The sequence below is a fragment of the Triticum urartu genome, chromosome 7 (genome assembly GCF_003073215.2).
Source record: "Triticum urartu cultivar G1812 chromosome 7, Tu2.1, whole genome shotgun sequence".
NCBI lineage: Eukaryota > Viridiplantae > Streptophyta > Magnoliopsida > Poales > Poaceae > Triticum > Triticum urartu.
In genome coordinates this window covers 374,650,758-374,722,846 of record NC_053028.1, presented here as the reverse complement: position 1 = coordinate 374,722,846, position 72,089 = coordinate 374,650,758, and positions in this window count along the sequence as shown.

Genomic DNA, 72,089 nt, shown 5'->3' with positions numbered 1-72,089 from the left:
TCGTGAAATTCCTGCAAAAAAGAAGACAACACTAGAGGAAGAGTGTGAGAGGTGTTAGCTTGTGTTTCATTGTCCTTGCACAAAAGGACGTAGTGTAGGACACTAGATGGGTTCTCACACACTCCTCTTAGCTCACTTTTGGTGGCAAATAGGACTAAGTTCATCTTTTCGCTCATCGTGGAGGTGGTCGATTTGGGCTTGTGGCGCTCACTCTCTTTTTGGTGGCTTGCTCTCTCACTATTATCTCCACGATGGGTGGCTTGCTTGTCGGCGACAACTTGGCTTGGAGACATGGGACTAAGTACGTACTCCTTTCCCTTCATCTTGAAGATGTGGTGGTTCGTTCGGCCGTTGTGGATGACTCCTCTATCAAATTACCATGGGCATCCAAGGAGAAGGTGGCAAATAGTCATTGGAACGATGTCGCACTCTAAGGTGTCTTCGTAGGCGCCAATTTTGAAGGATACTTGTACTCGATGCTCAACTTGGATAGTGCCGGAGTCACTAAGCCATTGCACTTTGTATGGAGCTTGGAGCAAAGTTCTTCACTTGCGAGATTATGACAACTCCCTCCATCGATGATGACCTTGACAGATCTTCCATTGATGCCAGCCTTGGTGTGGAATATGTGGAATCTTTGATGAGGACATGACTACCTTGGATACGACCAAAAATATTGCATACATGCATATTTGTGAGGTGATTTCTAGTGCAAACTATTCAATAATCTATTTACGTTATGCAGAACAAAAATACTTCACACACTTTTGTGCTTTGTCTAACTGCAGGTGTATGGGACATTTGTACAATACACATATGAAGATAAGGGAAAAGGAGAAGTTTACGTTTTGTTCAAAAAGTCCTCTCACGTCACCTTTGGGCCAAGAGAAGATAGAGTCCATGTCTCTCACGTTCTGGATTCACATTCGGACTGGACAAACATACCTGACTCAAAACGCCAACAACTTTCTCATACAGACTCCGAATTGGGTGATTCTTTTTTGGTTTGAAAGTAGATTTTGTGCTTTTTCAAACATAATTGGATTCACCTTCAAATTCGTCCGGAGAGTTGAGTTATGGATGAAAAATCTAACATTGCAGCAGAATCTGAGTCAAACTACAAGCCCAAAGGTGTTGCTCACCTCCACTCCGGCCCATGAGCCTTGTACGACCTAGGTTCGTTCTAGGCTGCCTTGGGACGTCCTCCCACCTCCTTGGCCGCCACCCCATGCTCCTATATAAGTAGATCCATCTAGTAGGTTTTTCCTTGGGATTTGTTTAGTTAAAAGTTAGTGATTGCAACTTCGTGTACTTCGTTTCTGTCCAACGACTAGACTAAGACCGCTTACGGATCCCCACCATTATCAATACTTCATATATATTCGCAATATTCAGATTGCTTTATAATATTCTTTCTTGTTCTTAGATTGCTTGTAGGAATATACCTTCGTGGTCAGGCTGACCGTGCTTCCGGCATCGCCCGTAACCTCAGGAGATTGGTTTAGCGATTGCTAAGGCACAACGTCTTGCACGCTTGTAGTCTGTCGGATTTCGTGTTCCGGCAGACCCTTGAGGTTCGAACACTGGGGTGCGCGTGGAGATCTCTCCCCTATCGATCTACGTCCAATCTCCTCGCGTGATCTAAGCTGGAAACAACGAACAACACAAGGGACACGAGGTTTATACTGGTTCCGGCCACCGTTGTGGTGTAATACCCTACTCCAATGTGTGGTGTGGTGGTACAGGTGGGTTTCCGAGGGCCATCTCCATCTCCGCCAGGACCGCACAATGCCTGACCTCCTGAGCCTCTAGAATGCTCCTCAGCAGGCGCTGATGAGCGGCGACCACGTTCGGCAGGCCGAAAGGAATGCGAACGTAGCTGTGAGGTGGACCCTCAGAACGCCCCACGCGCGAAGGCCATAGGCGCTCCTGAGACGTGGCTCGGTTGAGCCCTTCCACGTCGATGCAGACGCGCAGCCCACCATCATCGCCTGGATGTGGGGCTACAGCGGGCAAGCGGCTGCCGCGCATGACTTTCGACTCCTGTAGCTCCTGGGTGTTTCTGGCGATGAACTCCTGAGGGTTTGGTCTTCCTTGCCTTGTACCTTCCTGAGGGAAACGTTCCTGGAAGCACCCCTCCAAGTGGTGGCCGAGCGCCTCCCTCGCGACCTTGGCAAAGTTGGTGGCTCTCCAAGAAAGAGCCCCCGAGCCCTGCCTGAGGAGGGTGCCCGGCGCGCCTTCCTATGCGAGAGAGGGTGGCGCTCCCTGATTGGGCGCAGATCTTGACGCAACACCTCCAGAGGCGCCTGCCTCCTAATGGCTTGGGCCAGGCGAAACCTTCTTCTTCTTAAGGTTCGCCTCGGGAAATCTTTCGTTTTTGTGGTCCGGGTCTTCGATTGCTGCGGCTTGGAACGCGCGCTCAAGTGAACACACTGCGTCCCTTTCTTCATAGGGTACGGTGATGACTCCACTGCTTCCTGGCATCTTGAGGACATTGTATTCATGGTGAGTCACTGCCATGAACTTGGCCAGGGCTGGGTACCTGAGGATGGCGTTGTATGGCAGACGGATGTGGGCGACGTCGAAGTCGATGAGCTCGGTGCGGTAGTTGTTGCACTGCCCGAAGGTGACTGGAAGGCGAACCTGCCCTATTGGAACAGTGGAACCGTCAGTGACTCCTGAGAAGGGCTTGGTCGGCTCAAGCTGATTTTACGACACTTGGAGATTGTCGAACGTCTCGACGGACAGGATGTTGAGTCCTGCTCCGCCATGAATGAGGGTCCTGGTGACCCGCACGTTGCTGATGACTGGGGAGCAAAGCATCAGGAGGACTTCGACCGTTGCCGCACACTTGAGCTGATCCGCTGAGCTGAACATGATAGCGCATGCAGACCACCTGAGAGGGCGCATGGCCTCAAGCTTGGGGAGGACTGCATTCACCTCGCGAGCAAACTGCTTGAAGATGCGCTGTGAGGCTAGGGCCTGTGCTCCACCCAAGATGCAAGAGATTTCGCGTGGCTCCTGGAAGCCCCCAGCCCCCTCGTCTTGATGTTGGTCTTCGTTCCTCCTTGGCGGTGGCGGCAGAGGAGGAAGGCCTGCGTTGCCGCGTGGGCGATCCTCATGAGGCTGATCTCTCCAGCCTCCCTCGCGAGGCTGGTCCTACCAGCGATCCTCGCGAGGTCGGTCACGCCACCCTTGGCGAGGGCCACGGTCTTCCCATCGTCCACCACCTCTTCCTCCTCCTCGACCATAGCCCCTGTCATTGCGCTCGGGGCGTCGGCCGACACGTCCATCTCTCACGGCCCTGAGCTCTTGACATTCGTTGGTATTGTGGGTGTGGAGGTCATGGTACACGCAGTACCGGCTGCCCTTGGATGACTCAGGCTGATCCCTGCCTCGCTTGGTGTCTGGTTCCGCTGCTAGCACGGCAGCCCCCTTGCGCTTCACGTCCTTGGCCTTGGGCTTCTTCTCTTCTGGGTCGGCAGCCAGGAGTTCGAGGAGGGAAAGGCGCCCTTCCTCAGCCCTGGCGCACTTGGTCGCCAAGTGGAACAGCTCCAGGGATGTGCATAGGTCTTCATGGATTGCTAGCTCCTCCTTCATCTTGATGTCGCATACGCCATCGGAGAAGGCCAAGATGATGGCTTCTTTAGTCACCTTGGGGATCTTGAGGCGAGCGTTGTTGAAGCGCTGGATGTATTTCTGCAGGGTTTCCCCTTGCTGCTGCTTGATGCGGCACAGATCGCTCATGGCCGGGGGCCGGTCGCGAGTGCCATGGAAGTTGGCGATGAAGCGAGTGCGCATCTCGTCCCAGGAGGAGATCATGCCAGGAGCTAGGTTCAGGAGCCAGGTGCGGGCCCCGTCCTTGAGCGCCATGGGAAACCAGTTCGCCCTGACCCTTTCGTCTCTGTTGGCGGCTTTGATGCATAGCTCGTAGAGCTGTAGGAACTCCGCGGGGTCTACCGTGCCATCGTAGCGAGGGGGCAGGTCAGGCTTGAACTTGCCTGCCATGCGATCCCGCATAGCTCGGGGGTGAGGGCACGGCAGCCTGCCGTGGCCACCGGTGCCTTTTGGTGGTGCTGGGCTTGTTCCTGGGGATTACCATGCGCCGCCGCTTGGAGCAGTGCGGGGTCTTGGCCTGGAGGTGCAGGGATGCGATCTTGGCGCGCCGGTGCTGGGAGCGCGCGAGCACCTTCTTGGGGGCGAGGGATCTCTTGGCAGCTCCTTTCTTGCGGTGCAGGCGCTGGACGCGGAGGGTCTCGCCCTAGGGCTGCGCGCCTTGGAGCAAGGGCGCCTTCTTGGGGAGGAGGTGGTGGAGGCACCTCATGATCTTCGCCTCCTGCGCGGAATGGTGGGCGAGGCAGCGAGAGGGACGGAAAGGGAGAGCCCCCTGCGGCGCTGACGAGCTCGGTGATGCGGGCGAGCCAGTCCTCATAGAGGTCTTCAACGGGGCGGTAGTGCAAGAGCTCTCTCGCCAGGAGCAGCGCGGCGTGCGCGTCCGTGGGGGCGCAACGGGTGTGGGACGACGAAGCGGCTGGTGTCACACCCTAGCTAGTTCATGCATTAGAGTGATTGCATCATGTTTAAATTCCGAGAAATAAGAAATGGGGACAATAGAACCCCCAGCACCCCCCTAGAACAACTAGGGTTTACTAAAAACTTTTCCAATGAACCTGAAATGCCCTTCTAAAAAGCCCACCCTTTTTGTCTTGGGTTAAAACCTTTGACAAAAATGGTGCACATTTTTCTCGGACATCTTAAGGTCATTGGATTAATTCATATAGTACTTGCATTTGGGAATTTAAATGCTATAAAATATTTTAAATGCTCAAATAATCATAAACTAAAATGTTTACTGTTGGATTTATTCTAAGAAGTAGGCATGATTAATTTTATGATTTTTGGAAATGCCCTCGTATTTTTAATAAAGCCCTAAAGTTACGGAAATAATAGAAAAATAAATAAAAATAGAAAAGCAGAGAGAGAGAGAGAAACCCACCTGGGCCTTCTTACCTGGCGCGCCTGTAGCCCAAGTGGCCGACCCAGCACGGCCCAGTCCATCTGGCCACGCCAGTCGTCCCCTTCCTTGGGACAGAAGGACGACGGGCGCGTGCCCGACGCGCGAGCACCGCCGTGCGCCACCTCCTGCTTGCTGCTTTGTCATTGGACGGGCTGTACGACCTCCACGTCGCGCCCCCGACCCCCTGGACACCTCACACTCCCCCCTGCTCTCTCCCTTGCTCCCCCGACGCCATGGCCGAAGCAGTTGCTGCCGTCTCACCGCCGTAGCCGTAGCCACCGTCGTCTCTGCGCCGCCCTACTGTGTCCACGAGCTCCGCCACCCTCCTCTCCGTCGAGCAGGCCGAGCCCCGAGCGCTCGCGTGCCCCGAAGCCACCGCATCGACCTCGCCCGACTCCGCCACCGCCGGAGACCCCCTTCGCCGTCACCGTCGCAGCAGGTCATCCCCGACCTCGCCGTCAGCTCTGTCGCAACCTCCATGAGCCTAGCTACCTCCCCACCCTCTCTGTTCCCTCTCTCGAGCCCCGTAGCGACTGCATGTAGCTCACCTGCACGCGCCGCCGCGAGGCTCGTCGCCGACGAGGCTCCGGCCACCCAACGGCCGTGCCACCTTCTCCACTAGCCCTACCGCACCCCCAGGAACCCAACGCACTAACCCACGCGCCTTTACGTGCCCCCTAGCAACGAGTCCTAGCTCACCCGAGCTCCGGCCGCCGCCAAACTCGTCGCCGGCGTCATCTCTAGCGACCCCGAGCCCAACCACTAGCACCACCCGCCGCGGCTCGTTCCCAGATGCCCATAGAACCCAACGGCACCTTGAACGGTGCCCTGTAGATGAAACCCGCACCTGCACCGCCGCGTTTGGCCTTGCCGACGGCTAAATGCCGGCGAGATTGACGCTGTTTGACCCCGTGTTGACCCCAGTTTGACCCCGCCGGAGTCACTAACATGCGGGGCCGGCTCCTAACTAAATTAGATTAGTTTTTAATTAGTGCTAATCACCCTGTTAGAGGTTAGTGACCTCGTTAACTAACACTCTCTCACTGACATGTGGGCCCAGGGCCTAACTAACCTAGTTTAGTGCTAACTAAACACTAACTAACTCTGTTAGTTAGCTGAGACACTGACAGATGGGGCCCACCAGTCAGGTTTGACATGGGCTGGCGCCTTTGACCCGCTGACATCACAGTGACGCAGTGCTGATGTAGTTATTTATTTTCTAGATTTATTTTTATATAGGAAATTCCAGAAAATAGCCAAAACTTATAAAAATCATAGAAAATCAACCATAGCTCCAAATCAAACAAATTATATATGAAAAATGATCAGAAAAATTCAATATGTCCATCTGTAATGGTTTCATGCATGACAAACCATTTTAACCTTGCTGTTTAGGTGAAACAAGCTAATACACTTTTTATGCATAAGAACTTTAACCTTCATTTGAATCTTTGATTCAAATGGACCCTTTTCAACTTGTTTCACATTGCATTAGGCAGGACACATCATTTTGCCATGTCATAGCATGCATCATATTGTTGCATATTGTCATGTGTTGATTATATTCTATTGTGTCTTTCGTGGTAGGTTCTGCCTCCGAGGATATTTCTGAGTATCCAGGTGAAGGGCAGTACCCTACTACCACTCCATCAGGCAAGCAGCCCCATTGATCATATCGATACAATCCCATGTTCTCACTTCTGCTCTCACTAACTGCATTAAGACAACAACGTTTCAAACTGCTGTGTGCTGCGGTAGTTGAACCCTTATCCTCTGCATGACCTGTCATTGCCACAGTAACTAGATGAAACCCACTAGCATGTGTAGGAGTTGATTGAGCCATGCTTGTGTTTCCTACCTTGCTATGCCTGCTATGCTTAGAGTTGAGTCAGGTCTGGCTCATCTGGGTGATGGGCTAGAGTGAAATGATTATGTCGGTAATGTGAGGGATGTGTTGAACATGATTTGGTAAAGGTATCGATGAGAGGCCATGTAGGAGTACATGGTGGGTTGTTTCATTGAGGCCGTCCCTAAGAACTGAGATCTGTATGTGTGATTTAAGATTCAGTTACTACCATGCATTGGGATCCTTAATTGACCCTCTCGGCTTCTTAATCACCCTTGTACTCTATCTAGGAGTTGCAACTAGTTTCTAGTGTTTGTAGGTTATGTGTTGGCAGCCGTGCGTAGCGCTGACCTTAGGGGTGGGCTATGATGCGATAGATACACCGTGGCACGGTGTACCGAGTCACCCGTTTGGTGTCTCGGGAACCCTGTTCACATCGTTCGGGGCCGTATGTGGAAACCTCGGCCGGACTCCCTGCGGATGGAACCTGGATAGGCAATAAACCTGGACTAGAGACTTGAGTGTTTAGGTAGGCCGTGGCCGACACCCTCGTTGGGCTTCCGCTTGAAGGTTGCCGACTACATGTCGTGTAAACGACGGTAAGTGGTGAGAGCATGTATGATGAAGTACACCCCTGCAAGATTAACATCATCTATTCGAATAGCCGCGTTCGTGGTAAAGGACTACTTGGTTGCCTATACAGTTCATAGACAAGTTAATGGTTACTACTAAAAGACTCAAGATAAGTGTGAGTACCGAGGATGGCCCTCTCGTAGGATGACGAGGGAGGATCCCCGGTGGAGTATTGTGTTGGTGATTAGTGGACTCATGTGCGAAAACTATTTTACTAGTGGTGTCTCGTAGGATAGCTTAGCCAAGAATCAAAGCTGGCTTGCTGCAATAACTCCACCACCTTCTTGAGAATGAGCATGTATAGTTGGTTCTGTTGTAAGACTTGCTGAGTACCTTTGTACTCATGTTGCTTTAATTACTGTTTTCAGACGACAACACCGCCCCCTCCAATGGGTTTTATGTAGACCTCGACGTCGATGAGTAACTTGCCACCCAGGTGGTGATCCTGGCCATGGAGGGCCCTATGTAGATAGACAGGCTTCGACAAGCCTTCTTTCTTTCTAGTGTCTGTACTCAGACTATTTGCTTCCGCATGTGCTTGTATGCTTGTATGACTTGAGTGTCGGGTCATGTGACCCCTACCTGTATGAACATGTTATGTATGGCTCTCTGGAGCCTTTAAATAAAGTACTTGAGTTCTAGAGTTTTGTTTTGATGCCATGTTGTATTTGTACTCTGACAATCTAGTTGTTTATCCTTGGCAGCCTCTCTTATGGGGAAATGTAGTCTAGTGCTCCTCGAGCCATAGTAGTCCGCTACATCCCGGTTCACCGGAGTCCTGCTAGCCCAGCACTACTGCTCAGGACACTTGACTGGCCGGCATGTGTTTCACTTCGTTCCTATGTCTGTCCCTTCAGGGAAATGTCACGCGGTGACATCCGGAGTCCTGCCTAGCCTACTACAGCCCGGGTTCCCCGAAGTCCTGTTAGCCCAGTGCTACAGCCCGGATTCACACGCTGTTGACCGACATGCTCGATGTGATTCATGTATGCCTGTCTCCATAGGTCTGTGCCTCTTTGGGTTCACGACTAGCCATGTTGGCCCGGGTTCTCTGTCATATGGATGCTAGCGACACTATCATATACGTGAGCCAAAAGGCGCAAACGGTCCTGGGCCATGGTAAGGCGACACCCGTGGGGATACCGTGCGTGAGGCCGCAATGTGATATGAGGTGTTACCGGCTAGATCGATGTGCCTTGGAATCGGGGTCCTGACAGCTGGAGTCAGTGACAGTGTGGCGGTGCGGCCCTCCCGCCGTACCGAAGGATGCTGGGACGAGGCCTGCTGCTCGTTCCCCGCCGGGCCGGTGGCGGCGTTGGCGGCAGGCGATGGGGAACGACGAGGGCGTCCACCGACGGGCGCCATCTAGGCGACGTGGGTGGCGAGAGCAGCTCGGCGCTCGGCGCGAGCCTGACGAGCGTCATCCATGGACACGACGGAAGATCGCACGTGAACAGCAGAAGAAAGATTCCGGCATACCCCTATCTGGCGCGCCAAATGTCGGATTTCGGGTTCCGGCAGACCCTTGAGGTTCGAACACTGGGGTGCGCGCGGAGATCTCTCTCCTACCGATCTACGTCCAATCTCCTCGCTTGATCTAAGCTGGAAACAACGAACAACACAAGGGACACGAGGTTTATACTGCTTCGGGCCACCGTTGTGGTGTAATACCCTACTCCAGTGTGTGGTGTGGTGGATTGTCGCAGGGGCTGATGCTGAACAGTACAAGGGAAGAACAGCCTCGCGAGAGGTGTTGTTGAGCTGGTGCGATGAACTGCTTGGGTGAGTTCAGTCGCCTCTCTCTCTCTGCTAGGGCTCTATCAGATCTCTCGATGTCTAGGTGTGTTCATCTCTTCTTTCTTCTCTATGGTGGCTAGCTCTATTTATAGAGGCCCTGGGCCTCTCCCCAAATAATGAGCGGGAAGAGCGCCAACAATTGGCCATTTTGAAGGGGAACATCTAGTACAAGTTATCCTGACCAAAGGTGGTCTTCGGCTGCCAAAAGCACTGGTGATGACGCCGTCTTGGGCTCCACGGTGACCTCCATCTTGTCGCTCTGCCGGTCTTGGTCTCGTTGCACCGGAAAGGTAACCTTTGCCCGATGTCTTGGCCTGTGCTTGCCCCCTTTGCACCAAAGGGGAAACAAGGACACTGCGCAGGCCGACGCCCGCCTGGTCTCGATCGTCATGGCTTGCGTCACGGGCTCCTCGCGAGGTACCCCTGCCTTGATCTCGCCGCCTCCTCGCGAGCCTGCCTGATGAGGCTGCCTTTGAGGGAGCTTTTTGTCGTCCGCCCCGCGAGGCTTGGCCCCTCGCGAGGGTCTTGAGCTTGAGCTGATGAAGATGGGCCGTGCTGGGCCCCCACTTGAGCCACGCCGCAGGCCGCAGGTAGGCACGTCTGGGGACCCCCATTCCCAGAATGCTGACATAGTCGGATCGTCAAAGTCAACTCCACCAAATCGATAATTATCATCTCATCAAAAGATCGGGACACCCCGCCTCTATCAAGTGGTATCACTTTTCAGGTTGCTCGGTGAGAATTTCCAGTTTTTCCTAGATTAGATTTATTTTCTTACCTATTGTCCAAGAAAAAGCCACAAAAATAAGTTAGATCTATTCATCCTTTGTCCAAGTTAGTCTGAGCCTTTGCATTTTTCTTTTTATTGCTTGCATAGTTGAATTATCGGTTGCATCGTCGTGTCGAGTTAGTGGTCTTAGTGTCTAGTTCGTTTAGAGTTTCGAGTTTTGTTCACATTAGTCACGTCGCCGCTGCATCATTATCCCTTCCACTGTCCACCACCCATCCATCAATTTCCACCACGTGCTACCCATCGTTCATTGTCACAATCATAGTTGAGGTCGTTCACATCTTCGCTAGATCCAATCTACATCTTATCTAGTTTGTCTTGGAAAGAGGGAGAGAAAAAAAGGCAAAGAAAAAAAGAGAGAAAAAAGGCAGAGAAAAAAGTGAAAAAGTAAAAAAATTCAGAAAAAAGGAGAGTAAGAAAAAAGTGTGAGGAGAAAAAAGAAGAAAAAAACAAAATTCGGATATATCTATACTCAATCTCGTAGTTGAATTCGGATTGGAATCTGTTTCGTGCACTGTTCAGTAAAACAGCCATAACTTCTTCATACGAAGTCCGTTTTGACTCCGCGAGTACTCAAATGAAAGCTAGCGACGATCCGCATTTAAATAGTTGTAGAAGCTAGTTCAATTTTTGGCACCTCAAAATCGGCTTCTAAATAGGTATTTTTACCCTCTGAAGTTTACGAACAGAACTTATTCTAGTTTTTCAAGTCAATTTTAGAATTTTTTGACTCCTCATATCAACTCGGAATTGAGTCATTTTTTTGCATTGGAAAGCTTGAGTTAGTAGCTTTATTTGAAAAAAGTTATCAGAGAATTGGCTCAAACTTTTCAAGAGGAAAGTTGGAGAGAGAGAGTTGTTGTATATCCTGCTTGGCAGTTGTTTTTCATCATTATCTTTACTGCTGTTGTGATTTTCACTTATATCTTGCTGTCTAGAGCTATTTAGTATTCTTCATTGATGCTAGTTGTGCTACGTCGTGACCTCATTTGTGTTCTAGGCTCGCGTCTCTAGTCCGGTCTAGCCTAGGACCAGCACAGTATCGTCGTTGAGCGTTTATTCAACATTGCATCTCTGAATTGATTATTGCGAATCTTTTGCTACCATATATAGCCAACCCAGCTCCACATATTTCTACACCGTGCATACATACGTTTCCCTGGCAATCGCTTTACACAATCTTCGGAGTTATTTGACACCGCTGGTTGCCTGTCACCACCTGCCGCATGGTAAGAACTTGTAAGATATTGATATTTTCTTTACTGTGAGCACTTTACAACCACATCCTAGTAGTTCATAGGAACATTATTCTCGAATTTTGTTTCTTGTTTCTACTAACCATGATAGGTTCCGGAGATAGAAGTTCTTGGGCGACGGACACATCTTCACCATCACGAGATTTGGGACAACACCACACATGCACATGGTCAGGTTATTTCTTTACCATCATTTGAGGGTAGATTTAATCCTACTATTTATCTAGCTTGGGAGCTTGAAGTAGAACAAGTTTTCACTCACCATGATTTTTCTGAACTTGAGAGAGTACGATCTACCACTAGAGCATTTACTGGTTTTGCTTCTGTTTGGTGGAGTGTACATTGTAAGAAAAACTTTGATAACCAACCCACAACTTGGAAAGTTTTGAAAGATGTAGGGTAGAACCCTAATCGCCCGATCTTTCACGAAAGGAGAGGATCCCGCGAAGAACATGAGGAACACAAGGGGGAAAACGAGGGAAAACACAAGAGAAAACGCTAAACCAACACGAATAAGTCACACATGTGTTAGATCCTCGAGAACACAAGGAAAGATACACGATCCACGGATAACTAAGGAAGATACAAGGGTAGCTGGTCTTCTCCGTGAGGAGGTCTTGAGTTCTTCCCTAAAAGGGGCCTTGAATCTGCTTGGGGGATCTTGTCTGGTGGAATCTCGAATCTCCGAGGAGAAGGTTTCCAAGTGGATGAGCAAAGCTCTCCAACAAAATATGAGCTAATCCTTTGCTAACCCTAGAAAGTTGGACGAGGTGGAGTATATATAGTCTAGGGGGGCGAAGGGGTACACGGGCCGCGGCCCTTACAATGTGCGCAGACACGGCAGGCCGGACGTCCGAGCGTCGGGCCGGATGTCCGGGCGTTCGTGGAGGGCCGGATGTCTGGGCTGTGGAGGCCAGATGTCCGGGTTGGTGAAGCTGGCCATGTCGCTCTCGGGAAGGTGGTGTCCGGATATCCGGGCTCGAGGCCGGATTTCTGGGCCGGGCCGGATGTCCGGGAGGGGGCCGAATGTCCGGGGCTGTAGATGCGCGGCAGCTGGTAGGCTGTTGTGGTCGAAGTCTCCAGCGGCCGAATGTCCGGGCTTGGGGCCGGATGTCCGGGTCCTGGAGCTGCCCTCTTCTCCTCTAGGTGTTCCTGTTCATCCGTGAACTTGGGGACTTGTACATCTTCATGTGCATCTTCGGGAGGGTCCTCTTAGTACCTAATCATGCACAACAACTCGGACTTAGGTATTAGCCATGTCTCATGCATAGAAAGTGGAAGTTTGGAGAGGAGAGAGTTCACCTTATCTTTGATAGCCTTCGCTCGGGCTCTTGTCATTGGTCCAATTGGTGTTGTAGGGGACGTAGGTAGGTCCATGGGGATGACCTTGGGATGCTCCGCATCAATGATAAATGGAAAACCTCTTTCAAAACCAAGTTTAGCTTGTATGAGCGGTTAGTCATGCCTACCGGTCTATCGGAAGAACTGGGTACTTTTGTGCGTCTTATGAATCATGTTTTTAGCCCTTACATTGGTGTGTTTGTTGTGGTCTACTTCGATGACATCCTTGTTTTTAGAAAGTCTCTCAAAGAGCATGTCACTCATGTCCGAACCGTTTTACAAACTCTTTGAAAAGAGCATCTCTATGCTAATATGGAGAAATGCCTTTTTGGCGTTGATAAGCTCGTTTTCTTGGGTTTTGTTATATCTTCTAAGGTTGTTCATGTTGATGGGTCCAAGATCAATTCTATTAAGACTTGGCCACAACCAAACAATTTGCAACAAGTGCGTAGCTTTCTTGGCCTTGCGTGTTTCTATAGTCGCTTTCTGAAAGATTTTAGCACCATTGCTTCGCCTTTGCATGCTTTGAGCAAGAAGAATGCGCCTTTTGTTTGGGGACTATCCCAAGATACCACTTTCAATTATCTTAAGAATTTGCTTACTCATGCTCCAGTGCTTGCATTACCCAACTTTGACAAACCCTTTGAGATTCACTGCGATGCTAGCGGTAATGGCATAGGAGGTGTGTTAACGCAAGAGAAGCGCCCCATAGCTTACTTTAGTGAGAAACTCTCCGAAGCACAACTCAATTACCCCATCTATGACAAAGAGCTATATTCTTTAGTCCGTGTTTTGCATGAATGGGAACACTCTTCGCCCCGATGAATTCATCATTCATACCGATCATGAAACGCTCAAGTATCTTAAGGGCCAAACCAAGTTGAACAAGCGTCATGCTAAATGGAGTGAATTTATTGAGTCTTTTCCTTATGTCATCAAGTACATTAAAGGTAAGGAAAACATTGTGCGGATGCCCTTTCCCGCATATGCATGCTTGTTACTCAACTTGAATTGGATGTCATTGGCTTTGAGCATATAAAAGACTTGTATGAACATGATCCTACTTTTGCTCCTCCTTATGCCAAGTGTTTGATGCACACCTATTGGGAACGCTATTACATCAAACATGGATATCTTATGAGAGCTAACAAGCTTTGCATCCCCGAGTCTTCTCTTCATTTGTTGCTTTTGCAGGAATCTCATCAAGGAGGCTTAACGGGACATTTTGGATGAGACAAGATGTTCGCGGCGCTCTCAAAGAACTACTATTGGCCCAAGATGTTTCGCGATGTCAACCGCTTCACCAAACGATGCTCTACATGTCGTAAAGCTAAGTCTAAAGCTCAATCCCATGGCCTTTACATGCCTCTCCCAATTCTATATCAACCATGGGAAGACATTAGCATGGATTTTGTACTTGGATTGCCTAGGACTAGAAATGGAAAGGATTCGGTTTATGTCGTTGTGCACCATTTCTCTAAGATGGCACATTCCATTCCTTGCAACAAGATAGATGATGCTTCACATGTTGTTAATCTCTTTTGTAGGGAAATATTGCATCTACATGGAGTGCCATAGATGATCGTCTCGGACCGCGATGTCAAGTTCCTTAGCTACTTTTGAAAGACCATATGTGCCAAGATCGAAATCAAGCTACTCTTCTCCACGGCGTATCATCGACAAACCGACGGCTAAATGGAGGTGACCAACCGCACACTCTCCGGTCTACTTCGAGTACTCGTCAAGAAGAACATCAAGGAGTGGGAGCAGTGCCTACCTATTGCCGAGTTCGCCTACAACTGGGCAAGACACTCAACAACCAGCAAGTTGCCCTTCGAGGTCGTCTACAGATTCAACCCATTGTGACCATTGGACATCCTCCCTCTACCACTACAAGAGTGCATCAATTTGGACGCAAGTGCATGTGTGAATCATCTGAAGAAGGTGCATAAAGATACGAGGCAAACCATCAAGCGCCAAGTACAACGCCTTGCGACCAAGATCAACTTCAACAAGCAACCTATGGTATTCAACATTGGAGATCTCGTTTGGCTACACGTTCGCAAGGACCGCTTTACCCAAGAACGCAAGCCCAAACTTCGACCAAGAGCGGATGGACCCTTCAAGGTGCTTGCACGCTACAACGAGAACGCTTACAAGATCGACCTCCCGCGCGACAAGTACAACGTGAGCGATATCTTCAATGTCAAGGACCTCTCTCCCTTCCATGGTGATGAAGAATTCGATCCGAGGACAGATCTTCCCCAAGGGAGGGGAGATGATGCGGAGCATCCCAAGGTCATCCCCATGGACCTACCATCGCCTCACCAAGTGCCCAGCGGACCCATGACACAAGCATGTGCAAGACCTCTCGAAACCGAGGTAACATCTCTCCTCTCACACTTCCACTTCGATACACATGAGACATGGCTACTACCTCAAACAGAGACATTGTGCATACTCAGGTATCTAGGAGTTGGCCGTGAAGAAGCTAAGGAGCAAGTAGAAGAAGAAGAGGAAGATGGACGTGAAGACGGAGAAGAAGAAGAACTGCTCGAAGTCCCCAGGCTCCGGACGACGGACGAACCCCGGACGTCCGACAACCTCCAGGCTCTGGATGTCCTGCCCCCTTCGGACGACCGACGCTTCCACACCCGAGCCAAAAACCACGGACCCCGACCGGACGTCCGACCGAAGACCACCCGAGCCGAATTTACGGACGTCCGACAGGCACCAGACGTCCGAACCCTCGCGCGCCTCCGGACGACCGGTGACTCCCGGACGTCCGACGCCTGTGCGCTGCCATGTGTTGGGACGCAGCCCATGTACCCCCTCCCCCCACTTCGCCCCCTTTTGCACTAAGACTATATATAGACTTCCTATTACTCCTAGCTAGGGTTAGCATTGGTTTAGCTCATATTTTGAGATAGAGCATTGCACATCCACATCGGATCTACTGACCGCGGCCTCTACGGGGAAGATCCCTTTAGATTCAAGACCTCCTTGCGGAGAAGAACATCAAGACCCCCTCTTGGGCGGCCCCATCAATACCTCCTCACGGAGAAGACCGTTACCTTTTGTATCGTCCCTAGTTAACCGTGGATCGTGTGATTTCCTATGTACTCGAGGATCTAGCACATGTGTGACTATTTCATGTTGGTTTAGTGGTTCTCTTGTGTTTCCCCGTGTTTTCCCTCGTTTCAATCCTCGTTTTCTTCGTGTTCATCGCAGGATCCGCTCCTTTCGTGAAAGATCGGCCGATTAGGGTTCCACCCTACATCAATTTGCTTATAATCGTTCATTGCATTCTACTACTAAGATGTGCCCTTTTGAAATTGTGTATGATTTCCTACCTCATGCACCTATTGATTTGTTGCTTCTTCCATCTTCGGAGAAGATTAATTTTCATGCTAAAGAATGTGTTGAATTGATTTTAAAAATGCATGAGTTAACTAAGGAAAACATTGAGTGTATGAATGCTAAATATAAACTTGCTGGAGATAAGGGTAGGAAACATGTTCTGTTTGCACTTGGAGATATTGTTTGGTTACATTTGTGTAAGGATAGATTTCCTAAGTTGCACAAATCAAAGCTAATGCAACGTGCTGATGGTCCTTTCAAGGTGTTAGAGAAAATAAATGATAATGCATATAAACTTTGCTGCGTGCAGATTTTGGGGTTAGTCCCACTTTTAACATTGCAGATTTGAAGTGTTATTTGGGTGTAGAAGATGAGCCTCCGTCGAGGACGACTTCATTTCAAGAAGGGGAGGATGATGAGCACATCAATACCATTGTTACAACCACAGCCCCTGCTGCTATGCATACTGGACCAATTACTAGAGCTCGCGCACGTCAATTAAATTATCAGGTACTTTCGTTTCTTGGTAATGATTCTAATGTTCATGAGAATATGATGTTGCCTAAATTGGATACATTTGTTTTGCTTACAAATGAAGGGCCTGACATAGATAAGAGGGATGAACACTGGAGCAAGACCAAGCATGGAGATGATGGCATGCACAAGGGGATCAAGAACGGAGTTACAAGTGATGATTTCAGGACTTTGAAGCCACCATAAGGGGTGCATGAAGCCTTGGACAAAATATACAAGATGCCACTTCATAAATTTCGTCTAGAGACTATTCTAGGTGTTGCATCACCTTATTATTGGGCCAGGCCCATGTATTTTCGAAATACTTAAGTATAGGCTGTTTTAGAGTCCGTATGTGTGCGGAAACAAGAGTTAGGGTTGGTTTCGGACCCCTCCCCCAAGGGCCACGAAATTCCCCCCTCTTCCTCCATATATACAGCCCCTAGGGCATCGCTTAGACTTTGGTTTTTGTTTAGATTAAAAGTCCGCCACAGCTGTAACTTTGAGTACTTCGTTTATGTCCAGCGAGGAGACCAAGACGTCACAGAACCCCATCTTCATTAATAAAGCTTTCCTCTTTTATTCGCAATATCTAGATTGCAATCTCACTTTCTTGCTTGTTCTTCGTTTGCTCGCAGGAAATAGACCCTCTTGGTCAGGTTGATCGTGCTCCGGCGTGGTCACTAACCCTCGGAAGTTGGTTTAGCGATTGCTAAGGCGCGACGTCTTCGCACGTTCGTAGTCGGATCGTCAAAGTGGACTCCCACAGAAAATGATATCTATCTCATCGAAACATCGGGACACCTTCGCCTCTATCATGTTTTGTTCCACTCATGCCACCCTAATTTCCGTCATACCGTTGTTATGTTCCTTGATTTTGCGTCCCTAACACGATGAGGGTTTATGGGCCCCTCTTGACAGTTCACTTTGAATAAAACTGTTCCAGCAAGGCCCAATATTGGTTTTACCATTTGCCTAATAACAACTAAAACTTGCATAGGGACCCGCCAACACCTGACGTCTCTCAATCAAAGCCCTAGGCCAGTGCTCATCATGAGTGTTGGTCCACCTACCTAGCAGTCGCCGGTGCCACCTTAGGGAAACTCGAGGTATTTGGCTATCGTCCACTTAGCATAGATGGCGTTGTCCTCAGAATGAGATACACGCGGCTCCTATCGGGGTATCGACGCACCGGGTGGTCTTGCTGGTTTTTTGTTTTACCATTGTCAAAATTTCTTGTGCACTGGGATTCCGAGTTTGATCGAATGTCCCGCGATGGAGGATTGTCTCCGCAGATCGTGATCTTGTCATGGGCTAAGTTGGGACACCCCTACAGGGTTTAAACTTTTGAGAGCCATGCCCGCGGTTATGTGGCAGATGGGAAATTGTTAATATCCGGTTGTAGTGGACTTCAACTATACTCAAGTAAAATACACCAACTGCGTGTGTAACCTTGACTGTCTCCTTTCAAGTGAGTTCAGGAAGAGAACATAGTTGGGTTATCTTTGAACGTAAGTAGTTCAGGATAACTTCTTGATCATTACTAGTTTGCGACTGTTTGCGTAGATTCTCATCTTACTCTTCTAATCGTAGTTAGCCACAATACCATGCTTAGCCGCTTGCTGCAACCTCACCACTTATCCATTCCATACCCATTAAGCTTTGCTAGTTTTGATACCCATGGTAATGGGATTGATGAGTCCTCGTGGCTCACAGATTACTACAACAACAGTTGCAGGTACAGGTAATGTGATGCTCTTTCGTGAGAGTGATGCTTGCTTGTTTGGAATTCTTCCTCTTCTTCTTCTTCGATCAAGGGATAGGTTCCGGGTCGGGGAGCCTAGGATTAGCAGGGTGGATGTCGTTCTTGTTTTTTGTTTGATTTCATCCGTAGTCGGATCCTGCTTTTCTGTATGATGATTGTTATGTATTGATGAACTATTGTATTCATGATGTAGCTTGTGGCGATTGTATGTCTTTATCTTGTATTCTCATCTATTGAGTACATGGTATGTTGTAATGATATCCGCCTTACTATGCGCTCGAAATGCGGTTGTGCCCCAATCATGAATTAATCACGTGATTGGGATGCTACAAGTTGGTATCATAGCATTATCGACCTAAGGAGCCCCCTTGATTGATCGAACCGCTGTCGTTGTTGAGTCTAGAAGAAAACTATTTTGAGACTAGTTATATATCGGAGAGTAGGAATTCTTTTTACTCCTTACCCCTTTCGTCGCTCTGGTGAGGACTCGTGACATAGGTGTTTTCCCACTCTTCTATCCTTTTTCACTCAATTTTTTTAGGATCACGCCCGTATTGTTGGATCATTGCAATATCATTGTGATGGGGATTCTATCTTGGTGCCTCCTGTCATTTAGGGGTTGTGGCAGTGTCCTGTGGAGTTGAGCTCCAAGGTGTTTTTGTCCCAGTGCTTATCGTTTCAGTTCCAGAATACCAGAGGTCACCGACATCGAAAGCGCTTCTATACTCTTTGTGGTGAGAGTAGTTTGACGACACCCCGTACTTGGGAGAGCGATCAGATGTATTGCCACATCTAGTATGTCAAATGTTTTTGAAGGTCTGAGGTACATGATTTACGAGGTTTTCTTGGTTATGTGCTGACAGATGGATACAGTTGGAGTGTGGGATTTGTTAGTTGTGTGAGATATTTGCGCCTCCCTGTATCCCCAACACCAGATTCCATAACCAGAAAGTTTCAGGAGTTAATAGGTGGGAATTCAAGTAGTTACCTAGGTTTATCCTTCCAACAAATGCATGAGGGCTATGCATTTGTTCCAGCTTATTTCCCAAGCCAATCCTTTGTTTTGTTTTGAGTTGTGGTATTCGAGTTGCTTCAATGTCAAGTGTTGATTCCATACCTTTTCCTAAGTGGTGTTCTCATATTTCTATGGGAATACTAATCCTTCTTGATCATCAAGATTGTCATGTCAATCCTTTTCAACCAGTCTGCTTCTCTTCAAGTTAATCATATCCTTTCAATTTCTGCTAGATCAATAATCAGTTCTTCACAACGGTGTTTGTTTCATCTATCCCAAGATGCCTTTGTTTTCCGCCCTCCCACCCTTTTTCCTTGCAGAGTCAGACATCTCAATCAAGTATCCAATTTATTCACGTGAAGCCTCTACATTATTTTCCTTCAATATTCTTGATCATTGATTTCTCGTGAAGATTCTCAGGACCTACAAGTTTTTTTTCATTCTTCGTTCTTGTTTCTTCTTCGGTGGACTAAATTCAAGCCTTGTTGGTCATATCCCTTTCCTCGTTTCAAGTGCTTTCCCATACCGGTGAATCTCTTAATCATTCACCTCTCGATTTCCATTTGTTCCGGAGTGCTGAAGATATCTCAGAAGATTCGTGCTTCTATTCTAGATTTGTTCAAGCTATCTCGAGGTTGTTATCTCATTCAAGCCATTTAATTCAACCGGTGCAATCTCTCTTTCAAGCAACCATTTCAATGGTGTATCTTTGAGTGGGCCCTAACCCACAGGTCTTTCTCCAGGATCTTACCTGACTCTTCTAATTTTTTTATTTCTAGAGCTATTCTCAAATTCTTTTCAAAGTTTGACGTAAGAATGGATCTCCATCAGTCTTATGCCTTCTCCAAGACCGCTTTTAAATTATCTTCATCTTTGGCTCAACCTTTTATCTTTTCATTCATCCGGAGTGTCTCAACAATTTGGTGGTGTTTCTCCCTCGTCATTCTCACATTTGAAGACCGAAGAAGAGTTCCTCTTAAATCCTTACCAGTTCTTCCAAAGATGGGTAGTTCAAGCTTGATGCCATCCTCTCATAATTGTTTTTGATTGAGAGAATTCTTTTCATACCCATCAGGAGCATTTCAGTAGTTGCTTTCCTTTCTCGATCATCCAAAGGCCATCATTTCGAAAGGTTTATTCGTTCTCAACATTCAGCTCTCATTACCAAATCCTATCAGTGAGTCATTCAAGATTTTCCCAAGTTTGCACTATATCTCTCCTCAATCCTTTTGAAGAGCAATAAGTTGCATGCAAAATCCCTTTGTCATCAAATAAATTTGATGAGGATAAGCATACCGTAATTATTATTCTCATTTCATCGTGGTCAAGTAATTCTTTTCTTCAGAGATTGTTCATGATGAATAATCTCTCGGTTGTAAGTTGTTCATATTTTCTTATCCGGAGTTCCAAGTTTTGTCTCGCTTGTCTCGTCGCGAAGTTCCATATAAATCATTGCAAGGCTTCATCTTGTTCTTTTCAACTTTGCTTTCGTTTGATCATTCTTTTATTACCGGAGTTCTCACGAAGGCTCAACATGGTGGTTCGTCACGGATTCCTTTCATTCTTCAATTGTTCTTCAAGATTTCTCTCGGAGTTAAGATCTGCCAAGCTATACTCTAAAATAAACATGGTGTTCAACACATGTCTTGTTTTGAGGAGTTCAAGCATTCGTCATCTTGCATTCCGAAGTGCAGTTCTTTCTCTCTTATATTTTGAGGTGGTGCTATGTCATTATTGACAATTTCCCTTCGTGATTCAAGTTGTCAAGAATGAGAAATTTTTAAACCCACCATTTTCAATTCGTTCATGAGAACTTTTCAACCCAACAATTTCTTCGTTGGTGTTATCTCGGTATAGATTTCACTTAAAGCCTTCCCTAAGGAATGTTGCTAATTTTGGTGTCTTCCTATAATCCAAGTTTCCTCCTATTCTCCCGGTGACAGAAGTTTTCATCTATTCGTTGTTCTCAAGCAAGCAATTGATCCCGTTAGTGGCAGAATTTCACCTCAAGCTTTGACATGTTTTCCATAAGACCACAACAAGCTTATTCTTTTCATTGTTCATTTTCCAACAACTCCGTTCGGTCCTTCTTTGCAAGGATGCTTTTCAAATTCAATTGTGGGAGAAGTTGTCATTTCCTTCTCCGTTCTCTTATTCCGATGATCTACCTTCTATTCTTTCGTTCCGGAGTCATGGTGATGTTCTCTTTTGTCAAGATCATGTTCTTTTCCATGCTTATCCATTTAACCAGGGTGTTGTGTCATCTCTTCAATTTCCTTTTATCTTATCAAGTCTTGCCCCTCTTTTCAGTCGAAGTGCTGCCGAATTCTTATTTCCTTGCTTCTCTTCTACCAAAGTGGGTTCAAAGTCCATATTGTTCCTTGACCTCTTGGTTATTGTCGTATTCCATGTTCCTCTTTGCTAACGGAGTGTTTGCAATCCCCTTCATGTCCATTATATTCTTTCTTTCGATTTGTTCAACCTGTCAAGGCTCATGGTTTCACTTGTTTGTCAAAGAAGCAACTTAGTTACCTCTTCCTCTTCCGCTTCTCTCTGGTGCCGTACCTACATCTTGGGGCGAGATCTCTTGTAAGTGGAGGAGTGTTATGGCGACCCGAGACCAATGCTCCAGACGCCTTCCATGTTTTTCATTGTTTTCCTGTGTTTCATTTGTTTGTTGCATTCATCATGTCATCATTTGCATTGCATCGGCACTCCGTTACTGTCATCTTTTTAAAACTTGCATCTATTGGTAGCGCTGCTTCCCGTTTGTCTCTGTTGACCTTCTCGGACCACTTGCAACCTGGATCTTTGTTCCCTCACTTGCACACATCCGCCTCACATCTCTGCACGGCCCACTTTTCCCCTCCTTGCAACTTGTCCGAAAACTTCCTTGAACCGCTCGGTCATTACCGATGGGTCCAGATCATCCCCAAACATCCCTAAAATATCTTCCGTTTATTTATTGAACTCCCCTAGTCTATTCTTCCCATCCGTCTGATTTAAATCGGATGTCCCAAAATTCTCCTCATTTCACTATATATATAGACCACCCCATAACCAAATAAGTGCAAAACCCTAAATCCTAGGATATTTGTCCCTGCCGCCGCCGCACTCATCTCCCACCTTGGGATCCCCATCGCTCCAACCAAAGCACTCCCCTGCCTTCCCGATCCTTCCATCGATCCACCCATCCAGCCTCACCGCCTCCATGCCCGAGCCCCAACCAGCCACGGAGGGGATCAAGCACTGATGAGGTCATGACTACCTTGGATACGACAAAAAATATTGCATACATGTATATTTGTGAGGTGATTTCTAATGCAAACTATGCAATGATTTATTTATGTCATCCCGGACAAAAATACTTCACAAACTTTTGTGCCATGTCTAATTGCAGGTGTATGGGACATTTGTACAATCCACATATGAAGATAAGGGAAAATAGAGGTTTAGGTGATGTTCAAAAAGTCCTCTGACGTCACTTTTGGGCCAAGAGAAGATAGAGTGCAAGTCTCTCACATTCTGGATTCAGATTCGGACCGCACAGACATACGTGACTCAAAACGCCAACAACTTTTTCATACGGACTCCGAATTGGGTGATTGTTTTTTTAAAGTAGATTTCGTGATTTTTCCAACACAATTGGATTCCTCTTCAAAAATCATTCGGAGCTTTGAGTTATGGACGAAACAATCTGACGTTCCAGCAGAATCCGAGTCAAACTAAAAGCCCAAAGGTGTTGCATCACCTCCACTTGGGCCCATGAGCCTTGTACGACCTAGGGTTAGTTTTAGGATGCCTTGGGGCGTCCTCCCACCTACTTGGCCGCCACCCCTTGCTCCTATATAAGTAGATCCATCTAGTAGCTTTTTCCTTGGGATTTGTTTAGTTAAAAGTTAGCCATTGCAACTTCGTGTACTTCGTTTTTGTCCAACGACCAGACCAAGACCGCTTACAGATCCCCACCATTATAAATACTTCATATATATTCGCAATATTAAGATTGCTTTATCATATTCTTGCTCGTTCTTCGATTGCTTGCAGGAATAGACCTTCGTGGTCAGGCTGACCATGCTTCCGGCATCGTCAGTAACCTCAGGAGATTGGTTTAGCGATTGCTAAGGCGCAATGTCGTGCACGTTTGTAGTTCGATCGTTAAAGTCATCTCGACCAAATTGATATTTATCATCTCATCGAAAGATCAGGACACCCTCGCCTCTATCAAGTGGTATCAGTTTTCAGGTTGCTCGGTGAGAATTTTTAGTTATTCCTAGATTAGATTTATTTTCTTACCTATTGTCCAAGAAAAAGCCACAAAAAATTTAGATCTATTCATCCTTTGTCCAAGCCAGTCTGAGCCTTTGCAATTTTCTTTTCATTGCTTGCATAGTTGAATTATCGCTTGCATTGTCGTGTCTAGTTGCTGGTTTTAGTGTCTAGTTCGTTTAGAGTTTCGAGTTCTGTTCACATTAGTCACGCCGCCGCTGCATCGTTATCCCTTCCGCTATCCACCACCCATCCATCAATTTCCACCATATGCTACCCACCGTTCATTGTCATAATCATAGTTGAGATCGTTCACATCTTCGCTTGAGTTATGGACGAAACAATCTGACGTTGCAGCAGAATCCGAGTCAAACTACAAGCCGAAGGTGTTCCATCACCTATACTTGGGCCCATGAGCCTTGTACGACCTAGGGTTAGTGTTAGGCTGCCTTGGGATGTCCTCCCACCTCCTTGCCCGCCACCTCTTGCTCCTATATAAGTAGATCCATCTAGTAGTTTTTTCCTTGGTATTTGTTTAGTTAAAAGTTAGCCATTGCAACTTCGTGTACTTCGTTTGTCTCCAACGACCAGACCAAGACTGCTTACGGATCCCCACCATTATAAATACTTCATATATATTCGCAATATTCAGATTGCTTTGCCATATTCTTGCTAGTTCTTCGATTGCTTGCAGGAATAGACCTTCATGGTCAGGCTGACCGTGCTTCCGGCATCGTCAGTAACCTCAGGAGATTGGTTTAGTGATTGTTAAGGCGCAACATCATGCACGTTTATAGGTCGATCATCAAAGTCGTCTCCACCAAATCGATAGTTATCATCTCATCGGAAGATCGGGAAACCCTCGCCTCTATCAAGCGTGCTCCTCCCAGTTGCTCCTCCCCTCCATGGCATCGCCGCCGCCAGCGCACCCAGCCCCTGGACCGCGCCCCGTCTTCCTCGTCGGACTATGACCAGGCCGTCTTGCATCTTGCCGTGCTCCTCCCATTTCCATCTCTCATCTCCCTGCCTATCTCTCTTTCTGTGAGCAGGGAGCCGTCCATGGACAACCGCAACAGTGACCCCCATGGACGCCCGTGCGAGCTTCCAATTGATGCCACCCCCTCAAGCTCTCCTTCGGCCAGATCCGGATTGCCCTGCTGGATCCGCGCCGTCGCCTCCGTTTCAAGCCCAGCCTCATCAAGTTCTCGCATCGCAGGTTGCTGCTATGCTTCGTCCTCGTCGGCCGCTTGTTGATGAGGACATCAATACCATTGTTACACCCATAGCCCATGTTGCTATACATACTGGACCAATTACTAGAGCTTGTGCACGCCAATTGAATTATCAGGTACTTTCGTTTCTTGGTAATGATTCTAATGTTCATGAGAATATGATGCTGCCCTAATTGTATACATTTGTTTTTCTTACAAATGAAGGGCCTAGTTTGGACAAGAAAGATGAACCTTGGAGCAAGTTCAAGCATGGAGATGATGGCATGCGCAAGGGGATTAAGAACAGAGTTACAAGTGATGATTTCAGGACATTGAAGCCACCATGAGGAGTGCATGAAGCTTTGGACGAAATATACAAGATGCCTCTTCATAAATTTCATCCAGAGACTATTCTAGGTGCTGCATCACCTTATTATTGGGCCAGGCCCATGTATTTTTTAAATACTTAAGTATAGGCTGCTTTTAGAGTCCGTATGTGTGGGGAAACAAGAGTTAGGATTGGTTTCGGACCCCTCCTCCAAGGGCCATGAAATTTCCCCCCTCTTCCTCCATATATACAGCCCTTAGGGTGTTGTTTAGACTTTGGGTTTTGTTTAGGTTAAAAGTTCTCCATAGCTGCAACTTCGCGTACTTCGTTTGTGTCCAACGACCAGACCGAGACGTCACAAAACCCCACATTCATTAATAAAGCTTTCCACTTTTATTCGCAATATCCAGATTGCAATCTTACTTTCTTGCTTGTTCTTCGTTTGCTCGCAGGAAATAGACCCTCGTGGTCAGGTTGATCGTGCTCCGGCGTGGTCAGTAACCCTCGGAAGTTGGTTTAGCGATTGCTAAGGCGCTACGTCTTCGCACGTTCGTAGTCGGATCGTCAAAGTCGACTCCCACATAAAATGATATCTATCTCATCAAAACATCGAAACACCTTCGCCACTATCAAGTGGTATCAGATTTCCAAGTCGCTCGCTCAGATTTTACAGTTTTTCGTAGTTTAGATCGAGTCTGTTCTTCGTCTATACCAATATAAAAAGACCCAAATGGGTAGATCCAAACCATCTCGACCGACAAATCATGTCATCTAGCAGTTCAAATCGCTTCAAGATTGAGCACCAAACACGTTTAACGCTCTAATTACCCACCACTGCCATTGGTTATAAACACGTTTTGACTCAACGATATCCCTTGAAATATGTCATGTAATTAATATCCTACCATTCCCGCGAAAAGTAATTGATATCTTACCTAATACCAACGTGCAACAGATATATCTTGCCTAATATAATGTGCAATTAATATTGTACCTAATATAAACGTGCATTGCACATACATTATTACTAGTACCTACAGTCCATGAAAAAGCCAAAAAAAATTAGGGTTAGTTCATCATATCCGAACCAGTCTAAGCCTTTGCATAGTCTTTTTAGTATTTTGCTTTGTTGAGTTTGCGGTTGCATCATCGTGTCTAGTCGCTGGTCTTAGTGTCCAGTCCTTTAGAGTTTCGAGTTCTGTTCACAAGTAGTCACGCCACCGCCGCATCATCATCATCACCGCTGACATATACCACCATCGTCGTCACCGCTTCCATATACCACCATCGTCATCACCGCGGCCATATACCAGCATTGTCATTGCCGCTGCCATATACCACATATCCACCGCCATCACGATAATCCGAGTCCACCTCCATCACAGATTCTCCACTAGTTCGTGTTCCACCGCCCTACATATATTCGCCACCAGTCCGAGTTCCACAAGATTCATCTCCGCTACCAGTCCTAGTCCGAGTCCAGTATTTGCTGCCTTGCTTTCGAGTTCCAGATCACGCGATACTTTGAGTCGTGACAGAGTAGGACTCCCGAGATTTCGTGCTACCCGCAGTAGAAAAAATAGTTCCAGTTTCATAAAAAATATAAGTCTGGAAAATTCTGGCTAGGCAGTTTTTAGCCCATTTGTAGACTTTTTTGAAAAAAATTGTGGAGCAAAAAAAAGAGGAAAAAAAGTGAAAAAAAGAAAAAAATTCAGAGCGTGCTCCTCCCTTGTTTCTGTGCAGCGTCGTGATTAGTGTTCTAGGCTCGCGTCTTTAGCACAGTCTAGCCTAGGACCAGCACAGTACCATCGTTGAGCGTTTATTCAACTTTATTGCATCTCTAAATTGATTATTAGTAACACTTTTTGCTACCATATTATAAGCCTTCCCAGCTCCACATATATCTACGACGTGCGTTTGACTCTCCCTAGTAATCACTCTATCTAAGCTTTGAGAATTTTGACTACGACGGTTGCCGATCACCGCCTGCTGCTGGGTAAGAACTGGTAAGAATTTGAGATTTGCTTGACGGATTTGTGACATGCAGAAGACATTCTAAAAAAAGCTCGATAACAAGTTTAATGAATTGCTCGCGCGTCTTCCACCACCACCACCGGCTGCACCTAACACACCTCCACAACAACAACAATGACAACAACAACAATGACGACAACCTCCACGTCATGAAACAGCCCTCCGCCGAGCGAGCCGTCTCCCTCTTGCGTCTGGCCAAACTGTTGGTGCTGCTGTTGATACTTCTGTGGCTCCTGCTGCTGATGCGAAGGAGGATGATTTTGCGGGAGATTACAAGGATGAGGTTGATCAAAATCAAAACTACGTGCAACCACTAGCACCACAACCACCAGGTCGTCCACATGCAAATAATGGCAATTGTAGGGCTCCCCCTCAAGTACGAGATCATGACCATCTCCCTAAACTGAAATTGAATATTCCACCATTTGAGGGTAGATATGTTCCTGATATATATGTTACTTGGGAGTTAGAAACTGAACAACGATTTACATGTTTACAATATCCTGAGGAGAGACGCGTTCCTGCTGCTGTTTGTGCTTTCACTAGCTTTGCATATGTTTGGTGGTCTGAACATTATAGATTATATCCTATTCCACCTACTTGGGCTGCTTCGAAAACAGCTATGCGTACTCGTTGGGTTCCACCATATTATCAACGTGAATTACTTCAAAAATTGCAGCGTTTAAGACAAGGAAAAAATTATGTAGAAGAATATTATCAGGAATTACAAACTGGCATGTTTACATGTGGTATTGTTGAGGAGAATGAAGCTATGCTTGCACGTTTTATGGGTGGATGGAATAGAGAGATTCAGACCATTCTAGAGTATAAGGAGTATAAAAATATCACTCATTTATTCTACCTTGCTCGTAAAGCTGAACATGAAGTGCAGGATCGACAGGCATTGGCGTGAACTAATTTTTCTGTAGGTCGATCTTCATCATGGACACCACGTGCATCCTCTACTTCCACTAGACCAGCACCTTCATCAAGTGCCACCTCCAGCCGTGATACAAGAAAGCAAGCACAACCACCACTATCTGCCAAGAGCACGCCTGCTGGGCCTGCGTAGAGCTCTTCTTCTTCCATGGCATCAACAGGCACACAAGTGATATTATCTTTCGTCGTTGTAAGGGAAGAGGACATTCTGCGAGGGAATGCAAATCTCAGCGTGTGATGATTATTACTGAGGATGGTGGGTAAGAGTCCGCTAGTGACTATGATGAGGAGACTTTGGCTCTTATTACACATGAAGAACACGGTGGAGATGATTCTGATCATGAGACGCAATACATGGCTACTGAAGATGCTGACAGTTATGAATGTTTAATTGATCAACGTGTTTTGAGTGTGGAGGTTACACAAGCTGAGCAAGATCAGAGGCATAATTTGTTCCATACAAAGGGAGTAGTGAAGGAACGTTCTATTCGCGTCATCATAGATGGCGGGAGCTGCAATAACTTGGCTAGCATGGAGATGGTGGAGAAGCTATCTCTCACCACAAGACCACATCCACATCCTTACTACATCCAATGGTTCAACAACAGTGGCAAGGTTAAGGTAACACGTACTGTTCGTGTGCATTTTACTATCTCAACATATGATGATTATGTTCATTGTGATGTGGTACCTATGCAAGCATGTTCCTTATTACTTGGTAGACCATGGCAGTTTGATAAAAATTATGTACACCATGGTAGACACAATCAGTATACTCCTATTCATAAGGATAAAAATACTACTTTTCTTCCTATGACTCATGATTCCATTTTGAAAGATGATATTAATAGAGCTAATAAAGCAAAACAGGAGAAAAATAAGAGTGAAATTCAGATTGTGGCAAAAGAATTTGAGCAACAAATGAAGCCTAATAATAAACCATCGAGTGTTGCTTCAGAAATTAAATTGAAAAGTGCATGTTTACTTGCCACCAAATCTGATATTGATGATCTAGATTTTAGCAAATCTGTTTGCTATGCTTTGGTGTGCAAAGAGGCATTATTTTCATTCAAGGACGTGCCTTCCTCTTTGCCTCCTGTTGTCACTAACATTTTGCGGGAGTTCGCTGATGTCTTTCCACTAGACGTGCCACCAGGATTACCACCTATTCGAGGGATTGAGCATCAAATTCACTTAATTCCCGCTGCATCATTACCCAACCGTGCACCATACCGTACCAATCTAGAGGAGACGAAGGAGATTATGCGTCAAGTACTAGAACTGCTCGACAAATGTTATATACGCGAATCCCTTAGTCCTTGTGATGTTCCTATCATTTTAGTGCCAAAAAAGGATGGTACATCGCGTATGTGCGTTGATTGTAGAGGCATTAATAATATTACTATTCGTTATCGTCATCCTATTCCTAGGCTAGATGATATGCTTGATGAATCGAGTGGCTCTACAATATTCTCCAAATCTGACTTGCGTAGTGGATACCATCAAATTCGTATGAAATTGGGAGATGAATGGAAAACAGCATTTAAAACTAAGTTTGGATTATATGAGTGGTTAGTCATGCCTTTTGGGTTAACTAATGCACCAAGTACTTTCATGAGATTAATGAACGAAGTTTTACGTGCTTTCATTGGACGATTTGTGGTAGTCTATTTTGACGATATACTGATTTATAGCATTTGGAGGAACATTTGGAACATTTATGTGCTGTTTTTATTGCTCTACATGATGCACGTTTGTTTGGTAACCTTGGAAAGTGCACCTTTTGCACCGACCGAGTATCTTTTCTTGGCTATGTTGTTACTCCACACGGAATTGAAGTTGGTAAAGCCAAGATTGAAGCTATTGAGAGTTGGCCGCAGCCCAAAACGGTCACACAAGTGAGGACTTTCCTTGGCCTCGCTGGTTTCTATAGGCGTTTTGTGAGAGATTTCAGCACTATTTCTGCACCTCTCAACGAGCTTACAAAGAAGGATGTGCCTTTTGTTTGGGGTATTGCACAGGAAGAAGCCTTCACGGTATTGAAAGATAAGTTGACACATGCTCCTTTACTCCAACTTCCTTATTTGTAATTGGATTAGGAGGTGTGTTATTACAAGATGGCAAACCTGTTGCATACTTTTCTAAAAAATTGAGTGGGCCTAGTCTGGACTATTCTACTTATGATAAAGAATTATATGCTCTTGTTCGGACCATAGAAACATGGCAACATTATTTATGGCCCAAGGAATTTGTTATACATTCTGATCATGAATCTTTGAAACACATTAGAAGTCAAGAAAAACTGAACAGTAGACATGCTAAATGGGTTAAATTCATTGAGACTTTCCCTTATGTCATTAAACATAAGAAGGGTAAAGAAAATGTTATTGCTGATGCATTGTCTCATCGTTATACTATGCTTTCACAACTTGACTTGAAAATATTTGGTTTGGAGACCATCAAAGATCAATATGTGCATGATGCTGAATTTAAAGATGTATTGCAGAATTGTAAGGAAGGGAGAACTTGGAACAAATTCGCTCTTAACGATGGATTTGTGTTTCGTGCTAACAAGCTATGCGTTCCAGCTAGCTCTGTTCATCTTTTGTTGTTGCAGGAGGCGCATGGAGGAGGATTAATGGGACACTTTGGCGTCAAGAAGACGGAGGATATACTTGCTACACATTTCTTTTGGCCAAAGATGAGACGGGATGTTGAGCGTTTTGTTGCTCGTTGCACTACTTGTCAAAAAGCTAAGTCACGACTCAATCCTCATGGTTTATATATGCCTTTGCCTGTACCTAGTGTACCTTGGGAGGATATATCTATGGACTTTGTTTTAGGTTTACCTCGAACAAAGAAGGGGAGGGATAGCATATTTGTTGTCGTGGATAGGTTCTCGAAAATGGCACACTTTATACCATGTCATAAAGCGATGATGCTATTAATGTTGCTGATTTGTTCTTTAGTGAAATTATTCGCTTGCATGGTGTGCGAAATACTATTGTTTCATATCATGATACTAAATTCTTAGCCACTTTTGGAGATGTTTATGGGCTAAGTTGGGGACTAAACTGCTTTTGAGTACTACTTGTCACCCTGAAACAGATGGAAAAACTGAAGTAGTCAATAGAACATTGTCTACTATGCTTAGGGCTGTTTTGAAGAATAATAAGAAAATGTGGGAAGAATGCTTGCCTCATATTGAATTTGCTTATAATCGTTCATTGCATTCTACTACTAAGATGTGTCCTTCTGAAATTGTGTATGGTTTCCTACCTCATGCACCTATTGATTTGTTGCCTCTTCCATCTTCGCAGAAGGTTAATTTTGATGCTAAAGAACATGCTGAATTGATTTTAAAATGCGTGAGTTAACTAAGGAAAACATTGAGTGTATGAATTCTAAATATAAACTTGCTGGAGATAAGGGAAGAAAACATGTTGTGTCTGCACCTGGAGATCTTGTTTGGTTACATTTGCGTAAGGCTAGATTTCCTAATTTTCACAAATCAAAGCTAATGCCACGTGTTGCTGGTTCTTTTAAGGTGTTAGAGAAAATAAATGATAATGCATATAAACTTGAGCTGCCTGCAGATTTTGGGGCTAGTCCCACTTTTAACATTGCAGATTTGAAGCCTTATTTGGGTGAGGAAGATGAGCTTTCGTCGAGGACGACTTCATTTCAAGAAGGGGAGGATGATGAGTACATCAATACCATTGTTACACCCACAGGCCCTACTGCTATACATACTGGACAAATTACTAGAGCTCGCGCACGCCAATTGAATTATCAAGTACTTTCGTTTCTTCGTAACGATTCTAATGTTCATGAGAATATGATGCTGCCTAAATTGGATACATTTGTTTTGCTTACAAATGAAGGGCCTAGTTTGGACAAGAAAGATGAACCTTGGAGCAAGTTCAAACATGGAGGTGATGGCATGCGCAAGGGGATCAAGAACGGAGTTACAAGTGATGATTACAGGACTTTGAAGCCACCATAAGGAATGCATGAAGCCTTGGACGAAATATACAAGATGACACTTCATAAATTTCGTCTAGAGGCTATTCTAGGTGTTGTGTCACCTTATTATTGGGATAGGCCCATGTATTTTTGAAATACATAAGTATAGGCTGTTTTTAGAGTCCGTATGTGTGGGGAAACAAGAGTTAGGGTTGGTTTCGGACCCCTCCTCCAAGGGCCACGAAATTCCCACCTATTCTTCAATACATTGAGCCCTTAGGGCGTCGTTTAGACTTTGGGTTTTGTTTAGATTAAAAGTTCGCCATAGCTGCAACTTCCCGTACTTCGTTTGTGTCCAACGACCAGACCGAGACGTCACAGAACCCCACCTTCATTAATAAAGCTTTCCTCTTTTATTCGCAATATCCTGTTTGCAATCTCAGTTTCTTGCTTGTTCTTCGTTTGCTCACAGGAAATAGACCCTCGTGGCCAGGTTGATCGCGCTCCGGCATGGTCAATAACCCTCAGAAGTTGGTTTAGCCATTGCTAAGGCGTGACGTCTTCGCACGTTCGTAGTCAGATCGTCAAAGTCGACTCCCACAGAAAACGATATCTATCTCATAGAAACATCAGGACACCTTCACCTCTATCACTTGTGATCTGTTCGTCACTGTCTCCGTCAGATCCGAGGAGCCCCGGTGACCCCTCCTGGACCTGCTACTGCTGCCAAGTCCAGCCTCCACCACCGTGGATCCGCCCCTTCCTCCGCCCGTTTCCCCATTCCCGGCGCTGACGTGGAGCCGTGCCAAGACGCCACCGCTACTCTGCTTCCCGACGAGCAGAGGACGAGCCACCCGCTCGCCCGTGCCTAACCGCACCTTCGCCAAGTCTAGCGCCAGCTCGTGCTGGAGACCACCAGCGCCGTCGACCTTCATCTCCCTGCTTCGCTCAGTCGCCGGTACCCAGACCCCGGGATCGAGCAGGGCCTCGACATGCGGCTCCTCTGCCTTTGTTCGAGTGGAGGATGCTACATACGCGCCTGGTCGCTCGCGTTGACCTTGAACTGCCCATCTCCTTCGCCTCCTGGGCCACCAGCAACATCCCCAATCCGACCTGCTTCGGCCTCCCTCCACCACCGGCCTGACCCGACCCTCTCGTGAGAAGCCCAGTCTTCCCGAGATGCGGCCTAGTTCCTGTTTTTCTTTCTTTCAGATCTACGAATTTAGTTATTTCCAAAGACTGTCTGTTTTACAAAATAGTCCCTCTAGATCATGCATTTAATATCTCATGAACCGTGCATCGGATTAAAATACTTTAAATATGTAAAATGCTTAGAATTTCATCTAGTTTCACCATATGCCACTTTCATCTATGTTTAAAATGTGTTTGTATTTATTTTGCATAATTAACATGTTAAAATGGTTTATTTCATAACTAAATAACCATAACTCCGAATCTAATAATCTTTATATGTAAATGGACTAGAAAGATTCCTAGTTTAACATGATGCACTTTACTTTCATGTTTAACAACAATAAAATATGGTTTATGGCAGAACAGTACAAATTTGGAAATTGCATATGGTGATGTTCCGGAAGTGTTGTTTGTTATTTCTGACCCCATTTAAATTGCTTAGATAGTGTAAGTTTTGTTATGCTTCACCTCTTGCCATGTTAAGAACATTTAAACTTGTTGGGTTCATAACGAGAGCTAACTAAATATTTGATTTTGGTGTTTCGTCAATATGCAACCCGTTGCGTATTGAGCTCCACTTAATTTGTAGTGTTGTTTGTTGCACTTTGCCATGCCTTGAATCATTAAACTAGACATGCATCATACTTGGTTGCGCATCATGTCATGTTTATGCTTGTGTGTTTACCATGATGTTTGCTTCTTTCCAGTTGCGCTTCTCCTTGATAGTTTCGGTTACGTTTCGATTGTGACGATTCGTTCGACCATGCCTGTTCGTCTTCTTCATGGATTCGGTCTTCTTCGTAGCGGGATTTCAGGCAAGATGACCGTCACCTTGGATCTCACTATTATCTTTGCTATGCTAGTTGTCTTGATGCTATCGCTATGTCATGCTACCTACCACTTGTTTCTCAAGCCTCCCAAATTTCCATGAAAAGCCTCTAACCTCTTCCACCATCCTAGCAGACCATTGTTTGGCTATGTTACTGCTTTGCTCAGCCCCTCTTATAGCATTGTGTCGGTGTTCTGGGAATGGGGGTCCCCAGACTTGCCTACCTGCGGCCCGCGGTGTGGCTGAGCCAGCAGGCCGTAATGTCAGCGTTCTGGGAACGGGGGTCCCCAGACTTGCCTGCCTGCAGCCTGCGACGTGGCTCAAAAGGGGGCCCAGCGTGGCCCGTCTTCACCAACACAGACCCAAGACCCTCGCGAGAGGCCAAGCCTCGCGGGGCGAATGACGCAGAGCTTCCTCAGGTACGGCCTCGTCAGGCTGGCTCACGAGGAGGCGGAGAGATCAAGGCGGGGTACCTCACGAGGTGCCCGTGACGCAAGCCATGACGACCGGGGGCGCCAGGCGGGTGCCAGCCCGCGCAGTGCCCTCCCTTCCTCTTTGGTGCAAAGGGGGCAAGCGCAGCCGCGGAGTACCGAGGCATCAGGCAAAGGTTGCCATTTCGGTGCAACGAGACCAAGACTAGGAGGACTACGAGATGGAGGTCACCGTGGAGCCCAAGACGGCGTCATCACCAGAGCTTTGCACAGGCGAAGACTACTTTTGTCAGGATAGTTGATACTAGTTGTCCCCCTTCAAATTAGCCCGCCAATGCTGGCTCCCTTCCCGCTCGATATTTGGGAAGAGGACCAGGGCCACTATAAATAGGACCAGCCACCCGCACAGCAAGGGGAGGCTGGGGGAAAAAGAGCTGGTCGGAGAGTTGGAAAGATAGAGAAGATCAGGTAGAGAGAGAGAGAGAGTAGGGTGACTGAGCTCCTCCCAGCAGTTTATCGCCCCTGCAAGAGCAGTCCCTCACGAGGCTGTTCTTCCTTATATTGTTCATCATCATCAGCCCAAGAGGCAATCCACCACACCACACACTGGAGTAGGGTATTACATCACAACGGTGGCCCGAACCAGTATAAACCCTGTGTCTCTTGTGTTGTTCTTTCCTTAGTTTAGATCCTAGTAAGGAGGAGGAGTGCAGGTAGGTAGGAGGCGAAATCTCCGCGCGCACCCCAGTGTTCAAACCTCAAGTGTCTGCCGGAACTCGAAATCCGACACGTACGACCCATCTTCACCAACAAAGTGCCCAAGACCCTCGCGAGGGGCCAAGCCTTGCGAGGCGGGCGATGCAAGACCTCCTCTGGAGTGGCCTAGTTAGGCAGGCTCACGAGGAGCGGAGATACCAAGGCGAGGCGAACCTCACGAGGCTCTCATGACGTGAGCCGTGAAGATCGACACCAGGCGGGTGCCAGGAGGGCGCCAGTGCGCACAGCGTCCTTGTTTCCTCTTTGGTGCAAAGGTGGCAAGCGCAGCCGCGGAGCACCGAGGCCTCAGGCAAAGGTTGCCATTTTGGTGCAACAAGACCAAGACCATGGACTGCAAGATGGAGGTCATTGTGGAGCCCAGAACAGCATCACCACCAGAACTTTGTGCAGGCGAATACTACTTCCCGCGTCGCCCAGACGGCCCCTGTTGGCGGGCGTCCTCGCCGTTCCCCGTCGCCTGCCGTCAACGCCGCCACCAGCCCGGCGAGGGACGAGCAGCGAGAATCGTCCCAGCATCCGTCCGTGTGGCAAGACGGCCACACCACAACTCCCTCGCTCACCCCAGCTGGTTCTTCGTCCCGCGTGCTCCAAGCGCCCATGGAGCCCCGCAACCTCTCCCCCGCCCATCGCGATGCACCAACACCCCCAGTCGTCGCGGCCCTCTTGGGCGGCTTGCAGGCGCCGCCTACAAGTCACCATGTCAAGCCGTTCATCCGTCGGGTCAGCGCCGCTTCCACGCGGCAGGGGGCTCCCCTGGACCGGGCGGCGCTCGAGACCGGCCTGACCTTCAGCTCGAAGGACCACCCCTCCAACTCAGCCTACTCGGGTGCGCTCCCCATGCTGTGCACCCCCACCATCTGCCAGGTGGCCGTCACTAGAACCCTCAGTGATGGCGGCGCTTGCCTCAGCATGCTCTCGGTCGAGGCCTTTAACCTCTTCTGCATACCCCTGGAACGGCTGCAACCCAGCCGGCCCTTCTCAGGCGTTGGGGGCAAGTCGTCCAGCTCCTTGGGACAGATCCGGCGCCCAGTAACCTTCGGCACCTACGACAACTTCCGCACGGAGCTGGTCGACTTCGACATCGCCCCCATCGGCCTCCCCTACAACGCCATCCTCGGCTACCCAGCACTGGCCCAGTTCATGGCCGCGACGCACCCGGCGTACAACCTCATGAAGATGCCCGGGAGTAGCGGTGTCCTCACTGTGCACGGGGACACGCTGCGGGTGCTCAAGCTCGCCTTCAAGACTGCGACGTCGGCACAGCCAGCCAACTTGGAGACCCCCGGGCCCAAGGGAGCTGCACCCGCCAAGAAGAAACAGTTGTTCACCCAAGGCAAGGCAGAAACCAAGCAGATACCCGTTGATGAGGACGGATCCACCAACGCCACTTTCACCATAGGCGCCCACCTCAAATCCGAGCAGGAGTAGGCCCTGGTCGGGTTCCTGCGCGCAAACAAGAAGGTATTCGCTTGGGAGCCTGACCAGTTGGCAGGGATCCCTAGGAGTGTAATCGAGCATCACCTCAACGTGTGCCCCAACGTGCGCCCTGTGAAGCAGAAGGCCAGGCGGCAGTCCACAGAAAAGCAGGCCTTCATCATCCAAGAGACCCGCAAATTACAAGCCGCTGGGGTCATTCGTGAGGTCCGATACCCGGATTGGTTGGCCAACCCTATCATTGTGCCAAAGAAGGGAGGGAAGGAGCGCATGTGTGTCGACTTCACCAACCTCAACAAAGCATGCCCGCAAGATCCGTTCCCACTCCCCCGCATCGACCAGATCGTCGATTCCACTGCGGAATGCGACCTGTTATGCTTCTTGGATGCCTTCTCTGGGTATCACCAGATCAAGATGGCGGTAAAAGACGTCGAGAAGACAGCCTTCCTAACCCCGTGTGGGGTGTACTGCTACACATGCATGCCATTCGGGCTGTGTAACGCAGGGGCGACCTTCCAGCGGCTGATGCACATCACCTTGGGCCCGCAACTCGGGAAGAATGTTGAAGCTTACGTCGATGACATTGTGGTAAAGTCTCGGGAGGCCAGGACCTTGATACAAGACTTGGAGGAAACCTTCGCGAGCCTCAATGCAGTGAACCTACGGCTCAACCCAGAGAAGTGTGTGTTCGGAGTCCCCTCGGGCAAGCTCTTGGGTTTCCTCGTGTCCCACCGAGGCATCAAGGCTAACCCGGAGAAGGTCAAGGTGGTGGAAGACCTGAGCCCGCCAAAGACCCTCAGAGAAATGCAGAAGCTCATGGGACGCATGACCCCGCTAGGGAGCTTCATCTCCAAGTTGGGGGAACGAGCACTGCCCTTCTTCCAGATAATGAAGAAAAAGGGGCCCTTCGAGTGAACTGAAGAGGCCGACAAGGCGTTCCAGGATCTCAAGAGATACCTGACCAGCTCACCGGTCAGGGTGGCTCCGCGCCCTCAAGAGCCCCTGGTGCTTTACCTCGCCGCCACTCCCTACTCCGCTAGCGCAGCCTTGGTGGCAGTCAGAGAGGAGCCCTAAATCAAAACCGCGGCAGCAGCCCGGGACAAGGCAGAACAGGGACAAGGAAGGCCTATAGAAACCGCCACCGTGGCTGAGGAGGATCAGCTGCCGCAGAGGTGCGCACCAGAGGCGGAAGAGGCCCCTCTTCCAGATGGCCAGTCTCAGGAGGCCTCATTGCCTCAAGAGGCGCCATGGTCTCTGAAGGGAGCCACCAGCACTGACGCACTCCACCTCGTTGAGCACCCAGTGTACTTCGTCAACACAGTGCTGCGGGATGCAAGGGCACGGTACCCCATGCCTCAGAAACTCCTCCTCGCGCTACTGATGGCCTCGCGGAAGCTGCAGCACTATTTTCAGGGTCACCCCATCAAGGTCGTCTCATCATACCCCCTGGAGAGAGTACTCAGGAGCCCTAATTCAGCTGGAAGGGTCGCTGAGTGGAACATAGAACTGCAAGCGTTTCAGCTCGAATTCAGCACGACCAGAGACATCAAAGGAGCAGCGTTGGCGGATTTTGTGGCAGAATGGACGGAGGCGCCAGGCCTCAAGGCCGACGAGGATCGGTCCCTGTCCCGGGGAAGCGAGGCGCCAGAAGGCTGGGTCATGTACTTCAATGGGGCGTTCTCCAGGCATGGCGCTGGGGCTGGGGCGGTGCTTATATCGCCCGCTCAGGACAAGCTCTATTACGCCGTGCAGCTCTGTTTCCAGCAAGGTGAAAAGGTCTCCAACAACATAGCAAAGCATGAAGGTTTAATAGCGGGCTTGAAGGCCGCGGCTGCCCTGGGGGTGAAACGCCTCACCATCAAGGGCGATTCGCAACTCCTTGTCAATTTCTCCAACAAGGTGTACGAGCCAGAGGATGAGCACATGGAAGCCTACCTAGCGGAGGTCCGCAAGATGGAGAAGCAGTTCTGGGGGTTGGAGTTGCAGCATGTGCCCCGTGGCACCAATCAGGAGGCCGACGACATCGCCAAACGGGCGTCTAGGCAGTTACCTCAGGAGCCTGGTGTTTTCGAGGAGCGGCTCTTCAAGCCATCAGCCCTGCCGTCATTATCGAACACGGCTCAGCCCCGGGAGGAGCTCCCCCAGCCACCTGCCTCAGGGGCTCTGGCCTGTGGCCCGGCCTCAGGAGCACGTCTGCTCCTGACGATGGAACGTCAGGAAGGATGTTGGATCGCGGAGCTCCGGAGTTACCTAACTCAAGGGACCCTGCCGGAGAAGCAGGAGGAAGCGGAGCGAGTGGCATGCCAGGCCGAGGCATACTGCATCAAGGATGGAGAGCTCTACCGGAAGCGGCCAAATGATGTATCCCTGCGCTGCATCTCCAGGGAGCAAGGGAAGGAACTGGTGGAAGATATACACGGCGGAGATTGTGGACATCATTCATCATCACGGACCCTCATCGGCAAGGCGTTCTGCAGTGGGTTTTATTGGCCCACCGCGCTCAATGACGCCGTCGAGCTAGTGAAAGCTTGTGAGGCCTGCCAGTTCCACGCCAAGCAGATCCATCAGCTAGCAGGAGGCTTGCAGACTATACCCCTTTCGTGGCCATTCGTAGTCTGGGGGCTGGATATCTTGGGCCCGTTTCCTCGGGCGCCTGGGAGCTACCGCTACCTCTACGTCGTCGTGGACAAGTTCACCAAGTAGGCTGAAGTAGAGGCTGTCCGCACCATTCCCGCGGGTTCCGTGGTAAAGTTCATCAAGGGCATCGTGAGCCGGTTCGGGGTGCCAAATCGCATCATCACGGACAACGGTTCGCAGTTTACCAGTAACCTCTTCAAAACATACTATGCTAACCTTGGAACGCAGATATGCTACGCTTCGGTGGCGCACCCCCGAAGCAACGGCCAGGCCGAGCAAGCCAACGCGGAGGTCCTGAGGGGCCTCAAGACCAGGACGTTCAAGAAGAAGCTGGAGGCCTACGGCAGAGGTTGGTACGATGAGCTTCAGTCCGTGTTTTGGTCCATCCGCACAACCGTGACCAAGCCGACTGGAGAGACTCCGTTCTTCCTGGTCTACGGAGATGAAGCGGTCCTCCCTCACGAGGTCAGACGTTGCTCCGCGCGGGTCTTGGCGTTTGACGAGGCGCAGCAGGACGCCATGCGGGGGATGGACCTCGTGCTGGGGGAGGAACATCGCCGAGAAGCCGCGCTACGAGCCGTGAGGTACCAACTAGCACTGCGGCGATATCACTGCCGCAACATCCGCCCCAGAACTCTCGAGGTAGGAGACCTCGTGCTCAGGCGGGTTCTCTCCACGGAGGGGCTGCACAAGCTCTCTCCCATGTGGGAGGGCACGTTCAAAGTTGTTCATGTTTCCAGGCCCGGGTCCGCGCGCTTGGAGACTCAGGAGGGGGTGCCAATCCAGAATGCATGGAACATCCAGCACCTCTGGAGGTTCTACCCCTAAAAAGGCCCAGAGCCTGTGAACAAGGCGAATGCCTGTGAAGCTATCGCGTTTTGGAAAAGGCCCAGAGCCTGTGAAGAAGGCGAATGCCTGTGAAGCTATCGCATTTTGGAAAAGGCCCGGAACCTGTGAAGAAGGTGAATGTCTGTGAAGCTATCGCGTTCGGGAAAAGGCCCAGAGCCTGTGAAGAAGGCGAATGCCTGTGAAGCTATCGCATTTTGGAAAAGGCCCAGAGCCTGTGATGAAGGCGAATGCCTGTGAAGCTATCGCGTTTTGGAAAAGGCCCGGAGCCTGTGAAGAAGGCCAATGCCTATGAAGCTCGCTGCCCGTGACACTCTCACGTAATAATGAGTTGGGGCTGTACACGCCCCGGAGTCTCAGGAGCGTCGGTCTCAGGCCCTGGGGCTCCCTCCCACGCCCAGTGGCAGCACTTAGCTCCGCCCTAGTGAGAAGAAGTCAAAGACTAGATTAGGTGCCGGACGCGGCTTTTCATTTGCTTTCTGCAGTTGGCTTGTTCCTTCTCATTCGAAGTTTTATTGAAGTTGTTGCCGTCTTTGGCTTGTGGTTCTTCGACTTTTCACTCTCCTGCCTCGACTTCTCTTGTGCAAGGCCTCGTGAGGAGGGCAGCTGAGCGCCCTCGCGAGTGTTCCTATCCTAGTCATTCGAAGAGTCCGCGACCTGGGCCCCTTACAGGAGCACCCCTCCAGTCCGTGCCCCACGGGCACCGCGACACAAACAAAGGGCCTGGGTCGGTCGCCCCCCCCACGGCCGGGGCCGGGAACTATCCATGCTCGGGCACATAGCCGGAAGGTACGGTAATGAAAGAAAAACGATGATTAATAGCAATAACCCAAACACGCCCCCGCGGGGCTCCACACTATTGTCTTTGTTACACAGGAAAAAGGAAAAGAAAGAACAAATCCGGTGCGGCTCGCCTCACACCGGCCCGCAGGGAAGGCCCGAGCTGCCTCCGGAGCTTAGGCGGACTCCCTCTCGCGCTTCACCAAGGCGCGACGGTGGGCGGACACGTTGCCACCCCCCAAGCAGATACGACGGCGTGGAGGCTGACCGCGGCCACCGCTAGAATAGTCGCCGCCTAGACAAGAACCGGAGAAGCTTGAGGAACCCTGAGCGCCGCCGACCGCGCGAGCGCTGCCCTCTCCATCATCGCCGGAGCTGGGTTCCCAGCCGTGGTCGTCAACCTCGGGGCAACACCCTGCGCGGCGACCATCTTCCCCAAACACCCTCACGTAGAGGGTGGCATCGCCGTCGAACTTGAAGTGTAGGGTGCACCGACGGCTCAGGCCACGCGCGCGGGCAAATGTCTGCCAACCGCGGGCCAGGAACAGGCTCCCGGCTGCGGAGACCTCCAGTGAGACCCATGAGGCCCGGCTGCAGCAGCCGTCGGCCTGGAGCCAGAGGCCGCCCGGGGCGCCGGCCGGGAGCTCGCCAAGGAGGAAGCGAGGAAGTGGAAGCCGGGTGCTGGTCAGCCCCGCCGACCACACGACGAACTCCGGCAGCACTTCAGCAGCGCGAAAGCGCGGCCTAGGGGGACGCGCAGCCGGAGCGCGCCCCCCGGCCGCAGCAATCCGCCCGTCACTGTGCTGAAGATCGCCTCCACGGCCACGGGGAGCCACCATGGTGGCCACAGGATGTTTACGAGGGCGCCCTCGGCCGCGCTTGGGTGGGGAAGAGGCAGGCTCAACCTGGTGAGCCTTCCCCTTCTCTGCGGCTGAGAACCTCCTTAACGGGGTCATGAAGGAAAGGAGAAGCAAGGAGGGATGAAATGGAAGGGCGCGCGCCGGTCCATACTTATAACTGGCGATGGCCAACCAACGGTCCCCACGACCACAGGTAATTATGACCCGCTTTGCATGCAGGGACTTGTCCAATCCGTGCAGTTGCCGAGGCGCCATGGGGAAGTGGAGACGCCCACGTCCAATCAACCGCCACGCGGCGCCCAAGGCCGCAGGCTGTTAGGGCCCGCGGCGCTTCGCTCTTGCCCTTCCGCCTCCCTGCACGGCCAAGTCCGGGCGCGCCTTGGGCCCAGGGGCTACTGTCGGTGTTCTGGAAACGGGGGTCCCCAGACTTGCCTGCCTGCGGCCTGTGGCGTGGCTCAAAAGGGGGCCCAGCGCAGCCCATCTTCACCAACACAAACCCAAGACCCTCGCGAGGGGCCTAGCCTCGCGGGGCGGACAACGCGGAGCTTCCTCAGGCGCGGCCTCGTCAGGCTGGCTCACGAGGAGGCGGAGAGATCAAGGCGAGGTACCTCATGAGGTGCCCGTGACGCAAGCCATGACGACCGGGGGCGCCAGGCGGGTGCCAGCCCACGCAGTGTCCTCCCTTCCTCTTTGGTGCAAAGAGGGCAAGCGCAGCCGCGGAGTACCGAGGCATCAGGAAAAGGTTCCCATTTCGGTGCAACGAGACCATGACCAGGAGGACTATGAGATGGAGGTCACCGTGGAGCCCAAGACGGCGTCATCACCAGAGCTTTACGCAGGCGAAGACTACTTTTGTCAGGATAGTTGATACTAGCTGTCCCCCTTCAAATTAGCCCACCATTGTTGGCTCCCTTCCCGCTCGATATTTGGGAAGAGGACCAGGGCCACTATAAATAGGACCAGCCACCCGCAGAGCAAGGGGAGGCTGGGGGAAAAAGAGCTGGTCGGAGAGTTGGAAAGATAGAGAAGATCAGGTAGAGAGAGAGAGAGTAGGGTGACTAAGCTCCTCCCAGCAGTTCATCGCCCCAGCAAGAGCAGACCCTCGCGAGGCTGTTCTTCCTTGTATTGTTCATCATCATCAGCCCAAGAGGCAATCCACCACACCACACACTGGAGTACGGTATTACACCACAACGGTGGCCCGAACCAGTATAAACCCTGTGTCTCTTGTGTTGTTCTTTCCTTAGTTTAGATCCTAGTAAGGCGGAGGAGTGCAGGTAGGTAGGAGGCGAAATCTCCGTGCGCACCCCAGTGTTCAAACCTCAAGGGTCTGCCGGAACCCGAAATCCAACACGTACGACCCATCTTCACCAACAAATCGCCCAAGACCCTCGCAAGGGGCCAAGCCTTGCGAGGCGGGCGATGCAAGACCTCCTCTGGAGTGGCCTAGCTAGGCAGGCTCACGAGGAGCGGAGATATCAAGGCGAGGCGAACCTCACGATGCTCTCATGACGTGAGCCGTGACGATCGACACCAGGCGGGTGCCAGGAGGGCGCCAGCGCGCACAGCGTTCTTGTTTCCTCTTTGGTGCAAAGGGGGCAAGTGCAGCCGCGGAGCACCGAGGCCTCAAGCAAAGGTTGCCATTTTGGTGCAACAAGACCAAGACCATGGACTGCAAGATGGAGGTCATCGTGGAGCCCAGAACAGCGTCACCACCAGAACTTTGTGCAGGCGAATACTACTTTTGTCAGGATAGCTTTTCTAGCTGTCCCCCTTCAAAATTAGCCCACCATTGTTGGCTCTCTTCCTGCTCGATATTTGGGAAGAGGACCAGGGCCTCTATAAATAGGACTGTCAGATTTTGGGTTCTGGCAGACCCTTGAGGTTCGAACACTGGGGTGCGTGCGGAGATTTCGCTTCCTACCTACCTGCACCCCTCCGCCTCGCTATGATCTTGGCTATGGAAAGAACAACACGAGAGACACAGGGTTTATACTGGCTCGGGCCACCGTTGTGGTGTAATACCCTTCTCCAGTGTGTGGCATGGTGGACTGCCTCTTGGGCTGATGATAATGAATGATACAAGGAAGAACAGCCTCGCGAGGGTCTGTTCTTGGCTGGGGCGATGAACTGCTGGGAGGAGTTCAGCCACCCTTCTCTCTCTCTCTGATTGTCTTTCTCCGATTCAACATCCTATCGAACCTCTCCTCTTAATCCCTCCGAACCCCTCTCTTCTGTGGGTGGGTGGTCCTATTTATAGAGGCCCTGGTCCTCTTCCCAAATATTGAGTGGGATGGGAGCCAACAATGGCGGGCTAATTTGAAGGGGGATAGCTAGTACTAGCTACCCTGACAAAAGTAGTCTTCGCCTGCATAAAGCTCTGGTGGTGACGCCGTCTTGGGCTCCACGATGACCTCCATCTTGCAGTCTTCCTGGTCCTGGTCTCGTTGCACCGAAATGGCAACCTTTGCCTGATGCCTCGGTACTCCGTGGCTGCGCTTGCCCCCTTTACACCAAAGAGGAAAGGAGGACACTGCGCGGGCTGGCACCCGCCTGGCGCCCTTGGTCGCCATGGCTTGCGTCACAGGCACCTCGTGAGGTACCCCGCCTTGATCTCTCCGCCTCCTCGCGAGCCAGCCTGATGAGGCCGTGCCTGAGGAAGCTCCGTGTCGTCCGCCCCGCGAGGCTTGTCCCCTCGCGAGGGTCTTGGGTCTGTGTTGATGAAGATGGGCCGTGCTGGGCCCCCCCTTGAGCCACGCCGCAGGCCGCAGGCGGGCAAGTCTGGGGACCCCTGTTCCCAGAACGCCGACAGTAGCCCCCGGGCCCAAGGCGCGCCCGGACTTGGCCGTGCAGGGAGGTGAAAGGGCAAGAGCGAAGCGCCACGGGCCCTAACAGCCTGCGGCCTTGGGCGTCGCGTGGCGGTTGACTGGACGTGGGCGCCTCAGCAACTGCGCGAGTTGATAAGGGAGCAGCATCTGCCCAGGCTTCGCTTTTTGCTTTCTCCGGTTGCTGCTCAGATCCCCTTTCTTACGCCTCTCCTTCCTTCCTCCAAAATCTCCAGATCTACTCCGACCGCGTGACCTAGGAAGCCATGGCGCCTCGTCAGTCCCCGGCCGGAGCTTGGTACTTGTCTGCCCTGGACTCGCCAAACGTGTCGGATTCGAGCCTTGCCCGGTTGCGCCGGATGGCGACGGCGCTGGGCATCAACGGGGCAAAGGCGCTCAAGGCTGGCTCCGCCAACCAGAAAGGCCAAGGGAGCACCTTCTATCCATTCTTCGTAAGTGCCATTGCCGCCGGCCTGGTGCCTCCCTTCTCTGAGTTCTTCTTCTCTGTCCTCCGCCATTACAAGCTACAGGCTCTGCATCTCCACCCCAACTCCGTCCTTCTCCTGGCAATCTTCGCCTATTACTGCGAGGCTCACGTAGGGATGCAGCCCTCAGTGGCCTTGCTGCGCCACTACTTCTACCTCTGGACCTCTCGCGGTCCTGCTTCCGCGTGCGCGAGCTTCATCACGTACGGTGGTGCCATTGCCATCTCGAACCACGGGAAAAGGATTGAGGGCTTCAGGAGCAAGTGGGTCTTGGTAGATGCTGGGCGCATCCACCCTCGGCTGATCTTGCCCACGGAGCAGCCCACGAGCTCCAGCGATTGGGGTCGAGCTAAGCTCGTGGACCCCCGCGCGAAGCTGGTGCTGGAGAAGATGGACGCGGATCTGAGGCCGGCCAACATGGCAGCGGCGAAGCTGACTGGCGCGTCGCTGCTGAGGGAATTCCTGGAGCACCAGCTGGCTCCGCTTCGGCGGTACTCACTTTCGATGTGGAGGCCCCATCCGAGCCCCGTGACCTGGGCCAATGGAGATCTGGCTGCGGTCCTCCAATCTATGGTCGGGGGCGATGTGGCGAGGTTGGAGGGCGCTCCTACGCCCTTGTTCCTCTGCGACGACTGGGAGCAGGTAGTGGAGTCCATGCCCGTCTTCAACGGGGATGGGCCCGTGCCCATGGAAACTCCCGAGGAACCGGTGGACGTGCCCTCCGACGATTCCAGCGAAGAGGAGGAAGGAGGGGAGCGGGAAAGAGGGCCTGACTCCGAGGCGACTAACGGAGAGTCGAGGGCTCCCCTCTCCCGGCGCAGGTCCCGCGTTCTCCGCCTCTCTCCGAGCGATGACGACAAGGATGACGACGAGGATGAAGACGAGGATGACTGCGAGAAGGACAGCGGGAGCTTGCCCCTGATCCCGAAGAAGGACAGGACCGGGCTGATCTCCCGCGGGTCTACCCCAGCCCCGAGGCAGACCGCAGACGCACCTTCCGCTTCCAAGCTTCCCGAGGTTGAACCTTCCAGCCGGCTTTCAGGCTTCAAATTTGGCCGGAGGCCGCTCGAGCTCACTGGCGATGACCCGCAAGCGTTTGATCCTTGTCTTTATTTCTTGTCCTGCTTTTGAGGCTTGACGTCCGCATCTCTTGGATAGGCTGGCGCCCACAGCAAAGAAGCCGAAGGGAGCTCCTGAGGTTCCACCCATGGCAGCGCCTCTGCCCGCGAAGGAGGGTGACCGCGACGCACGGGCTTCTCCTGCCCAGTCGTCCTCGCGAGGCCAGGCTGAGCCGGCTGGGGCGACCTCGGCCCCCACAGCCCATGTGACTCCTGAGGTGTCCTTGCCTGCCGCTGCCACTTCAGCCGTTGGGGCGCAGCAGACTTCGCCTCAGGACGCTGTGGCCGCACTGCCGCCTTCTCCTCCTACTCCACCGGCTATTGTCTCTCTGACTCCTTCTGCCGTTCTGGACCATGCTTCTGCTGAGCTGGACCGACTGCGGCAGGATCTTCTTGGTGCCGACCCTCGCTTGGTGGCCGGGCGCTTGGAGCTGGCTTCAGGATGGGTTCGCTCCGACGCTTCCATTCGGGCGGCGCTGGTCCAGGCCTCGACGGCTTGCGATGAGGAGAAACAGGTCGTTCTTGTGGCGAAGGCTGCTCGTGACGCAGCCTGGGGGAGGCGGTCGACGCCTGTGGTCGCTGCAAGGCGCTTGAGGGCGGCTGCCAAGGAGAGGAAGGCCAAGCTCAGGAAGCGCCGCGACCGCCTAGACGCGCTGGAGCAGGAGTTGGGGGCGAGGAAGGCTGAGCTGGACGACAAGGCCCTGGTTCTTGCTGAGGACCGCGTGGCCTTCATGGAGATGGAGGCGAAGGCTCGCTCCTCACTGAGGACGCTTTACGACAGCGGCCTGGAGAGCCCGCTGGCTGGCGCCGAGGACGGCCCCGCCAAGCTGCTTCCCTTCCTGGTTCGTGCTCTCGAAGATGTCGCCCTTGGCCTTGGCCCCACGGCCGAGGCCGAGGCGCGTGTCCTGTCTTCTGCAGCACTGACGCGGGTCCTCACCCACATCTACCTTCGCGATCCCGGCGTCGACCTTGACAGCCTGCTGGAGCCAGTAAGCGGCGAGCGTGCCGCTGCCGCTGCCGAGGCCGTGAAGGGTCACGCGGAGGCTTTGCTAGGGAAGTTCCGGGCCTTCAGCACCAAGCCGAAGCAAGGCGCTGCCGACCCCACTGCTCCGTAAGGTGAACCCATTCCGCGCTGCTCCTCTGCCGACATGTGACTCCGTCGTGGCTCCTGTCCTGCCTTTAATTCCTGCACATGTATCATGCCTTGGGGAGGCGTTTAAACTTGCGTTTGTCATTGAGATAACAGTGTGGAGTGTAATATTTGCTTTTGAATTCCTCGAAATTTGCGCTTTTCCTTCCTTCTTGCTTATGTTCTACGCCAGCAGAGCCCGGCTCCGCGCGTACCTCACCCAGCGTTAGTCCTGACCGGAAACCAGGACGGGGCCAAGGAGTGAGGGGCTACGTGACAAGTTAGGCTCCTGAGTCGTGATGCTCAGGAGTACCCCTTGGCGCACGAACAACAAGTAGGGAGGTGCGAAGTGGGTGGATCTACCGTTCTACGTCTGTAGAGCCCGGCCACGCGCATAGCTCACCCAGAGTTAGTCTCGACCGGAAACCAGGATGGGGCCAAGGAGTGAGGGGCTACGTGACCAGTTAGGCTCCTGAGTCGCGATGCTCAGGAGTCCCCCTTGATGCTCAAATGGCCTTCGTACCTTTACTCCGCTCAGGGAGAGACGCGCGACGAACCAAGCCCCGGGGGGGGGGGGGCGGCTGGGCGGCGTGCGTCTGGGCGTGACCCAGGCGCAGCCCCCGTGCCCAGCCCCCTCGCGCGGCACTCCCGAGGGGAGGCATTGCGATGAGGCTAGACACTGAGCTCTGGGCTCCCTGAGGTTGATGCGGCCCGGGGGCCACCCTCAGTTGTTTATCACCAGCGCGGAGCATAGCGCTTCCGTATGTGTACGGGCATAGCCGCTACTCGGCAGTGTCGTCAGCCAGCGCGGAGCATGGTGCTTCCACTGGTACGTGGGAGGCCCCCCACCTCTGGGAGGAGCCCCCGGGGCGTGTACAGCCCCGCCCTGACACGTGGCTGGCACGGTAGGGCCTGGCGAGGTGTATCTGGGCACCCGTGAGCCAGCGCGGGACTCACGGGGCCCTACCTCTAGGCGGGTTGCGCCTGGCACTGGGCCTTATCTTGTGATGTGTCCCTGCAAATTCGGTTAGATGTCGGCACTCTACGTCCTCGGGTCCCGGCCCTCGAGCTGGTCTCAGCTGTCGCTGGTATGCCAGTTCGCGATGCCATGGACAAGGCCAGAGGGTTGGGGTTGGAGAGCCAGTAAGAGCCCTGAGTCGCGATGCTCAGGTACCCCCCCTTTAACGTGCAACTGGTCAGCATGGAGAAGAAGAGGTGCCGTGGACCGGCATCAAGTAATCTAACATGGTGGGTATAATGCATAACCGGGAATAAACGCAAATGGGATACAAGCCGCTGGGTCTGGCCCGAGCGACTTGGGGATCATGCAGCCCGAGGGGCGCCCCCAATAAGGTAAGCTAACAACATGAAATAAAAGGGGTACATGCCGCAGGGACGGACCCACGCGGCCTGGGAATAATGCAGCCCTGGGGGGTGCTCCCAGCTGGAAGTGAAACTTGAAAGATGTCACCTGATGACGGTGAGGACGAAGGGGTGTTGGTGTAACAGACTCGGTGGGCTGCGGAAGCCAATCCTCACGAGCCCCCAGGCCCGGGGGCCTCGGGAGGCTCCGGAGGTGCTGGCTGCCCCCCGCGGACCATCTCCATCTCCGCCAGGGCTGCGGAACGCCTGGCCTCTTGTGCCTCCATGATGCCCCTCATGAGGCGCTGGTACGTGGCAGCCGCGTTCGGCAAGCCGCAAGGCATGCGAACGTAGCTGTGGGGTGGACCTACGTAGCGCCCCACTCGCGAGGGCCAGAGGCGCCCCAGAGAGGCGACTCGGTTGAGCCCTGGTATGTCGATGCAGACACGCAGCCCACCATCCTCTCCTGGATGGGGAGCCACTGCTGGTAGACAGCGGCCGCCTTTCATGACTCTTGACTCCTGTAGCTCCTGAATGGCCATGCTGACGAACTCCTGAGGGTCTGGCTCTCCTTGCCTTACTCCTTCTTGAGGGAAACGTGCTTCGAAACACGCCTCCATGTGGTTCCCAAGAGCCTCCCTCGTGACCCTAGCCAGGTCGGTGGCCCTCCAGGGGAGAGCCCCCGAGCCCTGCCTGAGGAGGGCGCCGGGCACGTTTTCCTATGTGATGGAAGGAGGTTACCCCTGGGCAGGCACGGGCCTAGAGGGGTCTGCCTCTTTAGGAGCCGGGCCGGGCGATGTCTTCTTCTTCTTGGGGGCGGTCTCGGGAAGCCTCCTTCTTCCGCGATCCGGGTCTTCTAGTGATGCGGCCTGAAAGGCTCGTTCCAGGGAACACACCGCATCCTTCTCTTCACAGGGCACCGTGATGACTCCGCCACTTCCTGGCATCTTGAGGACGTTGTAGCCGTGGTGAGTTACGGCCATGAACTTGGCCAGCGCTGGGTACCCGAGGATGGCGTTGTACGGCAGGCGAATGAAAGCGACGTCGAAGTCGATGAGCTCAGTGCGGTAGTTGTCGCGTGCCCCGAAGGTGACAGGGAGGCGGACCTGCCCGATCGGGACCGTGGAGCCGTCGGTGACTCCGGAGAAAGGCTTGGTTGGCTGAAGCTGGCTGTAGGGCACTTGGAGATTGTTGAATGTTTCCACGGACAGGACGTTGAGCCCTGCCCCGCCATCGATGAGGGTCCGGGTGACCACCACGTTGCTGATGATTGGGCAACAGAGCATCGGGAGGACTCCGGCTGTAGCCGCACACTTGAGCTGATCTGCCGAGCTGAACGTGATGGCGCATGCCGACCATCTGAGAGGGCACGTGGCTTCGAGATTGGGGAGGACTGCATTCACTTCGCGGGCGAACTGCTTGAAGATGCGTTGAGAGGCTGGGGCTTGAGCGCCGCCCAGGATGCAGGCGATCGCGCGCGGCTCCTGGAAGCCCCCAGCCTCCTCGTCCTGGTGGCGGTCCTCATTTCTCCTTGGTTGCGGCGGCAGCGGAGGGAGGCCTACGTTGCCTTGTGGGCGATCCTCGCGAGGCCGACCCCTCCAGTCTCCCTCGTGAGGCGGGTCTTGCCAGCATTCCTCGTGAGGTTGATCTCGCCACCCTTGGCGCGGGCCACGGTCTTCCCAGCATCCTGCATTCCATCCTCCTCCTCAACCGTAGCCCCGGTCACCGCGGTTGGAGCGACAGCAGATCCTTCCTTCTCGCACGGCTCGGAGCTCTTGACATTCGTTGGTGTTGTGGGTGTGGAGGTCGTGGTACACGCAGTACCGGCTGCCCTTGGAAGGCTTGGGCTGATCTCTGCCCCGCTTGGTGTCTGGTTCTGCCACGAGCACGCCAGCCCCCTTGCGCTTCACATCCTTGGCCTTGGGCTTCTTCTCTTCCGGGTCCGTGGCAGGCTGCTCGAGGAGGGAGAGACGCCCTTCCTCAGCCCTGGCGCACATGGTTGGCAAGTTGAACAACTCCAAAGAAGTGCACAGGTCTTCATGCATCGCCAGCTCCTCCCTCATCTTGACATCGCGCATGCCGTCAGAGAAAGCTGAGATGATGGCCTCTTCAGTCACCCTGGGAATCTTGAGGCGTGCGTTGTTGAAGCGCTGGATGTACTTCTGCAGGGTCTCCCCGGGTTGTTGCTTGATGCGGCGCATGTCGCTCACGGCGGGTGGCCGGTCGTGAGTACCTTGGAAGTTGGCGATGAAGCAGGTGCGCATCTCGTCCCAGGAGGAGATCGTGCCTGGAGCCAGGTTCAGGAGCCAGGTGCGGGCCCCGTCCTTGAGCGCCATGGGAAACCAGTTCGCCATGACCTTCTCGTCTCCGTTGGCAGCTTTGATGCCCACCTCGTAGAGCTGGAGGAACTCCGCAGGGTCAGCCGTGCCGTCGTAGCGAGGAGGCAGGTTTGGCTTGAACTTGCCGGGCCACGTGACACTGCGTAGCTCGGCGGTGAAGGCACGGCAGCCTGCTGTGGCCACGGGAGGCCTTGGGTGACGGAGAGCTTGGTCTTTCATGTCCACACGCGCCGCGGCTGGGTCTTGACGTGCGGGAGCAGGAGCATGGTCGCGACGTGCTGGGGCAAGGAGCGCCCGGGCAGCTTCTTGCGGGCGAGGGACTTCCTGGCAGCTCTGCTCTTGCTGCGCTGGCACCTGACGGAACGGGTTCCGCCCAGGGGCCACGCGCCTTGGAGCCATGGCGCCTTCTTGAGGAGGAGGCGGCTGGGGCGCCGCCGGAGCTTCGTCGCCCGCGTGGGGCAGGGTGCGGTGCAGCGGAACGGACGGCGCAGGAGAGCCCCCTGCGGCGCGGACGAGCTCGGCGATGAGGTCAAGCAATTCTTCATAGACGTCGTCGACGGGGCGGTAGCGCAGGAGCTCGTTTGCCGCGATGAGCACAGCTCGAGCCTCCATGGGTGCGCGGAGCGCGCGGGACGAAGAACCAGCTGGGGGAGCGAGGGAGTTCCGGTGCGGCCGTCTTGCCGCACGGACGGATGCTGAGACGATGCTTGCTGCTCGTCCCCCGCCGGGCCGGTGGCGGCGTTGACGGTAGGTGATGGGAAACGGTGAGGACGCCCGCCGATAGGAGCCGTATGGGCGACGCGGGAAGCGAGAGCGGCCCGGCCCTCGGCGCGGACCCGACAAGCGTCAGACATGGGTGCGATGGTCGGAGGAGAACGGGGTGGTGGAAGACGAATTCCGGCGGCCCCCTACCCGGCGCGCCAAATGTCGGATTTCGGGTTCCGGTAGACCCTTGAGGTTCGAACACTGGGGTGCGCGCGGAGATTTCTCTTCCTACCTACCTGCACCCCTCCGCCTCGCTAAGATCTTAGCTATGGAAAGAACAATACGAGAGACACATGGTTTATACTGGTTCGGGCCACCATTGTGGTGTAATACCCTACTACAGTGTGTGGCGTGGTGGATTGCCTCTTGGGCTGATGATAATGAATGATACAAGGAAGAACAGCCTCGCGAGGGTCTGTTCTTGGCTGGGGCGATGAACTGCTGGGAGGAGTTCAGCCACCCTTCTCTCTCTCTCTGATTGTCTTTCTCCGATTCAACCTCCTATCGAACCTCTCCTCTTAACCCCTCCAAACCCCTCTCTTCTGTGGGTGGCTGGTCCTATTTATAGAGGCCCTGGTCCTCTTCCCAAATATCGAGCGGGAAGGGAGCCAACAATGGCGGGCTAATTTGAAGGGGGACAGCTAGTACTAGCTACCCTGACAAAAGTAGTCTTCACCTGCACAAAGCTCTGGTGGTGACACCGTCTTGGGCTCCACGATGACCTCCGTCTTGCAGTCTTCCTGGTCCTGGTCTCGTTGCACCGAAATGGCAACCTTTGCCTGATGCCTCGGTACTCCGCGGCTGCGCTTGCCCCCTTTGCACCAAAGAGGAAAGGAGGACACTGCGCGGGCTGGCACCCGCCTGGCGCCCTTGGTCATCATGGCTTGCGTCACGGGCACCTCGTGAGGTACCCCGCCTTGATCTCTCCACCTCCTCGCGAGCCAGCCTGATGAGGCCGTGCCTGAGGAAGCTCTGTGTCGTCCGCCCCGCGAGGCTTGGCCCCTCGTGACGGTCTTGGGTCTGTGTTGATGAAGATGGGCCGTGCTGGGCCCCCCTTGAGCCACGCCGCAGGCCGCAGGCAGGCAAGTCTGGGGACCCCCGTTCCCAGAACGCCGACAAGGACTAGCCACCACCTTAGTGAGGGAGAGAGATCACCCCCCCACACACACACACAAGCTCACCAAGCTCAAGAATGACTCAACCTCAGGAGGCCATTCTTCCCTTGTATGGTTCATCATTATCCCAAGAGGCAATCCACCACCACCACACTAGAGTAGGGTATTACACCACAACAGTGGCCCGAACCAGTATATACCCCGTGTCCTTCTGTGTTGTGAGTTCGCCGAGTTCGTCCGCAAGATCTTAGCGAGCTAGTGCGTAGATTGGTTGCAGGGAAAGACTTCGCGCGCACCCAAGTGTTTGAACCTTAAGGGTTTGCCGGAACCCCACATCCCGACATTTGGCGTGCCAGGTAGGGGCGTGCCGTAGCTTCTCTTCCATCAGTTCGTCGCTCCGTCGCTCCATTATCTCCATGTCGGACGCTCGCCGCGCTCGAGCTGAGCGTTGGGCCGCCCTCGCCGCCCGCGTTGCTCAGATGGCTCCCATCGGCGGGCCGCCTCGTCGTTCTCGGTCCCCCGCCGCCAACGCTGTCACCGGGCCGGTGGGAAACAAGCAGCAGGTGTCCTTGCAACATCCTTCGGTGCGGAAGGACAGCCGCACCGCTACTCCATCACTCACCCCTGCTGGCTCTTTGTCTCACGCGCACCGTGCTCCCATGGAGGCACGGGCCGTGCTCATCACGGCGAACGAGCTCCTGCATTACCGCCCCGTCGAAGACGTCTATGAGGAGTGGCTCGACCACGTCGCCGAGCTCGTCCATGCCGCGGGGGCTCTCTGGCGCCGTCCCACACTCTGCCTCCGTCTCAGCAGGCCGCGGGCGACGGGGCTCATGGCGTGCCTCCAACGCCTTGACCCCAAGACGGTGCCTTGGCGCTAAGGCACGCGCCTCCGCGGCATGATCCGCCGTGCCTGGTGCCCACGCATGAAGAAAGGAGCTGCCAAGAAATCCCGCGGCCGCGAGAAGCTGCACCAGCACTCCCCGCGCCACCTCGTCAAGACCGCGCGCCGCCTGTAGTGGCACGGAGCAGACCTCGCCAAGACCAAGCTCCGCCCCTGAAGCGGGCCCCGGCAACCACGGCAGGCTGCCGCGCCTTCACCCCTGAGCTGCGTAGCATTGCCTGGCCAGGCAAGTTCAAGCCAGATCTGCCTCCTTGGTACGACGGCACCGCCGACCCCGCGGAGTTCCTGCAGCTCTATGAGTTGAACATCAAACTGGCCGAAGGCGACGAAAAAGTCATGGCGAACTGGTTTCCCATGGCACTCAAGGATGGGGCCCGCTCCTGGCTCCTGAACCTGTAGCACGGCTGGATCTCCTCCTGGGACGAGATGCGTGACCGCTTCGTTGCCAACTTCCAGGGCACTCGTGACCGCCCACCAGTTGCGGGCGACCTACGCTGCATCAAGCAACAGCCAGGAGAGACCCTCCAGAAGTACATCCAGCGCTTCAACAACACCCGCCTCAAGATCCCCAAGGTCACGGACGAGGCCATCATCTCTGCGTTTTCCGACGGTGTTCGCGACATCAAGATGAAGGAAGAGCTGTCTATCCATGAGGAGCTTTACACATCTCAGGAGCTGTTCAACCTGGCGACCAGGTGCGCAAGAGCTGAGGAGGGGCGCCTCTCTCTCCTTGAGCTGCCAGCTGCAGGAGTGGAGGAAAAGAAGGCCTAGGCCAAGGACGTGAAGCGCAAAGAGGCAGTAGTGCTCACAGTAGAGCCCGACACCAAGCGAGGAAGAGATCAACCCGAGTCATCCAAGAACGGCCGCCCATTCTGCGCCTTCCACAAGCTGAACACCTGCAACACCAGCGACTGTCAAGAGCTCAGAGCCATTCGGGAAGGACGCTTCGGCCGATGCCCCGAGCGCAACGACCGAGGCTACGACCACGGAGGAGGACGCGGAGGCGGACGCTGGGACGACCGTGGCCCACGCCAGGAGTGGCGTGACCGGCCTCGTGAGGACCGCTGGCAGGACCAACCTCGCGAGGGCACCTGGAGGGACCTGCCTCGTGAGGATTGCCCCAAGGGCAACGCTGGTCTTCCCCGTTGCCGCCGCCAAGGAGGAACGACGACCACCACCAGGACGAAGGGCTGGGGGCTTCTAGGAGCCGCACGCGGTCGCTTGCATCTTGGACCGCGCTCAGGCCCCAGCCTCTCAGCGCATCTTCAAACAGTTCGGTCACGAGGTGAACACGATGCTCCCCAAGCTCGAGGCCACGCGCCCACTCCGGTGGTCCCAATGCGCCATCACCTTCAGCACGGCCGACCAGCTCAAGTGCGCAGCCACCGCTGGCACACTCCCTATGCTGTGCTCCCCAGTCATCAGCAATGTGCAAGTCACCAAGACTCTCATCGATGGCGGCGCAGGGCTCAACGTCCTATCCGCTGACACGTTCGATAGCCTCCAAGTGCCCTATGAGCAGCTCCAGCAAACCAAGCCTTTCTTAGGAGTGACTGACGGTTCCACCACACCAATAGGGTAAGTCCGCCTGCCTATCACCTTCGGGGAGCGTAAGAATTAACGCACCGAGCTCATCAACTTCGACATCGCGCACATCCACCTGCCGTACAATGCCATCCTCGGGTATCTAGCCCTGGCCAAGTTCATGGTAGTCACTCACCACGGCTACAACGTTCTCAGGATGCCAGGAAGTGGGGGGATCATCACGGTCCCATGTGAAGAAAGGGATGCGGTGTGCTCCCTTGAGCGCGCCTTCCAAGCCGCGGCAATCGACAACCCTGACAGCAGAAGTGAAGGCCCTCCGGAGACCATCCCCAAGAAGATGGCGTCGCATCAGGAGCCTCATTAGGATCAGTGGCCGCTCCAGGGGCTCCTCCCTCCACCGCATAGGAAAGCACGCCCGGCGCCCTCCTCAGGCAAGGCTCGGGGGCTCTCTTCTGGAGGGCCTCGGACCTTGCCAATCTCACGAGGGAGGCGCTTGGGCACCACTTGGAAGTGTGCTTCATGGCACGTGTTCCTCAGAAGAGCATGGGGCAAGGAATGCCCACCACCCAGGAGTTCATCACCAAGACCACCCAAGAGCTACAAGATGCAAGAGCCATGCGTGCTGACAGCCGCTCATAGAGTGTGCCTCACCACCCAAGCGAGGGTGCTGAGCTACGCGCCTACGTCGACATCCCAGGGCTCAACAGGGCCGCATCTCAGGAACGCTTCTGGCCATCACGCGCGGGCTGCTTTGAGGGTCCACCACACAGCTTCATTCACATGCCCTTCGGCTTGCCGAGCGTGGCGTCGGCCCATGAGCGCAGTGTGCGGCAAGTCCTGGCGGCTCAGGAGGCCAGTTTCCACACCGTTCTGGAGGAGATGGCGACGGCCTTCAGGGAACCTCCTGAGCTTCCAGAGCCTCCCGAGGCTCAGGGTCCCGGTGGCTCATGAGGAGTCATTCCTTCAACACGTGGCTTCAGCTGCACCAGCTCTACTTCGTCTACAGACCGAGGTGACATCTTCCAAGTTCATTTAAGCTGGGAGCGCCCCTCGGGCTGCACTATTCCCAGGCCACATGGGTCCATCCCTGTGGCATGTATCCCTTCTGCTTATGTTTCTAAGCTTACCTCGCTGGGGGCGCCCCTCGAGCTGCATCATCCCCACGCCGCTCGGGCCAGACCCAGTAGCATGTACCTTTCTGCATTTATCCTAGACAATCTGCTCTTCATGCTTAACCTGCCAACTGCTATCACCTGTTTGATCACCGCCCTCCATGGGTCCGTTCGCCCCATGGAATTTTCTTGCACGTTAAAAGGGGGGCTCCTGAGCATTGCGACTCAGGAGCTCTTACTGGCTCTCCAGCCCTCACCCCCTGGCCTTGACCACGGCATCGTGACCTGGCATACCAGCGGCGGCTGAGCTCGCTCGAGGGTCGGCACCTGAGGACGTAGAGTGCTTGCATCTAACCGCCTTGCAGGGACATACAGTCACCAAGACTCAAGACCAGGCGCAACCCGCCTTGAGGTAGGGCCTCGTGAGTCCCGCGCTGGCTCACGAGTGCCCAGATACACCTCGCAGCCCTGTCGTGCAAGCCACGTGTCAGGGCGGGGCTGTACACGCCCTGGGGGCTCCTCCTGGAGGGGGGGGCCCCATCCCATGCCCAAGTGGAAGCTCCATGCTCCGTGCTGGCTGTCGACACTATCGAGGAGCGGCTAGGCCCGTGCACAAGCGGAAGCACTATGCTTCGCCCTGGTGATAAACAATTGAGGGTGGCCCCACAGTCGTACCAACCTCAGGGAGCCCAGAGCTCAGCGCCCAGCCTCACCATGACGCCTCCCCTTAGGAGAGTCGCACAAGGGGGCTGGGCACGGGGGCTGCGCTTGGGTCACGCCCAAGCGCACGCCACCCACCAGGTCCCCCGGACCTGGGCGTCGCGCGCCCCTCCCGAGGCCTCGTTGAGGGCAGGTATGGAAATTGTTTGAACGTCAAGGGGGACTCCTGAGCATCGCGACTCAGGAGCCTAACTGGTCACGTTGCCCCTCACTCCTTGGTCCGTCCTGGTCTCCGGTTGGCCCAACGGCGGTTGAGGCATGCGCGGGGCCGGGCTCTGCCGACGTAGAACATCAATCTATCCTCACGAACTCTCCCTATATGTTGTTCGCACGTCAATGGGGACTCCTGAGCATCGCGACTCAGGAGCCTAACTGGTCACGTAGCCCCTCACTCCTTGGACCGTCCTGGTCTCCGGTCGGCCCAACGGCGGTTGAGGTATGTGCGGGGCCGGGCTCTGCCGACGCAGAACAAGGCAAATAAGGAAGGAAAATGCAGAATCTCAGAGCAAATATTACAAGCATAGTGTTCTCACAATATCAAATGAAAAGTCTAAACGTCTCCACGAGGCCTGATGTATGTCGCAGGAATGAAACAAGGAGAATAGCCGCAGGTCACCCCTGGATGTCGCTGTCGCCTGCGGAAGGAGCTCCCCTGTGGGCGACGATGTCCTAACCTTCGCCACCAGCCGCAGGATCCGCGGCATCACCAGACAGAGGATCGGAGACAAAGCCGCGGAACTTGCCCAGCAAAGCCTCCATTTGACCATGAACGGCTGCGGCGGCGGTTTCGTAGAGATCTTCAGCCACATGCTCCAGCAGCTCATCAAGCTGGGCGTTGGGGTCGCGGAGGTGCAGATGGCTGAGGACGCGGGTAAGTGCGGCTGAAGACAAAACGTGAGCTTCCACCTCCACCATGGGAGCGAGGTCCTCAAGGACCTCCTCAAGCGCCTTCACCACGAGAGGAAGCAGCTGGGCGGGGCCGTCCTCGTCAGTATCCAGCGGGTTCTCCAGGCCATGCTCGTAGAGCATCCCCAGCGCCTTTCGAGATCTCTTCTCGAGATCGGCGAAGGCCACACGGTCTTCGGCTAGGACTCGCGCCTTGGCGTTGAGATCGGCCTCCTTCACCCCCATCTTCTGCTCCAGCTCCTCCAACCGGTTGTGCTCGACAACCTGCCTCTTCCCCAGCTCCGCCAGCTCAGCATCACGGTTATTGACATCTTCCTCCCGGGCCTTCATCTCCTTCTCCTCTACTTCACGGCGGCGCGCCTCTTCGGCGTGCTTATCACGCAGGCTCTGCAACTCGCCCTCCAGCGGTTGGCAGCGGTCACGGGCGGCCTTGGCTTCTTTCAGCGCCGCCTCACAATCGGCTGCAGCACCGACGGCTCCTTGTTTCTCTCTCTCGAAAGTCGCAATAGCCTGGCCCAGCACCGCGCGTACTGCCAGGTCAGAATGAAGCTAGCCGGAGGCCAACCCCAGACGCCCGGCCACCAGGCGTGGGTCATCGCTCATGAGATCCGCCTGCAGTTGGGTCATCTCTGAAAGGGCACGCTCCAAGACGGCAGCAGGAGCAGAAGAACCAAGGAGTGGAGGCGCAGCAGTTGGAGGAAGCAACATCATCACCAGGGCTTGGGAGACCGCGGGTTCTGGAGCAGCTGGGACCTCATCAGCCGCGCCAAGTACCGGCACCTCCGGAGCTAGCAGGGCCATGGGGGCTGACTCCATGCGGCGGAGCTCCTCTTGGCCCCGTGAAGACGACTGGGCTGGGGAGGCACGGGGTATGTTTCCTCCTTGATCTACGGAAGGAGGCACAGCTGCCTTACCCTCCTTCCTCTTCTTCGCCGAAGATATCGGCCTGATCAACCAAAGGAGAGCGTCAGAAAAAAAACAAGCACCCGCATGGACCGAGCGAAGTTCGAAACACCTACCGGTCCACCGCAAGGTACTCCACCTTTCGCTTGTGAAGCTTGAGGCCCGACAGCATCGAGACCTGAGGAGCAGGCGCTCCGGCTCCGGTGGCGCCATGCGGTGCGGCGGCGGAACCGGATCCAGCCCCAGGAGGTGTTGGGGTGGAGGCGGCACCACGGTCCACCAACGACGGCCTACCCTTTGTCGGGACGAGGGGTTGCTCCTTCCCTCCTTTGTAGGCGTCGGCCTCGGCATCATCAGGAAGGGCGCGGAGAATCTCGGCCTTGCTCGGAGGGGAGGTCTCCTCCACCTCTTCCGGGGTCTCCTCAGAGTCCTCCTCCCCCCCTCTTCGTGGGACTCGCCAGAAGACACCTCCACTGGCTTCTGCGCCGAAGGAGCTCCCGAAAGCACCGGCGGCACCAGCCCGCGCGCATCAAAAGTCGGCCTGGAGGCGACGAATTCCTCCCGGTCCCTGCGTTGGAACAGGGGAATGAAGGTGCTAGGCGGGTACTCCTGGTTGTCTCCAACTATGAGGCGCATGACGTCGTCCAGTTTGTCGTCAGGCAGGTCCCCCGGCCTCATGCGGGCCTTGTGTTCCCCTCCTTCAACCTGCCAGAAGGGGGGCGCGCGCCTGGAGTGGGGCGACCCGCAGCGTCAAGAACTCCCTAAGGAGCATCGCTCCCATTATTTTGGCCGCCCTCGCATTGCCCGCTTCAGGTCAGTCATCATCTGCTCCAACAGTAACGATGCCCGCTCGTCGACAAGCTCTGCCCTAGGCCACTCCTTGCCTTGCCGGCGCGCCTCTGTCGGCAACGCCAGGCGCGGATGGGCGAGCTTAGCATCCACCATGACCCACTTGGATCGAATGTTATTGGCACTCTTCCCGATGCTTGAGATCGAGTTGGCCTTGCCGGACGCAACGAAGTTGGCGCATCCAAAGATGTGACCATCGCTGACACGAAGGAAGAAGTGGCGCAGGAGCGCCACGGAAGGCATCAGGCCCAGGTACGCCTCACAGTAGTAGGCAAAGATGGACAGGAGGAGGACATAGTTGGGGTGGAGATGCAACGCCTGCAGCCCATAGTGGTCGAGGACTTCATAGAAGAAATCAGTGAAGGGAGGAACCAACCCGACGGCAAGGCTGCTCGAAAAGAAGGGGAAGAGGGTGCTCCCCTCAGGCTCCAGCTCGTCGGGGGCAAGCCGGAGATCCGTCTTCCCCCACTCGTTGCTCTCTCCCACCGTCAGCAGGCGCACGGACGCAAGGCTCTTCTCCGTGACAGTGGGCGCCTCAAGGGCGGCAGATGCAGAGCAAGGCCGGAGCAGATCTGTAGGTAGCGGCGATGAAGAGCAAGAAAGGGGATCTGAAGCGAGGCGAGGAAGAAGCAATGAAGGCAAGTGCTGCGCGCGCCAGCCTTTTGTCAGGTCAAGCGGTTGCCAAAACAACATGGGGAAGCGGAGACGCCCACGTCCAATCAACTGCCATGCGTCAACCGAGGCCGCAGGCTTTTGGGGCCCGCGGTGCTCCGAACTTGACCCTTGGCTTTGCCGCGAAGCCAAGCCCGAGCACACCTTGGTCCCGGGGGCTACTGTCGGCGTTCTGGGAATGGGGGTCCCCAGACATGCCTGCCTGCGGCCCGTGGCGTGGCTAAGCTAGCAGGCCGTACGGCCCATCTTCACCAACAAAGCGCCCAAGACCCTCGCGAGGGGCCAAGCCTCGCGAGGAGGACGACGCAAGACCTCCTCTGGAGTGGCCTAGCTAGGCAGGCTCACGAGGAGCGTAGATATCAAGGCGAGGCAAACCTCACGAGGCTCTCGTGACGTGAGCCGTGACGATCGACACCAGGCGGGCGCCAGCGCGCACAATGTCCTTGTTTCCTCTTTGGTGCAAAGGGGGCAAGCGCAGCCGCGGAGCACCGAGGCCTCACGCAAAGGTTGCCATTTCGGTGCAACAAGACCAAGACCATGCACTGCAAGACGGAGGTCATCGTGGAGCCCAGAATAGCGTCACCACCAGAACTTTGTGCAGGCGAAGACTACTTTTGTCAGGATAGCTTGTGCTAGCTGTCCCCCTTCAAAATTAGCCCGCCATTGTTGGCTCCCTTCCCGCTCGATATTTGGGAAGAGGACCAGGGCCTCGATAAATAGGACTAGCCACCACCTTAGAGAGGGAGAGAGACCACCCCCCACACACAAGCTCACCGAGCTCAAGAACGCCTCAACCTCAGGATGCCGTTCTTCCCTTGTATGGTTCATCATCAGCCTAAGAGGCAATCCACCACCACCACACTGGAGTAGGGTATTACACCACAACGGTGGCCCAAACCAGTATAAACCCTCTGTCCTTCTATGTTGTGAGTTCGTCGAGTTCGTCCGCAAGACCTTAGCGAGCTAGAGCGTAGATCGGTTGGAGGGAAAGACTTCGCGCGCACCCCAGTGTTCGAACCTTAAGATTTTGTCGGAACCCCACATCCCGACACATTGCTAGTTGCAGGTTCAGTTGTAGGTTGTTCCATGTTGGGACATGGATATCATGGATATCTTGGGATTTCACAATATCTTTTATTTAATTAATGCACATATATACTTGGTAATTGGTGGAAGGCTCGGCCTTTTGCCTGGTGTTTTGTTCCACTCATGCTGCCCTAGTTTTCGTCATACCGGTGTTATGTCCCTTGATTTTGTGTCCCTAACATGATGAGGGTTTATGGGCCCCTCTTGATAGTTCACTTTGAATAAAACTCTTCCAGCAAGGCCCAACATTGGTTTTACCATGTTCCTAATAACAACTAAAACATGCATAGGGACCCATCGGCACCCGAGGTCTCTTAATCAACCCCCCAGGGCCAATGCTCCTCATGGGTGTTGGTCCACCTACCTAGCAGTTGGTGGTGCCATCTTGGGGCAACTTGAGTTATTTGTCTATCATCCACTTAGCATAGACGGTCTTGTCTTGAGAACGAGATACGCGCGGCTCCTATCGGGGTATCGACGCACCGGGTGGTTTTTGCTGGTTTTGTTTTACCATTGTTGAAATGTCTTGTGCACTGGGATCCCAAGTTTGATCGGATGTCCCACAATGGAGGATTGTCTCCACATATCATGAGCTTGTCATGGGCTAACTTGGGATACCCCTGTAGGGTTTAAACTTTCAAGAATCATGCCCACGGTTATGTGGCAAATGGGAATTTGTTAATATCATGTTGTAGTGGACTTGAACTAAACTCAATTAAAATAAACCAACCACGTGTGTAACCATGACTGTCCCTTTTCGAGTGAGTTTGGGAAGAGAACACGGTTGGGTTATGTTTGAACGTAAGTAGTTCAGGATCACTTCTTGATCATTACTAGTTTGCGACCGTTTGCGTAGATTCTCATCTTACTCTTGTAATCATAAGTTAGTCACCATACCATGCTTAGCTGCTTGCTGCAACCTCACCACTTATCCATTCCATACCCATTATGCTTTGCTAGTCTTGATACCCATGGTAATGAGATTGATGAGTCCTCGTGGCACACATATTACTACAACAATAGTCGCAGGTACGGGTAATGTGATGCTCTGATGTGAGAGCGATGCTTGCTTGTTTGGAGTTCTTTCGCTTCTTCTTCTTCTTTGATCAAGGGATAGGTTCTGGGTCGGGTGATGCAGAGCATCCCAAGGTCATCCCCATGGACCTACCATCACCTCACCAAGTGCCTAGCGGACCCATGACACGAGCACGTGCAAGAGCTCTTGAAACCGAGGTGACATCTCTCCTCTCACACTTCCAATTCGATACACATGATACATGGCTACTACCTCAAAAGGAGACATTGTGCATACTCAGGTATCTAGGAGTTGGCCATGAAGAAGCTAAGGAGCAAGGAGAATAAGAAGAGGAAGATGGACATGAAGACGGAGAAGAAGAGATGCGGAAGAAGCTATAGGCTCCGGACGACCGACCAGGACCAGATGTCCGACGATCTCCAGGCTCCGGACGTCCGACACCTCCTCACCGGAGCCAAAATGACGGAATTCCGAGGCCTCCCGGACGCCCGACGCCCGAACGACCGACCCCGACCGGACGTCCGACCGAAGCACACCCGAGCCGAATCTACGGACGTCCGACAGGCACCGGACGTCCGGACCCTCGCGAGCCTCCGGACGACCGGTGACCCCCGGACGTCCGACGCCTGTGCGCGGCCATGTGTTGGGCTGCAGCCCATGTTCCCCCCACTTTGCCCCCTTTTGCACTAAGACTATACATAGACCTCCTATTACCCCTAGCTAGGGTTAGCATTGGTTTAGCTCATATTTAGAGATAGAGCATTGCTCATCCACATCGGATCTACTCCACGAGAGAGACCACGGCCCCTCTTCAGAGAAGATCTGATGCGGAGCATCCCACGATCATCCCCATGCACGCACCTACACCTCCAACGACACCACTTGGACCAATGACTAGAGCCCGAGCCAAGGCTATCGAAGAAGAGGTGAACACACTCCTCTCCGAACTTCCACTCTTTATGCATGAGACATGGCTACTACCTAAGTCCGAGTTGTTGTGCATGATTAGGTACCAAGAGGACCCTCCCGAAGATGCACATGAAGATGTACAAGTCCCCATGTTTATGGATGAAGAGAACCAACGGAAGGAGTCAAGTACACCTCCTAGGCCCCAGACATCCGACCATGACCCCAGACGTCCGGCCCCTGGGGCTTCACCCACCACAGCCGCTCAGCCGCTAGGGACTACTAGCCTCGGACATCCGGCCTCGCCAGCCTGGACATCTGGCCCTTCCCGAGCCCCCGGATATCCAGCCTCAAGCCCGGAAATCCGAACCCCTCCGAACCTGAGAGCAACAAACTAGCCGATCCAGCCCGGACATCCAGCCTCGCGTGAAAGCCCGAACATCCGGCCCGACGCCCAGACGTCCGGCCTCCCCTATATGTGTACCCCATCTCCCCCTAGACTATATATACTCCTCGTCGTCCTACTTTCTAGGGTTAGCATTGGTTTAGCTCATATTTAGAGATAGAGAATTGCTCATCCACATCAGATCTAGTCCACGAGAGAGACTGCGGCCCCTCTTCGGAGAAGACCCTTTGGATTCAAGACCTCCTTGTCGAGAAGAACATCAAGACCTCCTCACGGAGAAGACTAGCTACATTTATATCGTCCTTAGTTGTCCGTGGATCATGTGATCTCTTATGTACCCAAGGATCTAGCACATGTGTGACTATTTCATGTTGGTTTAATGATTTCCCGTGTTTCCCCTCGTTTTCTCCTTGTGTTCTTCGTGTTCATCGCGGGATCCGCTCCTTTCGTGAAAGATCGGCCGACTAAGGTTCTACCCTACATCATCTTGGTATCTCGAGCCACGTTGATCATGATTTCGGAGCCTCCCCGTTGTGTTCCTAGCCTTGTTTTTGTTGATTTTATCCCTAATTCGAAAATTCCCCACAAAAATAGCCCCAAATTGTTTTTTTGTGATTTGTTGGTGTGATGAAGTTTTGCTGGATTTGATCCGCGGATTTTGTGTGTAGCGGGTAGATCTATCTTTCCATCCACTTTTCCCCAATTTCCATCCAAAATTGCTCCAAATTTTTCCCGGATTTGCCACCTTCTATGCGGAATTCGTCTGGATCGAGAGCCCGGACATCTGACCCGATAGCCCGGACATCCTGCACCCCGGACATCCAGCCTTCACGCCCGGACATCCGGCCCCTGGTAGCATCACTTCCTGTCCACCACCCATTTTCCATCCATATTTCGCCAAATTTTGTTCCGGTATCCACATATACTTCCGCATATGTCCACCACTTCTGAATAGCACCGCCATATACCACATACACAACCACCGCTTACCAACACCAAATCCGACAATATTGGTCCAATTTTTCTTTGAGAATTTGAGTTGCGGTACCGTGTCCTACTTGCGTTTCAGCTATTTAGGTACGGTTCGACATCAACATCACTGCCGCTCATCTTTGCCATGGACGCGTCATCAACAACAACCACCACGTACGCAAGAAACGGTAACCTCACCATGGTATTGGACATATCATTTTTGCCATTACTTTGATAGCCATCATAGTGTTACTCCTTTGCGTCGCTTACCCATCGAGACTAGCTTTTGAGTATTGCCAGCAACGAGACTTGTGCACATTAGTGATCATACTTCCCATAGCATACATACATAATTGTTGCATATCTTGCTATCATCTCTCGTGTCACAAGGTTGTCATCACATACACAATTGCTATCTTGGTTCGTGAAGCATTGCATCAGAAAAGAGCTCAAACAACAAAGAGCCAAACAAGCTTTTAAGAAAAAGGGAAAGATAAGCAAAGAGCTTTTAAGCAAGAACCATAGCTTCATACAACATTAAGATTGTCATACTCTATCATCTTGGATCATATCATAGAAACACCTTGCATAGAGCATACTTGGGATAGTAGTCGTTGCATTTTTCTTAGTAGGTTGTGCGCAAGTCCTTGCATCCTCCTATTGTGCAATCATGCTAGCGTCTCTCTAGTGTTGTGCAACAAGAGCATTTTGGTGGATCCCACATTTTGGCTCATCCTTGGTTGCACAACCCCACTTATCTTTTTGCGCGTGTGTTTCCATGTACCTTATTTTGCTTGGTCTACTTGTTGCATTGCAATCTTGCGAATCTTATCCAACATTATTGAATCTCACTTACAATTGCATCTAATTTTGTGCCACCATCTGTCGGATGTGGGGTTCCGGCAAACCCATAAGTTTCGAACACTGGGGTGCGCACGAAGTCTTTTCCTCCCACCGGTCTACGCCCTAGCTCGCTAAGATCTTGCGGACGAACTCGACGAACTCGCAACACAGAAAGACACAAGATTTATACTGGTTCGGGCCACTGTTGTGGTGTAATACACTACTCCAGTGTGGTGGTAGTGGATTGCCTCTTGGGCTGATGATGAACAATACAAGGGGAAGAACAGCCTCCTCGTGTTGAGGTGTTCTTGTGCTTGGCTAACTTGTGTGGGTGAGTGCTAGATGCCCCTACTGTGGTGGCTAGCTCTACTTATATAGGCCCTGGTCCTCTCCCCAAATATTGAGCTGGAAGGGAGCCAACAACGGCGTGCAAATTTGAAGGGGGACAGCTAGTACAAGCCATCCTGACAAAGGTGGTCTCCGCCTGCGAAAGGCTCTAGTGGTGACGCTGTCTTGGGCTCCACGATGACCTCCCTCTTGCCGTCATTTTAGTCTTGGTCTTGTTGAACCTATATGGCAACCTTTGCCTGATGCCTCGGTACTCCTCGCCTGCGCTGGCCTCCTTAGAACCAAAGAGGAAACAAGGACGCTGCGCGTGCTGGCGCCCGCCTGGTATCGATCGTCATGGCTCACGTCACAAGAGCCTCGTGAGGTTCGCCTCGCCTTGATATCTCCGCTCCTCGTGAGCCTGCCCGACTAAGCCACTCCAAAGGGGGTCTCGTGTCGTCCGCCTCACGAGGCTTGGCCCCTCGCGAGGGTCTTGGATGCCTTGTTCATGAAGACGGGCCGTACGGCATGCTGGCTTAGCCACGCCGCGGGGCGCAGGTAGGCAAGTCTGGGGACCCCATTCCCAAAACACCGACAGTGGCCCCTGGGCCCAAGGTGCGCTCGGGCTTGGCTTCGCGGCGAAGCCAAGGGTCAAGGATGGAGCATCATGGGCCCCAAAAGCCTGCGGCTTCGGTCGATGCGTGGCGGTTGATTGGACGTGGGCGTCTCCACTTCCCCATGCTACCTCGGCAACTACACGACTTGACAAGTCCCTGCGACATGCAAGGAAAACCATCATTACCTGCGATCGTGGGAGGTGCCGCTTGGCCTTCTCTTGCTATAAATGGGGAGGGGGCGGAGCCAACGTCACCCATCTTTTCCTCGCTTTCTTGCTCCTTCTTCGCTCCATTGCTTGCAGTGCCACCAATGGCGTGACGAAGGAAGTTCTCCGCCGCCGAGAAGGGAAAGGCCCCTCGCGAGGGACCCAGCGCCCATGCGCGGACGTGGCCGTTCGCGCAAGCACGCCGCATCCCCTGCCGCTGCCCACCGTCGGAGCGGCGCCATGGCATGCGGAGGGGGTCGTCCCAGCCATGGCGATCCAGTTGACAAGGAGAGGCGTGCTTTGGTAGTGCGCCCCCCGCCCGCGCTTCCACAAGGTGGAAGTGTCATTGGAGTTTGTCTACTACTCGGAGAATCCGGCCGGCAACTAGCTCCAACTTCCATGCTTCTTCACCGATGAGCTGCCGGCCTCCGGTCCAAGCGGACTCTGGCTGCAGGCGGATGGTTGTTGTAGCAAGGCCTCTTGGTTTGCAGTTGCGACTTCCGCCGCGTGCAACATAGCCCTGGCCCACGGCTGGCAGACGTTCGCCCGCGCGCGCGGCTTGGGCAGGCGGTGCGCCCCCCACTTCAAGTACGATGGTACTCCTCGCCTGCGCTGGCCTCGGTACTCCTCGCCTGCGCTGGCCTCCTTAGCACCATAGAGGAAACAAGGACGCTGCGCGCGCTGGCGCCCACCTGGTGCCCGCCTTGTGTCGATCATCATGGCTCACGTCATGAGAGCCTCGTGAGGTTCGCCTCACCTTGATATCTCCGCTCCTCGTGAGCCTGCCCGACTAGGCCACTCGAGGGGATCTCGTGTCGTCCGCCTCGCGAGGCTTGGCCCCTCACGAGGGACTTGGATGCCTTGTTGATGAAGACGGGCCGTACGGCCTGCTGGCTTAGCCACGCCGCGGGCCGCAGGCAGGCAAGTCTGGGGACCCCCGTTCCCAGAGAGCCGACACCATCCTAACCAAGCTCCACCATAAGCTTTTACTTGTGTACGTGTGAGAAACCGACAAGAATTGGTACCAATTGTGCTATTTCCTTGTCCACATTGGAGTGATCATTGATCGACTTTCAACTTCGTTTAAGGTACATTTGGTATTCGTTCTTCTCTTTCTACCACTCAAATTTATCTCTTGGAATGATGGATAGGCCAAGTACCTCTACCAAGCCTCTCTTCATTGAGAACGACGACGACATCAACTCCTACGTCACCAAGAGCCACTTCTTTGATAGTAACCACTCTTAAGATCAATTTTGGAAAATATAGTGGCACCACTAAGTTCATCAAGCATATCACCAAGGCGTGGAATGGGATACCAATAGCGAACGGTGATAGCATTGATAGGTCTACAATCGGAGCACATGCGAAAGCTATCATCTCTTTTTGGCACAAGAATGACCGGGATGGCACAAGGGCTCAAACTTTCACGCACATGTCCATGGTCTATGAGATTCTTTACTTGCCTTTGCATTTCTTTGGTTTCTTCGGGGTTGACGCGGTAGGGAGCTTTGTTCGGAAGCAGTGCTCCGGTGATGAGGTCGATGCGGTGCTCAATGCCTCATAGCAGAGCTAGTCCCGTAGGTAGCTCATCAGGGAAAACATCATGAAATTCATGCAAAAGAGAAGACACCACTAGAGGAAGAGTGTGAGAGGTGTTAGCTTGTGGTGCATTATCCGTGCACAAAAGGACGTAGTGTAGTACACTAGATGGGTTCTCACACACTCCTCTTATCTCACTTTTGGTGGCAAATAGGACTAAGTTCTTCTTTTCGCTCATCGTGGAGGTGCTCGATTTGGGCTTGTGGCGCTCACTCTCTTTTTGGTGGCTCACTCTCTCACTATTATCTCCAAGATGGGTGGCTTGCTTGTCGGCGACAACTTGGCTTGGAGACATGGGACGAAGTACGTACTCCTTTCCCTTGTTGAAGATGTAGTGGTTCGTTCGGCCGTTGTGGATGACTCCTCTATCAAATTGCCATGGGCGTCCAAGGAGAAGGTGCCAAACGGTCGTTGGAACAATGTCGCACTCTAAGGTGTCTTTGTAGGCGCCAATTTTGAGGGAGACTTGTACTCGATGCTCGACTTGGATAGTGCCGGAGTCGCTAAGCCATTGCACTTTGTATGGATGTGGGTGCTTTGTCTTGGGCAATTGGAGCTTGGATCAAAGTTCTTCACTTGCAAGGTTATGACAACTCCCTCCACCGATGATGACCTTGACGGATCTTCCATTGATGTCGGCCTTGGTGTGGAATGTGTGGCATCTATGGTCTTCTTCTTGGTGATGTTGGAGAGTCAAGACCTTGGAGACAACAAGAGAGGGACTTGAATCTTCATCGCAAAAGACTTGTTCCTCTTCATCGTTCACTTGCCCGTGCATGGAGACTTACTCAAGAGCGTCCTTTTCTCCTTCACTCATCGAGTCATAGGTTCTATCATCGTTCAGAATCATGGTCCGCTTCTTGGTGCACTCTTAGGACTTGTGGCCTCGGCCTCCGCATGTGAAGCATTTGAAGGAACTTCTCTTGACGACCTCATCGGTGGGGATTGATGATGATGAAGCTCTCGGCTTGAAGTTGCTTGTAGTAGGAGGATGACTTGGAGTTGACGAAGCTTTCTTGGAACTCGACTTGTCGATGTTGCTTGTAGAAGGCTTGGTAGACGGTGTTGGAGTCGTTGAAGCTTGGGTGTTGTAGAAGCCGTATGACTTGGATGAGAACTTGGCATATTTGAAGTCGTCTTGCACTTGACATTCCGCTTTTGTAGCTTGATGCACTAGCTCAATGAGGTTCGAGTATGGTTGGAAGTCAGCGGTCTTCTTGATAGGATGGTTGAGTTCATTCAATAAATGTGGCATAGTTTTCTCATCATCTTTCGTGACATTGGCTCATATCATGGCAATCACCATATCCTTGTAGTACTCTTCAACGCTCTTGGTTCCTTGCTTTAGTAGTTGAAGTTTCTTGAAGAGGTCGCGGTTGTAGTAGGTAGGCACAAAGCGTGCTCTCATGACATCCTTCATTTGTGCCCAAGTAGTGGGTGGTTTACCTCTTGCCTCTCGGCGCTCGATAACTTGTTCCCACCAAATGAGGACATAGTCTTGGAATTCGAGGGATGCCATCATGATCTTATTCTCTTCATCGTAGTTGTGCAAGCGGGAGATTTTGTCGACCTTGAATGCCCATGAAAGATACTCTTCGGGATCGTTGCTTCCATTGAACTTGGGCATGGTGAACTTTAGCTTGCCGTAGGGTTGCTCTTCATTGTGTTGGGGTTGGGGATGATGACGCCCGTGTTGTTGATGATTGTCAAGCTTGTGTTGCTCTTGGTGAGGAGGCTTGTCAACCTCATGTTTCTCTTGTCATGCAGGATTTCCATTGTCTTCATGCTCTTGATGAACTTGATGTTCTTGGCGAGCTTGTGGAGCAGCTTGTCGAGCTCTAGGAGGAACTTGACGATGCACGCGAGCTTGGAATCTTCTTTCTTGAATTTCTTCGTGAAGTTCTTCTTCTCGTTCACGAGCTTGTCGGCCTCGGTTGGCTATGGCTAGACTTGAATCTCCGAGGGCTTGTTGCACCACAAGTGCTTGAGATTCACGGAGTTGTTTTTCTTGGCGTTGTGCCTCTGCATCTTGTCCATCTTGGTGAAGAAGCGCTCGCTCTTCCACTTCATGTTGGCATTGTGTCAGCACCCTGATTCCAAGTCACATCAATCTAGCCGGTAACACCTCATATCACTTTGCGGCCTCACGCACGGTATTCCCACGGGTGTCGCCTTACCATGGCCCGGGACCATTTGCGCCTTTTGGCTCACGTATATGATAGTGTCGCTAGCATCCATATGACAGAGAACCCGGGCCGACATGACTAGTCATGAACCCAAAGTGGCACTAAATTACGGGGACAGGCATACATGAATCAACATCGAGCATGTCGGTTAGCAGCGTGCGAATCCAGGCTGTAGCACTAGGCTAACAGGACTCCGGTGAACCAGGCTGTAGCAGGCTAGGCAGGACTCCGGCTGTCACCACGTGATGACATTTCCCCGAAGGGACAGACATAGGAACGAAGTGAATCACATGCCAGCCAGTGAAGTTTTCCGGAGCAGTAGTGTTGGGCTAGCAGGACTCCGGTGAACCGGCCTGTAGCGGACTACTATGGCTCATGGAAGCACAAGGCTAAATTTCCCCATAAGAGAGGCTACCAAGGATAAACAACTAGGTTGTCAGATCCCACACATACCAAGCATTTCAATCATACACACAATATCCTCGATATGTGTAAGTACAACATGGCATCACAACAAAACTCTATGACTCAAAGTATTTATTCAATAGGCTCCGAGGAGAGAGATATTACAAACATGGGTCTCATGGCCCAGCAATCAAGTCATACAAGCAATAGCACAATCGGAAGCTTAATCATGTCTGAGTACAGACATCTACAAAAGAAAAAGCCGAGGGCACAAGATCGCAGCTGATGTAACCGGCTAAGCGTCGAAGTCCATGTGGAACTACTAGCGAGACTGAAGTCTCTCTGCAAAAACATAAATTAAGCAAACATGAGTACAAATGTACCCAGCAAGACTTAGATCAGAACTATCTACATATGCATCATTATCAACAAAGGGGGTGGTGGAATTTAACTGCAGCAAGCCAGCTTTGACTCGGTGGCTATCCTAAACTACGACTGCAAGTAACTCTTTTGAGGTGGCGCACACGAGTCCACATATTCACCACATCAATACACCACTATGGATCTGCTCCCGTCTCCCTACAAGAACGTCATCCATAGCACTCACGCTTATCTTGCGCATTTTAGAGTATCCACTTTCACTTGTCTATGAACTATACAGGCAACCAAGTAGTCCTTTACCGCGGACGCGGCTATTCGAATAGATGATGTTAACCCTGCAGGGGTGTACTTCTTCACACACGCTCTCACCACTTACCACCGTTTACACGACATGTACTCGGCAACCTTCAAGCCAAACGAGGGTGTCTGCCACGGCCTACCTAAACACTCAAGTCTCTATAGACACCAAGTCCGGCGAGGTTCACTCGTTTGGATTTAG